At 45.6% G+C, this 72,089-nt stretch overlaps 1 long non-coding RNA gene across 2 annotated transcripts; it reads right to left on the minus strand.

The window, feature by feature from the left end:
* Positions 1-16,198: 16,198 nt before the first annotated feature.
* LOC127490154 (uncharacterized) lies at positions 16,199-58,758 on the minus strand. 2 transcript variants are annotated; one of them, XR_007917994.2, is made up of 4 exons: positions 43,858-58,758; positions 33,204-42,629; positions 17,334-17,759; positions 16,199-16,553 (listed from the first exon to the last, which is right to left on the minus strand). It is a non-coding gene; the product is annotated as an uncharacterized lncRNA (long non-coding RNA). The 2 variants fall into 2 exon arrangements; XR_011384602.1 differs by lacking the exon at positions 16,199-16,553 and having other exon boundaries at positions 16,577-17,759.
* Positions 58,759-72,089: the final 13,331 nt, after the last annotated feature.

Genomic DNA, 72,089 nt, shown 5'->3' on the forward strand with positions numbered 1-72,089 from the left:
TAAAATAAGCATAATATATTTGTGATTAGAAAATGACTGTAAATAATTATATCAACCTATTATATGCAAACATGAATATCAGTATTTTATAAAATAACAGTAAATTCACTTAAGTATAAATATTTATTTATCTTGGAAATGCTTCATCTTTTAATTGAGTTTTTTTTTTTTGACAGGCAGAGTGGACAGTGAGAGAGAGAGACAGAGAGAAAGGTCTTCACCTTTGGTTCACCCCCAATGGCTGCAGCCAGCATGCTGTGGCTGGTGCACTGTGCTGATCCAAAGCCAGTAGCCAGGTATTTCTCTTGGTCTCCCATGGGGTGCAGGGCCCAAGCACTTGGGCCATCCTCCACTGTACTCCCAGGCCACAGCAGAGAGCTGGACAGGAGGAGGAGCAACCAGGACAGAATCTGGTGCCCCAACTGGGACTAGAATCTGGGGTGCTGGTGCTACAGGTGGAGGATTAGCCTATTGAGCCATGGCACCAGCCTTTTAATTGAGTCTTTAATATATACTTGCTTGAGAGGGATAGAAGAAGAGAGAGTGAGTTTGAGAGTGAGAAAAAGAAAACTCCTATCTGCTAGTTCATTTCAAAAATGCCTGCATTTCGGTCCTCAACTGATGCTGAAACTAGGAAGCAAGAACTCAATCCACATACCCCATTTGGGAAACAGGAACTGAACTACCTGGTTCATCACTACTGCACCCAGTTACCTGCATTAGCAGGAATCTGTAATTCAGAGCACAAACAGGTACACCCCAGTATGGGATGTGGTTGTCTTAACAGTTAAGACTAATTCCAACCTAATTGAATATTTTAAGAAAAAATCAGCAATTTACATGAAAGATATAGGTGATGTCTCAGTCTGTGGTTTACTGCCCCAGAGCCAGCCAGCAGGGATCTGGGAACTCAATTCAGTTAGCATACAGTAAGTATCAAGAACTCAATTATTTGAACCATCAACACTGCCTCCCCAGATCTAAATTAGTGAGAACCTGGAGTCAGAAGGCAGTTATCCAACCCAGGTACTCGAATATGGTTCAAGGTTTCATAACTGCCAGGCCAAATGTCCACCCCTATCCTTTTCTCTCTCATAAGTCCTGGCAATGTTTTCCCTTTGCCTGAAATGCTCTCCTATATCCAACTTCATGACTTACATGTAGAATGTTCTATCTTCTCTGTGCTCCAGGTTTCATTATTTTATACACTCTTAATGTTATATGACTAATGAGGAGAAAGCCTCTACCTAATATACTTGTTATGGGAAGAGGTCAACTTTGGAATAGTTAAACACAGGATTCAAGATTCAACAGTGCAGACTTATGTCCCAACTCTGTTGATTACTAGCATGCAACATGCTTTAACTTACAAGCCTGGGATGACCTGAAGACCTAGCTAGCAGATCTAACTAGCACAGCTTCTGTAAGGATCAAGTGATTAATGCATTAATCAAAATACAAATAGCAATAGATCAAACATAACTTTGCAGTAGCAAAGTTAAATACATATAATGATAATGAGTGATTTATCATTGTGGCAATATTTATAATTAAACTTTATGTACCTTGCTTTATATGAATTAAAACAGTGTCAAATGAATCATCATGGCAAAATCTGCAATACTGCTAATAACTAATGTACTTAAAGAAAGTAAATTGTTCATTTTGTCCTGAAAGGAACTAAATACTCTTGGTCCATTGAAGCCTATATACTAAAATTATATAATGAATTCGAATTGGTAACAATGGGACTGATTTTGACTTTTTTCAAAATTAATTCATGGATTTTGGAATCCTTTGCCATGCTTTTCATCTCACTATTTCTCCTTCACATTTTCAGAAAAAATATACATATAATTGAAAAGATTTTTTCAACTTTTATTTAATAAATATAAATTTCCAAGGTACAACTTTTGGATTATAGTGGCTTTCCCCCATCATCTGCCTCCCACCCACAAGCATCCCATCTCCCACTCCCTCTCCCATTCCATTCACATCAAGATTCATTTTCAATTATCTTTATATACAGAAGATCAAACTTAGTATATACTAAGTTAAGATTTCAACAGTTTGCACCCACACAGACACACAAAGTACAAATTACTGTTTGAGTAGTAGTTTTACCATTAATTCACATAGTACAGCACATTAAGGACAGAGATCCTACATGGTGAGCAGGTGCACAGTGACTCCTATTGTTGATTCAACAATTGACCCTCTTATTTATGACATCAGTATTCACCAGAGGCTCTTGTCATGAGCTGCCAAGGCTATGGAAACCTCTTGAGTTTGCCAACTCTGATCTTATTTAGACAAGGGCATAGTCAAAAGTTGAAGTTCTCCCTTCAGTGAAAGGTACCTCATTCTTTGATGGCCCATTCTTGGAAAGATTTTTTAATGAGGGAAGTACAACATTGATCTTGTGTCTATCCTTGGTTGAAAGTAAAGCTTGCTTACACTGTTGATGGTGAAAAGTCATTTGCAATCTTTACAACTTTCCTCTTCAATCTGACCTTTGCAGCACACCAAAAATGGAATGTTTGCACACCATGCTTAAATTCCATTTTACAATATGGTGTGTCATTCTTTCTCAGCATAGCATAGTCGTTTTAGGCAATTGTAAGCTTGACACCTGATTTCACTGAAACAGCTCCTTCCCAGAGCATAATTAGTAGTGCATTTTTTACAAAGGCACATCCACATGGCACAGATGGCATTCTTCATACCAGACAAGCAATGATGGAGTTGGAAACCAACCAAATCATCGGCAAAAATTGTGAGAATTTCCTCCTGTGGAAGGAAAATGTTCCTTCTCTTCCAAATTGCATATGAACATATGCTAAAACCTGTTCTTCACTTTTCTATTTCTTCTCTTCTTAGTGCATTATTACTGCAATTTGTGCTCATAACCACATTTTTGTTTAAATTTAGTGATGCCTATAACACTGCCCATTTAAAATGTTGTAGCACTCCATTTTTCAACTATATTAACAGGGATTTAAAATAATTTCCTTGGATGATCTCACACCTTTTCATTCATGTATTTATTCAAAAATGTTTACTGATCACTGCAAACTCCCAAGTACAGTCAATGGTTGCACAAGGGCACTTCAAAAGGTTCATAGAAAAAGCAATTAAGAAGTGACTGCTTTGGAGAAAAAAAAAAGTTGAAATCCATGCAGTTTGTTCATTGCATACATTTTCCATGAACTTGTTGGAGATCCTTCTACATATGGCTTTCAAAACTTTTGTGTAGAAAAGATGTGTGACCAGGGTGTAACCATTTGATAGCATCTTGAAGCCCAGGTAGACATCTGGAGATTATTCTACACTATTGGGATTTCTTGGCAAAGGAAGGGCCACGAAATGCTCTGTCTTGGCCAACAGGTGAACAAATGTGTAATTTTTTTTTGACAGGCAGAGTGGACAGTGAGAGAGAGAGAGACAGAGAAAGGTCTTCCTTTTCCATTGGTTCACTCCCCAATGGCCACTGCGGCCAGTGTGCTATGACCGGCACACTGTATTGATCTGAAGCCAAGAACCAGGTGCTTCTCCTGGTCTCCTAGGTGGGTGTAGGGCCCAATCACTTGGGCCATCCTCCACTGTACTCCTGGGCCACAGCAGGGAGCTGGACAGGAAGAGGAGCAACTGGGACAGAATCCGGCACCACAACCAGGACTAGAACCAGGTGTGCCCATGCGGCAGGTGGAGGATTAGCCTATTGGGCCATGGCACAGGCCCAAATGTGTAAATTTTAAATTTGCTAAAGTCACCACAAGCTACTTAATAATGTGAAGGACTGACTACACACAGCAAGAGAGGCCTGGAGAGCAGGAGGAACAGCTGGCCTCTCTGGTTTTCCCTAAAGGTTGCTCCAGGGACACAGGGTTCCTGTGTCGTCCTGCCCAAGTATCCCCATAGAAACTCCAGTTCTGGTCCATACAGATTTATTTGTACTTTGCTTTTTAAACTGAAGACAAGCTTTCTCTTTTATTTAAAGTTTTCCATGTTTATTTGAAAGGTTGAGCTTTAGACAGAACGGGATGGGGTCAACGGGGAGAAACAAGGAGATCTTCTATATGCTGGTTTACTCCCCAAATGGCCACAAAATCGAGGGCATGGCCAGGCCAAGGCCAGGAGCCAGGAACTCATCTTGGTCTCCCACTTAGTTGGTAAGGTCCATTGTACTTAGATCCATGCCCTGCTGCCCTCCCAGGCACATTGGCAGGAATATGGATCCAAAGCAGAGCAGCCAGGACTCCAGCAGGCAGTCTTCCATGGGTTGCTAGCATGCAAGTGGCAGCTTAACACACTGCATTATGATGGCAGCTCCAGAAGACCTTCCTTTAATTTTGAACATCTTCATTAAAAATTATCTTGGACAAGGGTGAGCATTTAGCCTAGCACTTAATACCCCAGTTAAGGTGTGTCTTAATTCAGTTCAATTCATATTCAATTTCTGGCTGTGGATCCAGATTCCAGCTCCCTGCCAGTTTGCACCCTGGAAGTCAGCAGGTAATAGCCCAAGCTCTTGGGACCTTGTCAACCGTATGGGAGACCAAGACTGAGTTCTGACTCCTGCCTTCAGCCTGGCCCAACTCTGAGTGTTGAGGAATTTGGAGAGTACACCAGCAGATGGTTAATTTCTCCCTCCCTCTCTCTGTCTTCTCTCAAAAAAAAAAAAAAAAACATTTGAGAGTACTTAAGTCATTATTAAATTATTTTATACAATTATATTATTGGTTAGAAAGATTAATACAGACAACTAAAATTGCTTAAAATTATTTATAAGAGACAATGTATTATCTAATAACATTTCACATAATAGGATAATAAACATGTGTTCATGTACTACTGTAAATAACTGAAGCATAGTTACTTTTCAAATAAATCATGTTTTTATAAAAAAGATAATCATTTAGGTCTTTTTTTTGCCAGAGTGTCTTGGCTTTCCATGCCTAAAATCCTCTCATGGCCTCTTTAGCCAGATACGAATGCCTTAAGGACTGATTCTGAGTCTAGAGTGCTGTTTAGGACATCTGCCCTTCTATGAGTCTGCTGTGTATCTCGCTTCCCATGTTGGATCGTTTTCTCCCTTTTTTATCCTATCAGTTAGTATTAGCAGACACTAGTCTTATTTATGTGATCCCTTTGACCAAAAAAAAAAAAGAAAAAAGAAAAAAGAAAAAGGACCTAAATGAAAGATCTCTGTGAGTGAGATCCCAGTAGAAAGAATGGGCCATCAAAGAAGGAGGTACCTTTCTCTGAAGGGAGGAGAGAACTTCCACTTTGACTATGACCTTGTCTAAATAAGATCAAAGTCAGCGAACTCAAAAGGCTTCCATAGCCCTGGAAACTCATGACTAGAGCCTAGGGAGATTACTGACGCCATAAACAAGAGTGTCAAATTGTTAAGTCAACAACAGGAGTCACTGTGTACTTACTCCTTGTGTAGGATCTCTGTCCTTAATGTGTTGTTCAATGCAAATTAATGCTATTTCTAGTATTGAAAGAGTATTTTACACTTTATGTTCTGTGTGGATGCAAACTGATGAAATCTTTACTTAATATATACTAAATCAATCTTCTGTATATAAAGATAATTGAAAATGAATCTTGATGTGAATGGAATGGGAGAGGGAGCAGGAGATGGGAGGGGTGGGGTTGGGGGGGAAGTTTTGGGGGGAAAAAGCCATTGTAATCCATAAACTGTACTTTGGAAATTTATATTTACTAAATAAAAAAAAATCAGCATTTTTGTGGACTTTTCAATGACCTGTTATCCATCTAAACAAAAATGCAACTAAGTACTTTCCTAGTTTTGTGTCAAAGTAGAAAGTTGATCATTTTTAACATTATAATTTTACAAATGTGTAATATATAACAAGTAAATAGTAAATATATGTGATATTTTAAAATTTCTTATCTAAGAAATCTGAACATTCCAATGGAAAAAAAATTTAAGGATATGATCAATGATGTTTAAAATACAATTATCGGCCTTCAATGTGGCTCAGTAGGCTAATCCTCCACCTGCGGCACTGGTACTCTGGGTTCTAGTCCTGGTTGGGGCACTGGATTCTGTTCTGGTTGCTCCTCTTCCAGTCCAGCTTTCTGCTGTGGCCCGGGAAGGCAGTGGAGGATGGCCCAAGTGCTTGGGCCCTGCACCTGCATGGGAGACCAGGAGAAGCACCTGGCTCCTGGCTTTGGATCAGTGCAGCACGCTGGCCATAGCGGCCAATAGGGGGTGAACCAACGGAAAAAAAAGAAGACCTTTCTCTCTGTCTCTCTCACTGTCCACTCTGCCTGTCAAAATAAATAAATAAAAAATTTTTTAAAAAAAATTTAAAATACAATTATCAAAGGTCAGCACTGTGGCTTAGTGGGTTGAGCTGCTGCCTGAAGAATGGGCCTTCATGGAACTGTAGTTCATGACTGTAAAATGCTTAGCACTGGGAGCAGCTTTGTGGAGTAGCTGGTTAAGCCTCCACTTGAGACGCTGTTGGAGACCCTGCTGCTGCATTTCCCATCCAGCTCCCTGCTAATGCACCTGGGAAAGCAGCAGAGGATGGCCAAGTGCTTGGGCCCCTGCTTCCATGTGGAGACTCAGAAGAATACCCTGGCTCCTGGCTTCGTCATGGCCCTGGCTGTTGCCACCTTTTGGGAAGTGAACCAATGAATGGAAGATCTCTTCTCTCTGTAACTCTGCCTTTCAAATACAATAAATAAATCTTCGTGGCTGGTGCCATGGCTCACTAGGCTAATCCTCCGCCTGCAGTGCAGGCACCCTGGGTTCTAGCTTCTGTCGGGGCACCAAAATCTGTCCCAGTTGCTCCTCTTCCAGTCCAGCTCTCTGCTGTCGCCCAGGAAGGCAGTGGAGGATGGCCCAAGTGCTTGGGCCCTGCACCCGCATTGGAGACCAGGAGAAAGAACCTGGCTCCTGACTTCGAATCGGCTCAGCGTGCCGGCCATGGCAGCCATTCTGGGGTTGAACCAATGGAAGGAAGACCTTTCTCTCTGTCTCTCTCTCTCACTAACTCTGCCTGTCAAAAAATAAATAAATAAATCTATGAGTGTGTGTGTGTATATATATATACACACACACATATATGCATATATTATTATATTATATAATTATGTTTATTATATATGTTATGTTATGTATTACATAACATATATAATAAACATAATTATATAATTTATAACATATAATTATATATTAGAATATATAACATTATACTAGATATTATATATCTTAAATATAATATAATATACAATAATAACTATGTATAATATATAATTATCAGCAAACTCAGTAAGATGTTTAATTTATTTAGAAATTGAATAAATACAAATTTAAGTATGTTTTTTTCATCAGATTCAAAACAACTATTGCAACTGTTGACATTTTGACATATATGAGGCAATGGCCATTGAATAGAATGTGAATTTGCAGAAGAAATTGGTGATGTGTACCAAAAGTCTTAGCAATAAAGATTATGTTTATTGTATACTCTTGTCCCAAATAAGCACTTCCTAAAAAAATCTTTCTATGGAAAAAATAGGTTTCAGAAGGGCCTATGGAAACTTTTTCTTAGGGAAACTTCAGGATAGAAAAGTAAATATCTAACAGTACAGTATTCATTAAATAGTATATGATAAATCCATATGAAGACACATACTGTTTAGCTATAAAATATATTTACATTATTAAGCAAAAAAAAACGTTGCAGAGCAGAATGTATGATATATATATATCTCCACTATTTTTCAAAAACATGCTTATTTATTTTTTAAATATTGATTTATTTATTTGAAAGAGTTACACAGAGAGAGCAGAGGCAGAGAGAAAGAGAGAGAGAGAGAGAGAGAGGTCTTCCACCCACTGGTTCACTCCCCAATTGGCCGCAATGGCCAGAGCTGCGCCGATCCCAAGCCAGGAGCCAGGAGCTTCCTCTGGGTCTCCCACATGGGTGCAGCAGTTGAGCCATCTTTCACTGCTTTCCCAGGCCATAGCAGAAAGCTGGGTCAGAAATGGAGCAGCCAGGTCTTGAACTGGTGGCCATATGGGATGCCAGCGTTTCAGGCCAGGGCGTTAACCTGCTGCACCACAGCACCAGCCCCAAAAACATGTTTATACAGATACATTTCCTCAAGCCTGTGTTACGTGAGCGAAGCCATCTGTTTGACTCACATAAGCGTACCTTAAAAAGATTGTGGAAATGGAATTAAAAGTTAAATTTATTTTGGTTCAAAACATGTTGAAATTTATATATACATGGGTTATTTAAAAAGTTCATGGAAAACATGTATTATGAGAAATACATATTTCAAATGTTATGCACCAACATAAACTTATCTTCTACTTCTATTTCCCATGAAATTTTGAAATCCATCAGAAAAACATGGTGTTCCTGGGAAATATCTGCCCATTATTTAATATATTGTAGAGATGCTAAATCTGCCTGAAGTTACTAAGAAAGAATGTGGTCGTGATTAGACACTTTTTCATTTAACCTCTCTGCGTTGAAACCGATAGTCACATTTAAAGAAACTATTTCCAGGTGTTGTGCAATCTGTGATACCGAAATCAGAGCAGAGAGTGTCTTCTTGACACGGCGGCTCACCAGCCGGTGCCCTAGGGCCAGTTGAAGCGGCTGCCCACCAGCAGCGAGTCCCGGGCTAGCCTCTCAGCGGGCGTCTTGCCCACCAGGCACAGCAAGTGGAGCTGCGCAATGAGGGGCGTCTGGAGCGCGCGCAGGGCCGGGCGCACTGGGGCTGGGACGGGTACTGGGCGCGCAATACTCCATGAGAGCCACCTGTGCCTGCTCCTGCAGCCTTTTCGCGCGCGCAGAGGCCGAGAGCGCCATGACTTTGAGGCACTGGACTCCACCGAATCCCCCTGCAGGCGGCCCATCTCGTCCACCTGCTCCTGGTCCAGGAAGGCCACGCGCGTTCGGCCGGCAGTGGCGCCCTGTGCAGGCAGGGGCAGCGCTAAGAGCAGCCGCGCCACCAGCGTTCTCACCTGGTCCATGCCCAGCGCTGCTCCGCCGCCGCCCGCACCTGCCGCACCTGCAGCTGCGCCATCAGCTCCCACACTGGTTGCCCAAGAACGAGTCTCCACCTCCTGCACCTGCCGCGCCCACAGCTGCACCGGGAACAAGCCTCTGTCCGCCACTGCTCCAGCACCCAGCCTGGAGGGCTGCTGGAGGAGGCGGCCAGCGCTGCCAGGCAGCGATTGCGGGATGCGGCCGCGCTGCAGCGCTGCGGGGCGGCAGGAGGGAGAGAGAGAGAGAAGGGCAGGGAGAAGACAGCCAGAGCTAGGCTCTCTCAGAGTGCCCCCCACCCCAGCTCCGGGAGATCCCGGGTAGGGAGGGGGCCTGGGGTCTTCCCCAGGTGGGACTGGGACCTGGGGCCTCGCCCGCAGCAAGCAGGTGAGGTGGGAGGAAGGAAACCGAGGCAGGGAGGGCTGGCTGCCAGGCAGGGCAAATTAAGGAGCCTTAATGAGCCCGCCCACCTGGCCTGATGGAATCCATGAGCTCCAGCCTTGGGCCGGCCTCACGCAGGGCACATTACCAGCCCTGGAGAGGACTCGGGCTGGAGGTGGGACTGAGTCCTGCGGGGGTGGGAGTCAGCTGTCCAGTAGGAGTGGCCAAATGGGGCCCAAAAGTGCTGCCCTGGTTATAAGCCCCGCCTGCACCACTCCTCCCCCCATCCTACCCCCAGGGCCTTTGCACCTGCTCACCCCCCCTTCTTCAAGCCCCCACCCCCAACTCTTCCTCCTCCAGCCCAGGCTGGGGCGTGGGGTTCAAATCCCACCCACAACTCCCTCTTTAACACCAACCCCCAAATTAACAAATCTGCTTTAGAGCAGCATTGGCCATGGAGGAAGGGCTACCCTGGTGGCAACTGAAGCCATGGGCTATTTACTGAGGGCCAACTGTATGCAGGGACCCTGGGGCACAACAGTGCACAAGACAAAGAGAGTCCCTGGAGAAGTCATTGGGTTCCAAAGCAAAGTAAGGGGTTGTGAGCTGTGATGGTGGGAAGCCGTACATGGGGTGGGGGGTGCAGCACATGGCTGTAGGTGCGCCCACCTGAGGGCCGGGCCAGCGGGATTTCAGATCAGCCACGTGAGAAGAGGGGCACAGGTGAACCCCCCCAAGCTGAAGGGAGTGGCTTTTCCAAGGGGCTCTGAGCCGACTTTATCAGCTTCCCTCACAGACCCAGTGAGGGGGGAGGACTTCGAAAGCGTGAGAGACTGGAGTCAGACCCTGGGAGGAACCGGCAGACAGAAAGCAGGTATGGGGTGCGCATTTATCCTGAGGCTGGAAGCCCCTCTACCCCTACCCCGAGACCACTGCCCCCCCTCCCCGTGTGGAGCCTGGAGAAACTGCAGGGCATTGGAGTTTAGGGCCGCGCTGCTTGGACTGTGTCTGCCCTGGGCCAGGCTGGGGCTTCTGGGGAGGAAACAAGAGTGGGGTCCCCATGGGCTCAGGCTGCCCAGCTCCTGCCTTAAGCAAACAGAGGCAGGGGTGGGAGCAACGGAAACCAAATAAATGTGTGTTTGTGCGTGTGTGTGCATGTATGTGTGTGTGTCTGTGTATTTCTTCAGGACGCAGTGGCCAGGCCTGGGCAGGGGGACCGGGCCCTGGCCACAGCTGTAATTGGATTCCTGAGCCAGTACAGGGTGCAATGGCCCTGGTCTTGTGGTTAGCAAGTGCCAACTCCAGGTCCCACCGGCCGACTGCAGGGAGGATGGGGGCCGCTCACCCTCCTTCCACAGGCAGCGGGGCTGGGGTGCCATTCACCCACCTACCGCACGCCCCCACCAGGCTGCAGCGGGGCTGGGGGCCACTCACCCTCCTGCACAACCCCCCTGGAAGCACTTCTTGAGCCGGCAGGACTGGCACTGGTCACGCTGATGTTGGTCCATCTGACAGTCCCAATTGGACCTGCAGGTGTAGCAGTGTTAGGAGCCAATTGTCTAATGAATATACAGGGTGTGTGTTTTTAAAGCCTGATAATTTTAGACATAACTTTCTCCACGTTTTATATTTCTATATTTTAGTTTTCATGTATCCATTTGAAAGGCAGAGAGTAATTCTACTGTGTGTGTGGCAGGAACCCAATTCCTTGAGCCCTCCTGTGCTGCCTCCCAGCCTCTGCATTAGCAGGAAGTTGAAGACAGAAATGGAAACAACACTCAGAAGCCCTCATTCCATTGTAGCAAGGTTGTCTCAAGGGGATTCTTAACCACTTGGCCAAATGCTCCCTCCTGCTTACTACTTTTTAAACACCACTCTCTTACATTACATAGGCCCAGGATCACAAAAATTACCAATTCCAATGTTGGCAAAGCCAATGAAAATGGAGCTCTCACAAAGAAAATGAAAGCCAAGCAAATTATTTAATTAGAAGTATTAGCTTGAATAAAATAATACTTTGAGTTTCATGTTTCATCAGGTTAGATAAGTGATGGATTTTCAATAGCAATATACACTGAACATAAAAAAGATGTACAAATATTTTCAACCATCAGTATTACACATTTGCAAAAGCAGTGGATGCTTGAATAGTTCTACAAAAATGTGTTCCAAAATCATGTGATTAGTCTTTAAATAAAGGAAATGAATGTTTATCTCAATGAACCATTTCCAAAAGGGCAGAAATACAAAATAAAGCCCCTAACATGAACTGGATATGACAATAATTATCTTTGAAAATTCATTTTGTTTTAAGAACTGTTTCTGAAAACTATATTTTTTAAAAAGTAAACTGTCGCTCCCCGTCTTCGTGGAGGAACGACACAGGACCCTGCGCTGTTCTTTTGTCTGCTCGGCCCTCCCCGGGTTTGCTGCTGGTTCTTCCCGGGTTGGCTACTATCCCTTCCACCTCCGTGGAAGGGCAGTTCCCCCTGGCCACATTCCCCACTTCCGCAGGGGAGCGGCACACCACCGGCCGGCTCTCTTGGGGGCTGCACAGGTGTTCCTTCAGCTAGATGTTCCCCTTAGATGTTCCTGGTGCATGCCGTCTCTCTCCTCCTTTATAGTCCTCCTCTGCCAATCCCAACTCGGCTGCCCACACGCCGAGTACGCTGCTCTCCTCCAATCAGTAGCAAGTCCTACAGTTTATTGGTTGAACTGGAGGCAGCTGTGTGGAAGCTGTTTACTTCTCTCCCAGTGCCATATTGTGGGAGAGCAGATGCATAGAATAAGTCTTAATTCCAGTAACTCAGTCCAGTCCGGGCTGCTCCCCACAGATCCCCCTTTCTTTTTATTTTTTGGCGTTGATACGCGCCTGTCTTCGGTGTCCTGCGGCACACACTCTGCTCTACTTGCTAGAGTTGCCACAGGTTCTTACAAGTCCTATCAATCAGGCAAACCGAATCCGGGTCCTCTCTTCGCCATGTTGTGAGGAGGTTTTTAGGCGCTGATGCGTGCCTGTGTTCGGTGATCTGCGGCTCACACTCTGGTCGAGCCGCTTGCTGGTGCTTACCGCCTTAATCAGGCAGACCGAATCCAAGCCTCCTAATTGCTGTATTGTGGGGAGGCCTTACTGATGTTAATTCGTGCCTGTCTTCGGTGACCTGCGGCGCATAAGCTGCTAGCCGCCCGCAGGTGCTCATCGCCTCACTTAATCAGGCAGACCGAATCCAAGCTCTCACATTGCAGTGTTGTGGGGAGGCCTTATTGATGTTAATTCGTGCCTGTCTTCAGTGACCTGCGGCGCATAAGCTGCTAGCCGCCCGCAGGTGCTCACCGCCTCCCTAATCAGGCAGACCGAATCCAAGCTTTCTCATTGCCATGTTGAGGGGAGGCCTTTCTATTTCTCTATTTATCTCCGGGTATTCCTATTTCTCCCATTTTACTTCTATCTTCCAGCATTTCTATTTCTCTCATTTTACTTCTAAACTTCTGTTTCTCTTATCCCTGCGGCTTTCCGGTGCCCGCCCCGAGGCTGCTTCTCGGTGGCTTTCCGGCCCTGAGCCGCTTCAGCCCGCTTCTCTTATCTGCGCGGCTTCGCTTCGCACGCACACTCCGCGGTCTCTCACTAGCCCTTTCGTGTCTGAACCACGGCCTCGCGCCAGCCCCGCGTTCCCTATCTATTCACGCCCCGTGCTCTCTCTGCACGCGGCGGCTTCCGCGAGTCACACAGCGTAGCTTTCGTCTCCGCCACTAGCATTCAATCCAAGTTCCCCGGGCTAGCCTGGCGAATTCAACCCAGCTTACGTCCCCGCCCCACGGTTTGGCTTCCCGTCCTTTGCTCCCCGGGCTAATCAGACGCATCCCAACCAGGCTTACGTTTCCGCTTCTGGTTTTAACTTTTCGCCCCCTATTCCTGGGCTAACTTGAGAATCCCAAAGTGGCTTTCGTTTCCGCCTCAGCCTGCCCCCCGCGGCTTCAATTTCCCTAACATTTTTCTCTACCCGGTATGTTTCCCCAAGCTTTCCTCCAACAATATTCCTCCCTCATTTCTCCTGGCCTCTCCCCACAGTCCGTATCCGAGTCTGTTTGTTCTAGCTTTCACTTTCGCTTTCGACCTTAGAGATTTCTCTCAGCTTCCCCCCGTAGTCCGTATCCGAGTCTATGCCTAGGCTTTCAATAGTTTCTTCCTGCACCTTTCTCGTCCGGCTTTTCCCTAGGCTGTTTGCTAGTCTCTCTCTCCGGTATTTTCCCATTTCTTTCCTCCTAAGTTTCCTATCCGTCCTAGGTTTCCTAATCCGAGTCACGGCACCATTATGTCGCTCCCCCTCTTCGTGGAAGAGCAACACTAAACCCTGCCTAGGCTTCATATCCGAGTCACGGCACCATTATGTCGCTCCCCCTCTTCGTGGAGGAACGACACTAAACCCTGCCTAGGCTTCATATCCGAGTCACGGCACCATTATGTCGCTCCCCATCTTCATGGAGGAACGACACAGGACCCTGCGCTGTTCTTTTGTCTGCTCGGCCCTCCCCGGGTTTGCTGCTGGTTCTTCCCGGGTTGGCTACTATCCCTTCCACCTCCGTGGAAGGGCAGTTCCCCCTGGCCACATTCCCCACTTCCGCAGGGGAGCGGCACACCGCCGGCCGGCTCTCTTGGGGGCTGCACAGGTGTTCCTTCAGCTAGATGTTCCCCTTAGATGTTCCTGGTGCATGCCGTCTCTCTCCTCCTTTATAGTCCTCCTCTGCCAATCCCAACTCGGCTGCCCACACGCCGAGTACGCTGCTCTCCTCCAATCAGGAGCAAGTCCTACAGTTTATTGGTTGAACTGGAGGCAGCTGTGTGGAAGCTGTTTACTTCTCTCCCAGCGCCATATTGTGGGAGAGCAGATGCATAGAATAAGTCTTAATTCCAGTAACTCAGTCCAGTCCGGGCTGCTCCCCACAGTAAACAATATTTTAATGGGGAATTACTAACCATGATATAATAAAATATTTTCTGGAATTCTTGATCACAGTTTGAAACCAGATTTAATTTAAAAAGTTACTAAAGGTGGGAAATAAGTCATACAAGAAAAACTATTTTTAATTTTTAAATGTATATCTTTAAGCATATCAAATGTCAAAATGAGATTATTGAGAAAACACATGGTAATAGAGAATTATTAGATTTATTTCAAAAATTCTTATTGAATTTTTAATAGGCTCTCAAAACTTGATGTAGCAATCTATTTTTTCTGGGACCACGTTTGTTCCTTTGTCCACTCCTGTTAGCATTATTTGGCAAAAGTTGAACGTTGAGGTACACGTGATAGAATTATTACTCAATTTTCCTGGCCAGTTCTTGGTAAGAAATCAGGAAACAACCACAACCACCACAACAAACACCACTTTCTCAAGAGCATTTGCAGATCAGTTCTGCAGACTTCAAACGTTTTCAGGTTTGGAATGTTTAAACTACCGCTCTCATGCTAAATTCTCAATGGCTTTCTTTCTATTTCTGAATTGCTTTTTACAAACAGAATGCAGCATTAGGAACTGACAGCAAAATACACTGTTCCCCAGATGGTTCAAATAATAACTATGCCAATTGTTTGTATTTATATTGCAAACATCATATTTTCACCTAAGTATCACTTACCTCAAATGTTAACTGAATAGTTTTATAGAATTGTTTTTTAAGATTTATTTTCTTTGAGAGGCAGAGTTATTCTACAAAAAGAAATAGATATCTTCAATACAAGCATAATTTTTATTCCTTCAAGTGATAGAGAAGTATGTTTTGTACCTTCAATTTGAACAGGATCTCCCCAAAATTAAATTAGATATATTGTTTACCAGTGTGATAAAATGTATTTCACAAAGAGAAAATATGATACATAATTTACTTTATTTCTTGAATACTCATATATGTCTTGCTAGACTAAGAATAGAATCAATATATTTTTGTCAATCTAATCATTCTGAAACAAAATCAAATAATGAGTAATTTGGAAATGTTTATGAATTATTTTTCTGTTTATTTCTATGGAGGAAGGAGGAATGATGGTAATGTTTCCAAATTCTTCTGGTTAAATGTGGAACAGTTAAAAAATAACATGATATTGCTGTAAGTAGGTCTTAGGCATCCAATGCATGTGCAACCATGCATGACATGAAATGTATTAAGTTAATACAATCCTTGACTTTTTTTTTTAACAGGCAGAGTGGACAGTGAGAGAGAGAGAGACAGAGAGAAAGGTCTTCCTTTTTCCATTGGTTCACCCCCACAGTAGCCGGGATCCAGGTGCTTCTCCTGGTCTCCTGGGTGGGTGCAGGGCCCAAGCACTTGGACCATCCTCCACTGCCTTCCTGGGCCATAGCAGAGAGCTGAACAGGAAGAGGAGCAACCAGGACAGAGCTGGCACCCTGACTGGGACTAGAACCCTGTGTGCTGGCACTGCAGGTGGAGGATTAGCCTATTGAGCAACAGCGCCGGCCTATAGTCGTTGACTTCTGATACCTGTGGTGTCCATTCCAATGAAGATTCTGATTGGCTAGCTCATGGTAACATCAAGGACTCTGGTTGATGTGACTTTAAAACAACTATTGGATTGATTCACATATGTTAAACATAAATTTTAAAATATATGACTACTTTACTTATTAGTTGTGGCAGTTAGTGTTACCTGTTCCCTTTTATCTTTGCTTTGTAAAACACACAAAAACATTCATTTGCCATATTCTTCAAATTAAGAAAATGGTTTACTGTATGATGATGTTTAGATTCTCTTTGATCACCCAAGGATTGATTTTTTTCTTGCCATAATAAATCTACAAATGAAAACCTGTGACTCATTAATGATCTTGATCTGAATTAGTACAGAGCAGATGAGTCTGGGGCACTCTTAGATATGAATATTAAAATCTATAGAAATTAAAGAAATTACAATGGGGAGACCAAAATTATTTATAAAGGATCATTTATTAAACATTTTTCACAAAATACAAAGATGGTTGTTCTGCAAGAATACATCACATATTAAAAAATAATGTGTTTTTACTGAATTTAATTTGAAGACATTCAGAATTGTTTTGTCTATCCCCTTGGGGAGCCCATTTGTCTTTGCTCCTTGTCTGACACCATTTCTAAGAAGGAAGAAACATTTTCTTGTTAATTAAGTCATATTCATAACAGCTTTAATTTTATAGAAATAAAATCACAGTGTCTGCCACAACAAAGCTCCTTCCACAAGGTAACTGATTTTCCTATGATCCTATTTTTTTTTCAAGCTACAAGATAGGATAAATCAAGGAGGAGCTAGGTAAGTTGTATAATAACGTATTAGCAGCAGTGATAGTAAATGCAACATAACATTTGTTTTGTCTGTGGTACAAGAATATGTCGTATTAGACTACTGTATTTTTCTCTACTTGTACACAAGTAAGTGCATACGGATTGTCTCAGAATGACACATGCATAAAAAGGCAGGAAGCTGGCCTGGCTGGCATTATCAGTGCCTATTTTCATCAGCTAATATGAATGAATTGCTAAAATTAGTGAAGACAGGAAAATGACTTAAGAATAATATATACAGAGTTAAACTACATCCTTTTTAAAATCTACTTGAATGATCTCAGGCACTTTGGCTGTTCAGGATAAAAGGTTTTATGTTTTATTCTTGATAGCAATTTCTCAGTACAAGCAAAAGCAAATACCTGCCCACTGTCATAAACATGAACTCGTACATCTGAGAGGGTAAAGTAAGTTCATCTTCAACGTTTTCACTCTGGAGGCATCTCGTGTAGAAATGTGTCATAATTTGTTCTTAGTACCTGTTTAATTTTTCAGTGCAAGCAAAGGCAAACATACCTGCTCACTGTCATACACACAACCAAACATCTCTGGACTATTCAAAGCAAATTCACCTTCTGATTTTCATCATGGAAACATCTTTGATAAGTGGCACTTCCTTCCTCTATAAATCATGCAAAACAGACCCATGATGCCTGAATTTGATAATATTAAAAATCATGGCCATGGCCATCTCTCTGTGTAAACTCTGTTGGGTAAGGCTTGCCATCACGGTGCTTCTTTCCTGAGGATGGATCTGGTCCTGTCTGTGTGGATCATAAGTGTGCATGCTCGGAGCTGTGGTAGCTGTTGTGGCTGTCTTCATTGTCCAGAGAGTCCCCTGTTTGCTGGAGCGTGGCCGCACCAATCCCTGACAGCTCTGAAGGGAGCAGGGTTCCTTTCTTCACGTTCACCAGTTCCTTTTCTCAGGCAGCAGTGCCCAGCTGGCCCAATTTTACCCTCTTCCTCTTCATCCACCTGTTCTGGAACCACACTTTCACCTTGGACAAAGAAAGGAAACACACGAAGCAAAACAGAACATTAAATTCAAGTGCTTTCTCCTTTTGGTCTGCCTAGGAGAACCAGATTCTCAAAGGTTTACACGAAGACACCATGGAAGAGGGTAAATATAAAAATAATCCCACCCTGAGTTTAATCAGGTTGCATGTTTGTGATAATAATTTATAAGCATTCAGAAGATGCACACAAATGATTACCTTTCATATTTAACAACAAAGGGAATTCATTGTAGTATTACCTCCCAGTTTTTGCTTTGTGGATTTAAAAATTAAAAATCACAATAATAAAGAGAAGTAGACAAGAAAGGGCTTATCATTCAGGATGTCTCCAAGGTATTTGGTTCTGCTCTTGCATGATAAACCTGTGATAGAACCTATGTGGATACATAGCCAGGAGCTTCAATAGGTTGAATGTTATGTAAATGTTCATCTTAACACACTAATGTGAAAAAAAAATGTTTCCCAAGGTTGTATCAGTTTAGTTTTCTTATTCATTCCAGGGCATAAACTTTCAAGTTCACCCAAATCTTTGCCTGCATTTGGATTTACCAGGTTCAACTTTTTTTTTACAACACAATGACAATAAATGTTATCTTACTGTGCTTTTATTTTGCCTTTCCTGTTTTCTAATGGAGTCAAGTATCTTTGAAGAGTTTAGGATCCAGAGTTGGTGTCCATGTCCCATGTTGTAGCACCAGGAGTCCTGGCTGCTCTGTGTCCAATTCACTCCCTGTTGCTGCACCTGGAAAGTGCTGCCATTTGGGGAGTGAGTCAGTGTATGGAAGGCCTCTCTCTCTCATTTCTCATAGATAAATTAACGTTCTTTTTTAAAAAAATAATGGCCCACTGTAGTGCTTCTATGAAATACCTCCCTGTATCTGGTATGAATTCTTTTTAAAATTAATCTTGCTCTTTATGGACTTTAAAATGCCTGAGTCCTAATTTAATACCTTCAGTTGTATGGAAGCTACTATCTTCTCTCAGTTTGTGCCCTCCCCTTTTCTTGGAGTATTTGTTGATGATCAGAAGCTCTTAATGTATTTATATTTACACACTGTTTCTTTAATGGTTAGAGCTATTGAAGGATACTCTCTGCTGAGGCCACAAATGTATTCTACATTTTCAAAGAGTTTAAGGTTTGCATTTCAAATTGAACCTGTCAAACCAGGAAGTATTGATTTTAGTATACAGAGGAAAGCAAATGCTTCCATTTATTCTGTGTGAATAACAAGTTATTCTTGGGGCCAGTGCTGTGGTGCAGTGGGTTAACGCCCTGGCCTGAAGTACCAGCATCCCATATGGTGCCAGTTCGAGACCTGGCTGCTCCACTTCTGATCCAGCTCTCTGCTGTGGCCTGCAAAAGCAGAAGATGGCCCAAGTCTTTGGGCCCCTGTACCCATGGAGAAGATTGGGAAGAAGCTCCTGGCTCCTGGCTCCTGGATTCGAATCAGTGCAGCTCCAGCCATTGCAGCCAACTGGGAAGTGAACCAGTGGATGGAAGAGCTCTCTCTCTCTCTCTCTCTCTCTCTCTCTCTCTCTGCTTCCCCTCTCTCTGTGTAACTCTTTCAAATAAATAAATAAATATTTAAAAAGAACAAGTTGTTCTAGGTAGCTTTTTACGAAAGTCACCATTTTCTCAGTGATCACTGTTTCAATTCCATCATCAATAAAGCTTCCATGTAGAAAGTGGCTTCAAAAAGCTCACAGAAAATGGAATTAAATGATAACTTCTTGTGTTCCAAGAGGTTTCTGAGGGTTTTTTTCAAGATTTATTTTATTTATTTGAAAGTTATGCTAATGGAGACAGAGAGAGAAACAGAGAAAGAGAAAAATCTTCCATCTGTTGGTTCACTCCCCCAAACAGTCAGATGAGCCCACAACCACGTCTGGGTCTCCCATGTGGATGGCAGGGAGTAAGTACTCAGGGCATTGTCTGCTGCTCTCCCAGGTGCATTAGAAGGGAGTTGAATCTGAAGCAGAGCAGCCAGAACTCAGACTGGTGCTCCACATGGCATGCTGGTGTTACAAACAGAGGCTCAATGCCCTGCACAACAGCACTGGCCCCATCCATGAGCTTTTCAAGGCCCCTCCTATGCACAGCTTTCTGCTTTACTCTGTTCTGTCCCTGGGTCAGTTTTTACCTGTGAGAACATAATATTTTCATTCTTGCTGTAATTTTATACCAGATCTTTGTATCTGATAGGGACAGGTCTGTTTCACCACCAAATATATTTCATTCTTTACACCAAATATATTTTGAATGTTCTGCATTTTCATATTTGAAATAATCTCAATTTCTGTGAATACACAGTGACAATGGGAATGTGCTGAGAAATAACTCAAATTTCCAAAGACATATTTATGTCTGTAACCTTCAAATCACGTGATTCATAAAAGTATAAATTCCTTAGACATTTACACAATTAAATACTGAAATTGAGATGATTCTTAACTAGGGATTGTCACTGCTTTCACTGCTGGGTTCAATTAACATCATGTCTCATTTATTACCTATCTATACACTAGTCCATTTGATAAAAATAATACAATATAGTAAAAATTTGATTTAAAGTTCAGTGGTGAGGGGTCAGCACTATGGCATAGCATGTAAAGCTGCCACCTGAAGTGCCAATATCCCACATGGGTGCCAGTTCAAGTCCTGGTCACTCCACTTACAATTCAGCTCTCTGCTATGGCCTGAGAAAGCAGTGGAAGATGGCCCAAGTTGTTGGGCCCTGCACCCATGTGGGAACCCAGAAGAAGATCCAGACTCCTGGCTTCAGATTGGCTCAGCTCTGGCCATTGCTGCCATTTGGGGAGTGAAATAGTGGATGGAAGACCTCTCTCTCTCTCTCTCTCTCTCTCTCTCTCTCTCTCTCCATTTTTCTCTCTCTCTCCCTCTTTCTCTCTCTCTCTGCCTCTGCCTCTCTGTAATTCTCTGCCTTTCAAATAAAGATTTAAAAATATTTGATGAGAACTGACATATTATTACTGCTTACCACTCATAAGGATCACTGCATGCATCATGTTACAGCATATGTGCTACCTGTGCTTTATTTCTAATACACTTTCCCCTCATGTTGTGAACATTATTTCTATGTTATAAATGAGACAATTGAGGTAAAGTTTACATGAACATGACACAGATGGAAACTCTAACCCCAGGATTTAATCTAACAGCAGGATTTAAACACCTATGTCTTTATCTGGCTCCAGAATTGGGGTTTGGTTTTTTTATTTGAATTCTATCTCAAACTCCTGTTTTTAGAGCATTCAGGATAAGAAGGTAAAGTACAGGATTGTGCAATGCGTGAGCACCATCCATATGGTGACTCCCATTCACGTAATTCCTCTACTTGCTGTGAATGGGTTGGTAAGTGGGGCACTATTTTCCTGCCCTGTACTTTAGGTAATTACACTACTCAGTCTAATCACCATGTGAGCTTGACAGTGCAGGTTGCATTAGATCTGTTGCACATGAGCTGGGTACTACTCTTGGCTTCACTTCTGAGTTTTTGTGTGAATTTGGGAAAACCACACTTTTCTCTGTCTCAATTTTCATATTTGTGATACTGGAATAATGAGGCTTTCAAGATTCTCCATAGGGATATTTTCTCCATTGACCATTCCAGATGGAAACAAAAAACAACATGTAAGTCATCATCATAATCACTGTCACCAAGACTGAAACGTTCATGCAAAATAATCTTGACAGGAAACAAAAAACGGGAGGAATAGAGTTATTGAAATCCATGCTTATGTACTTCTCTAGGAGAGGAGGTACAGTAATTCTGTAATACCAGCATCCATCTGTCATATGCAATTTCACATGAGAAAATTCTAAGAAGAAGGTACGGATTTTAGGAATACGACTTTGTATTTAAAAGAAAGTATGTCCATTGGTTTTCTTTCTCACCATATGACATTTTACCATTTAATTTTTAAAAATTATTTGTTTTTATTCATTTGAAAGGCAGAATGAGAGAGTGAGAATGAAAGAGATTATCTTCCATCTCTTGGTTCACTCCCCATAACCACAGGAGCCAGGAGTGGGCCATACCATAGTCAAGAGCCAAGAACTCCACCTGGGTCTCCCACCTGGGTGGTAGGGACCCAAGTAATTCATCTATCAACTGATGCCTCCCAGGGTGAGCATTAGCAGGAAGTTGTATAGGAAGTGGAGGTGTTATTGGAATCCAGGCACTTTGCACATTTGCATTTAATGTGTATAATATCTGGTCTCCTAGGCTTTACATTAGAGAAGAAAACAAATTATATATGAATCTATAGTCTCATAATTTCCTAAGGTGGCCACAGTGAATTAGGTTAATGGGAAGCTGAATCTATATAATGTCATAATCCATATTTATATTGTACCATAAATGTATGACTTTTGTAGAAACAAACAACCATAACACCAAAAATCTGGATGAAATCTGAAAATTTCAGTGACATATCCAGATATCTCTACACATCTGGAATTTTTAGATTTCATGTTCCAACTGCTTCCATTTTTGTCTGGGCACTTGAAACACTGTAGACACTGTCTAACAAATATTTATTCACATCATAAAGATGTGAAAACATGGAAAGAATCATTGTACAAATACAATTTTCAGATTTAATCATATTCCAGTGACTAAAGTGGCTCTGGCAGTTAATGTAGACAACCCAATGTCAACAGGCCCTGCAGACTTAACCAAGTAGTTCAGCGGCAAAGTGGGGAGTTGAAGTGAAGAATTCAAACCAAGAATGCTTTAAGGTAAGAATGAAAAAGAAAGAAAAGAAAGCTTCTCCACTTCTCCTGCCTGCAAGGATAGACATATGTCTGCCTGCCAGTGGGGTCCCTCAGCTAGTTCCAAGCCACCAGTGAACTCTGCTCTGCAGATCTGCAGCTGTGCGTTGAGGTTGGGGGTGCTTGATGGAAGGGGTATAGGGATAGAATACATTGCATGACTAACAATTGAAACCCTATTTATTGGGCTGCCTCTTGCCTTTATCATTGATTTTAGCACAAAGCTGGTGATAGATGAATCATTTTTCTGTCTCTATAGTTTTCAGGTCTGAAACTTGTTTTTCCCCTTTACAAATCAATCTTGTAAAACAGGCTCTTTGTTGAAGTCATACAAGTTTTACTATCCCACTTTTTTTTTTTTTGCATCTTTATTTATTGCAAACACACACATATGGAGAGGGCAACAAAGAGGGATCTCCCACCCAGTGGATCATTCTCCAAATGCTAGCTACTGCCAAGGCTGGGACAGGTCGAACCAGGAACAAAGAATTCAGTCAGTATATCCCAAATGTGTGGCAGAGACTCAACAACTTGAGATTTCACCTGCTGCCTCCCAGGATGTGCATTAACCAGGAAACTGGAATCAGGAATGGAGGTAGGACTTGAACCCAGTCACTCTAATTTGAGATTGCAGGTGTCCCAAGCAGAGTCTTAATCTCTACACCAAATGCCTCCCCCCCACATGTTTTTAAGAAAACTGAATACTCAACAGCTATTGTGAGCCATGGATAAATAACATGTTGAACAATAAATAACTCTTGTTGTGACAAATAAAATTTGATGTAAGAAATGTTAATCTCTTGATATTATTAAAACTAATCTTATGAAATCTCATTCTTCTTTCCAAAAGTGAACCAAAGTAATAATTCATGTGATGAGCAAAGTTGTTAGAAGTTTCATTCCTTTTAACTTGATCTTTTTGAAATGTCACAGCCGTAATAAATGCTAATAATTTCTTCTTACCTGATGAAGTTCAATGAAAATTACTTATTTCATTAACATTTAATTACAATGGAAACACACTACTTTGAATAACCACATTTCCATACAAGGTGAAAAAATACATACTGCTTTGAGTTATTCAAAGTGAAATATCATTTACTTAGTACATCATATCGGACTTTAGCAAATTGAGTGAAAATATCAAAACTAAGTTACTTGTTTTTTTCCTTTACTTTGCTATAAAATTCCTAGCTGGTATTAACTGAAGATATGAATTTTTTGTATTCAAAGTAATTACTTTATTTCTTTTTCTTTTTTTAACTTTAACATAATAAATATAAATTTCCAAAGTACAGCTTATGGATTACAATGGCTTTTTCCACTCATAACTTCCCTCCCACCCGCATCCCTCCCATCTCCCACTCCCTCTCCCATTCCATTCACATCAAGACTCATTTTTAATTATCTTTATATGCAGAAGATCAATTTAGTATGTATTAAGTTAAGGTTTCAACAGTTTGCACCCACACAGAAACACAAAGTAGAAAGTACTGTTTGAGTACTAGTTATAGCATTAATTCACATTTCTGTCTTTTTCAAACTAACAAGACCAACTAGAATGACAGCTTTTTTTTCTCTTATCATCTTGCCTAATCTCTCAATGGTGTTTAAAAACAATTAGAAACATCACTATCAATATACATTATTATAATTAACAACTTCTGCTTTCCCCATCATCTCAGGCATATCTATCAAATGTATTCAGTTAAAACAGTGAATCTCACCAAATTTATGAGTAAAGAACCATAGGACATTATCAACTTATTATGTCTAAGTCTAATTGAATTAATACTGATATGTTCTGGTTGTTATCAGCATATATGTGAGCTCTCACTGATCATTCATTTACTAATTTAGAGACTACTCCCTTATATCTAAAATCATTATAAGAATTCACAAAGATTATCATTACTATTGTATGAGTACACATTGATTCCTTTCCCCAAAATAGTCAGTAATTTCAATAACTGGAAGAAAGCAAAAAACTAAAAAGTATATATTATGCATAAAAATTGGGAGTGATAAAATGATTTAAAGTATAACATTTACTTTAAATTGAATGTATCTCTGAGTTTTTCATAAGTTATGGGTATATGGAGATCAAATAGCACAGTCTTTTATAGACAAAGACTCCAGAAATAGTTCTCTTTGGCCTGAGTTCATTACCTTTTAGAACAACTCTTGTTGAAATTAAAGATGTCAACACAAAACTTTCACTGGCTTTTCAAACTTTCTAGAATTTTCTCATGAAATAAAAAAATGCATGCAAGGCTAGTGTGAAAAGAAGTGCAGGAAGTGTCCTCTCACAGCCAAATCTCCTTCCGTAGCATCACACATAAACCATGACATTTGGCTGTGATCCGCAATAGCCATCAGAATGTAACTGCTGACTTGTTGATTAAGTGCAAATTAATGTTTTAACTGCTTATTGAAGAAATTCAGGAGCCAAGTATGGAAAATTCTTAGACAATGCTGTCTTCGATGATGTTGTCCTTTCATTGTACTAAGTTGATGAATGCTCATGATAGCAAAAAGTACAACAAATTTCAATTGTTTAAAACTCATTTTTATGTATATGTACACATATATATGAACACATATACACAGATATGTAGGTCTGTGTGTGTGCTCAGAAATATTTCTTCAACTTTATAGCTGTGTGTCTATCATCTATCTATCTACCTCTCTATTATCTATGCAGATAAAGAATAGCACTTTTAAAGAAAAAAGACCATTCTCAAGGGCAGTAGTTAGGATATGACCTTATTTTTCAGAGTTTTTGTCTTTGTCATTTCAACTTTGAATATTATGGTTATGAACCAGTTACTTATTTCTCAGTCTTCTAATTCATATAGGCAATATTTTTGAAAATCAGTGTATGGAAGGTTTGAAATATTGGTCACTGTATAGATCTGTCTTTTTTTTTTTAACAGGCAGAGTGGACAGTGAGAGAGAGACAGAGAGAAAGGTCTTCCTTTTGCCGTTGGTTCACCCTCCAATGGCCGCCATGGCCAGCGTACCGTGCTGATCTGAAGGCAGGAGCCAGGTGCTACTCCTGGTCTCCCATGGGGTGCAGGGCCCAAGCACTTGGGCCATCCTCCACTGCCCTCCCAGGCCACAGCAGAGAGCTGGCTTGGAAGAGGGGCAACCAGGACAGAATCTGGTGCCCCGATCGGGACTAGAACCCAGTGTGCTGGCGCCGCTAGGTGGAGGATTAGCCTATTGAGCCATGGCGCCAGTCAGATCTGTCTTTAATGTTACTATTTCTTAAATGATTTTTTTACTTACCATAAGCTTTTTGTGTATGTGGAACCTACACAAAAGAAGCAACTGACTTTTACTCCAGGTAAGTGTTAAATACTGATCCAAAGAAAGAAGCACTATTATAAAATCATTGGTAAGAAAGGCCATCTCAGAACAGTTGACCAGACAATATGGTGGCTCACAGAAACAAAATCGATTAAACTAAGTGTTTTCATAGTAATTTACATAAATAAATCTAGAATGGGAAAAATTCTGTTAAAAATGTGCAAAAGACAAACCCACTGTTTATGTGGTGTACAAAATTATTTCCTTTTTTATACTCATCCAAAAAAAAGTGGATGGCTATGTTGAAAATACTTGGCATTGAGCCACTGAATGATTTACAAGTAGCAAACAAAACATAATCCTTCTTATTACTGCTAATTGAGTATAATCCAACAAGGTGGGGATTTTCCATTTATCTTGGCAGAGGTATTGAGTTCTCAGTATGTTTATTCCACTCATTTTAGCTGCTTTAAAAATCCACAATATTGCACCTTTGATTAGCACTGTGGAAAAGATTTTGTGAAGTGGCAGGATCTCCCACTACTTCTACATTTGGCAGCCTTCACTCTGTAAAAATGTCCTTTTTACCACTCCCTGTTAAATTCCCATGCAGCTGTTTTCTCTTTCTTCCCCCTGTCAGATACCAGATATCTGTCAGGAGACTTCTCCAAGCTTATCTGGATGAAGAAAAAAAGCCAGAATAAGCTCATCAGACTTGAAAATACCTTGGCACAGGAGGATCTTTAGACCGACTGGCTCTTCAAAATATTCTAAGTGGCCCTGCCAATTGAAGATTATTAGCCATGGCTCTTGGGGATGTGGGAGGATAGGTCATAAACTGGAAGCTTTGAGTTAGAAGCTGGAGAGTGACTGCAGTGATAACTGCTCCACAACACAGCTTTAGAATTAAAAGACTTGAACCTCATCTTTGCTCTAAGGTTAGCATTTTTAGTGGAGCTGGTTTTCAATACGAGCCTCTTGTTTTCTTCCTGGTTGACCAGGTGGATTATGGAAGAAGACACCATTTAAGAGTCTGCCTTCTTTGAGAAATTTCCCAACCACTATATTTTTTAACTTTTATTTAATGAATATAAATTTCCAATTACGATTTATGGATTACAATGGCTTCCCCCCCATACCGTCCCTCCCACCCACAGCCCTCCCCTTTCCCACTCCCTCTCCCCTTCCATTCACATCAAGATTCATTTTCGATTATCTTAATATACAGAAGATCAGCTTAGTATACATTAAGTAAGGATTTCAACAGTTTGCTCCCACACAGAAACATAAAGTGAAAAATAATAGATGATTTTTTTAAATGATGATGAAATCAGATCAGACCTATTGTCATGTTTAATCCCAGTGAGAGTCAAGTTGGGAATTGATAATTTTTTTTTTACAGAAGATCAGTTTAGTATACATTAAGTAAAGATTTCAACAGTTTGCACTCCCATAGAAACACAAAGTGAAATATATTGTTTGAGTACTCGTTATAGCATTAAGCCTCAATGTACAGCACATTAAGGACAGAGATCCTACATGAGGAGTAAGTGCACAGTGACTCCTGTTGTTGACTTTACAAATTGACACTCCTGTTTATGGCATCAGTAATCTCCCTATGCTCCAGTCATGAGTTTCCAAGGCTATGGAAGCCCCTTGAGTTCTCCTACTCTTATCTTGTTTAGACAAGGTCCTAGTCAAAGTGAAGGTTCTCTCCTCCCTTCAGAGAAAGGTACCTCCTTCTTTGAAGACCTGTTCTTTCCACTGGGATCTCACTCACAGAGATCTTTCATTTAGGTTTTTTTTTTTTTTTTTTAACCAGAGTGTCTTGGCTTTCCATGCCTGAAATACTCTCATGGGCTTTTCAGCCAGATCCGAATGCCTTTAGGGCTGATTCTGAGGCCAGAGTGCTGTTTAGGACATCCGCCATTCTATGAGTCTGCTGAGTATCTCACTTCCCATGTTGGATCACTCTCCCCTTTATTTATTCTATTGGTTAGTATTAGCAGGTACTAGACTTGTTTATGTGCTCCCTTTGACTCTTAATCCTTTAATTATGATCAATTGTGAACTGAAATTGATCACTTGGACTAGTGAGATGGCATTGGTACATGCCACCTTGATGGGCTTAAATTGGAGTCCCCTGGTATGTTTTTAACTCTACCATTTGGGGCAAGTCAGCTTGAGCATGTCCCAAATTGTACATCTTAGGTTTTTTCTAAAATGAGACCCAAGGATTGCAAGCCTTCAGGATGACATGCATAAGGCTTATTATGAAATACATTCAATAAATAAGGTAGAGGTACCTAAAAATGACATCAGTTATAGAAATGGATGTTTCGTAGGTAATCACAATAAATTTACGTATGAAAACATGTCAAAGACTAGTTTTGATTTTAAAGTCAGTTGTCATTTAAGAGAAAATTATTTCTCTTAAACAATCCTACCATGGAGCTAGATGAGTTAACACTTATTGTTTTTCCCATTTGCAGGATAGAATTTCTTTGTACTTACATCTTGAAAAGCTTTGGCAAAGTCAAGACAAGCATTTGTTAGATTTAGAGGATCCTATTTAAGTGAAGGAAAACATTGATCAGTATGAGGTTTGATACAATATTCCTTTGTGAGTATGTGTAAGTTCCTGTACTAAATCACAGTATTTCAAAGTGTGCATTGAAGAATGCAAGTGAAAAGAATGCATATATGTAGTTAGATTTTTTAAAGATTTGTTAATTTATTTGAAAGTCAGAGTTATGGAGAAGGCAAGAGAGAGAGAGATCTTGCACCCTTTAGTTAGAGCATTTAATATGTGGAAATCCTGCAAAACAGTATCACTCAAGACCAAGATGAGGATTACATGATAAGCATGCATGGCATTAGTGAAAAATTAAAGTAATTGAATAGCTATACTGTAGTTTGAACATTTGTACCTTCCAAACTCCAAATGTTAGAATCCTGTCTGTGAAGGTGACCACATTAAAAGTGAGGTCTGAGACCCACACACTGGTGCAGTGGGCTAAGCATCTGCCTGCAACACTGTCATCCCATATGAGCTCCAGTTCAAATCCCAGCTGCTCTACTTCCAATTCAGCTCCCTACTGAAGGGCCTGGGAAAGCAGCAGAAGATGGCCCAAGTTCTTGGGCTCTGCCACCCACCCACACAGAAGACCTAAATGGAGTCCTGGACCCCTCGCTTCAGTCTGGACCAGCCTGAGGCAGTTGTGACCATTTGGAGAGTGAACAAGCAGATGGAAGATCACCCTATCTCTCTCTACTTCTCTCTCTCCTCTCTCTCTCTCTGCCTTTCAAAAAATTATTTTTGAAAAAATAAGGACTTTTGAGAGTGATTAGTTCATGTGGGCAGAGCGCTTGTGATTGGGCTGGGTGCCTTGTAGAACAGGCCCAGAGAGCTCAGCCAAACCTCTCACCCATGTGAGACCTTTGCTGTCCAGGAAGAAGCAGGCCCTCATCAGACAGGAACTCTGCTGGTGTCTTAACTTTGATCCCAGCCTTCAGCTGTGAGCAACTAGTTCATGCTGTCTGTAAACCATCCAGTCTATGGGATTTTGCTCTGGCAACCCCAATGGACTAGGACAGGCAGCTTCCCAATTTAAGAAGGTAGAATTCTGTATATAAATCTATGTCTATAACTTTAAGAGCCCAATCTTCAGAAAATAAATTGAAAATATTTTACTGGATGAAAGCCCTGGCATTTTGGAGAAATACGTCTTTGGGTCACTAATAATAGAAAAATTGATGGTTGAAATCTACAATATTTCTTCTGATAAGTTCAGCACAGTAAAATTCAGCCTAGAGAATAAAAATAAAGCCTTTAGAATCTTAAGATGCTGTACAGGTGCAGAAGGATAAGAATAAATTTACATTTGATGAAACCAGGAACATATTCGTATATGATCCTGTCATTCTTCTCTTGTGACATTCAATGCTGACCACAGTGTTGTTACTAGTTCAGTTTTTGCCTCTTCTGTGTGTTCAGGAAGTTACTTTTCTAGCTTAATGTAACAATATTTTACATCTAACACCTGGCTCAATGTATATTTGTATTATAAAATAATTAGTTGACATGTATATCAAAGATTTTCCTCCTGTGGTTGATGGTTAGGTTTTTGTACTTTATGCTAAGAACTCTTTCATATGCATTATAATATAGAATTCTAAGGAAAAGAAAGAGCATGCAATTTTAATCTCCATGTTGTGTCTTGAAAAGATTGTTACTTACCTAACAAAACACAATTCTGAATGGCAAATCTCAGAATTCTAATCAGTGTTTTACATAACCATTGAATTCTTTCTGAGGAACCCTGAGGACTTACTTTTAATTGGGAATTTACATTCCACCCACATTCATCTCCTTTTCATATTATCTTGCAAAACTGCACCTAAATATTTGTGGAATAAATATAATCTGCATAATATCAACTGTTCAGTTCTTTGAAAACATAATTATTACTCAAGTGTTTTGCTGTTTGTTTTTTCCACCAAGGCCATGCTTAGATTATTCTAAGAATGTCTGGCAATGACATAATCTCCTTCTCCTGTCCACACTGAGTTTGATTGTATGACTTTCTCTGGACAATGAAACTAAATTAGCAAATATGATCCAAGCAAAGACTTGAGAAACCTTCCATGTTGCAGCTTTCCCTCTCAGAGCTCCTGGAAATGCTTCTACAACCACCTGAAGATTGGGATTCCAGCCTATCCTGGTAGAAGATGGAAACACATGCAAGAGAAATGCATTGTTTTAGTGGAGGCCCAGTCAGCTCATAGTCAACCCATCAGCCAAATGCAGATTCATGAGGAAGGCAGGTACTGCTGGCAATAAAACTGGCCAAGTAATTCCAGTCCAAATCTGATGCACAAGATTGTGAGTGAATTACAGCTCGGTATCCATTAAGATCCAGCAATGTGTAGAGTGGTTTATTATACAGCATTGGCTTAACATCATGGCATTGAAAAGGGACTTCAAAGAAGTGAATAAAGTTGTGTGTGCACATATGTGTACATATGTAGATATATCATATTTACATATCATTATTTTTCAATAGTGTTAAGTCATTTAAGAAAAAAAAGAAAAAATATCAAATACCTTCAAAACCTCTCAAACTAGGCTTATAGAATTACTTTTCAAAAGGAATTACACTCATACAAAAGTGAAACCTGTTGAATGCCTAGATAGCTGGGGAAAACCAAGATCCCCAGGTTAGTAAACACAGAGTTTCTACTTTGTTCTTCACTGAAGGCTCAGTATTACAGCCATCATTACGAACACTGGAAGCAAACTCCAATTTCCATCTCCCTTCATGTATTATATAAAACACAGTTAACTTTCCTGGAGTTCACTGTCTCTCTATAATGACAGAAATTTGTGGTTCCCCCTGCCTATTGTCCTGTTCCCAGTTAAAGAAATAATTAAACAAGAGCAAAACACAGGATAGGTTTTGGTCTAGCAGTTATGATGTTGGTTGGTTGCATTCCATGTTGGGTTCAGCTCAGCTCCTGGCTCCAGCTTCCTGCTAACATAGATCCTGGGATGCCACTGTGGTAGCCTCAGTCAACGAGTTCCTTACTACTCACAAGGGAGACCTGGATTGGATTCTTGGCTCCCAGCTTCAGCCCCGAGCCGAGGATCATCATGTGCACTTGGGGTATGAGCAAGCAATAGTTGTATCCCCTCTCTCTCTCACTCTCTGCTCTCAAATAAGTAAATAAATAATAATTTTTTAGAAATTAAAAAACAATAAAACAAATGCCCCCTCTCTTTCTCTCTGCCTCTCAAATAAGTATATAAATTTTTAAGTAAACAATTTTTTAGAAATGAAAACATAGTGAAACTATTGTCTGATGATATAGATTTTGGAACAGGATTTCTTGCATGCCATAAGCTGTACACTTATAGATGGAACTTTGTGAAGTTCAAGGGAAGGAAATGTTATGCTCCATAAGTTAGGTACTAGTCATGATTAATAAAACACAAACTGGCAATGTATAAAAACACATGAAAGTGTTCCTGTATGCATTTTCCCCACCCAGAAGTAACCTAACAGGGTTGAGATGTAAAATTAACAGAGGAAAGAAGATGATTTAAGAAATTAGATGAACAGTTTGCTCACCTAAGATATGTATTCATATGTCTGCACCCTGTTGATATTTCCTTGGTTCCAGTGGGATCCCGGAGGAGGTGTGTACAGTGAAAGAGGAAATGAGACTCCAGCCCTCCAAGTGTCAATAATAACTGCACTGTCCATAAAGATTTTGCATTTGACTTTCAGGAATGTTTATCTGAAGCTGAACAACTGGTAACCGTAAGTCGGCTAGATTCTCCCAGGGCAAGTCACAGCCCTTACAAAGAGTGTGCTGGGAGCATCATAAGAGGAGACCATTTGTCATCCAAATAAAATTCAAGAAGGGGATCTAGGAAGTAATTAATACAAAATTAATGTAATAGTACTCTTTAGGTCTTACTATTTGAGATCCGCAAATTTTTAATAATTCCAAAGTGTTCTCTGAGTTAGTAGCAGAATTTTGCATTACCAAGACCAGCACAATTTCAAAAATATTTGGAGTAATGGGACAAAAATATTCATGAGTGGTCTACGTGCCCTTGTATTCCATCATTTCCTCTATGTTGCACCATTTGACAATTTCTGAACCTGAAACATTAATGCGGGTCATGGCCATGCAAGCATTCAAGGGCCAGTGCATGAACTTGCAATGACTTCTCACCTTCTGCGGTTCCCAATGACATTGTGTGTGGAGATGCCAGAGAGCCACCATGCTGGGAGTGTTTATTTGGAAGCCTGGACTTAGGAGACTCAGTATGGAGAGTGAGCAAATGAGCATTTTTGTATCATGCCATTGAGGCTTGGAAGCTAATGTGTTAGCGCAACATAATATACCCTATTCTGACCAATACAGGAAACTACTCAGGGGTTGTCAACATTCTAACATGCCAAATAGGAGATTTTGAAAGGATACAAAATTCCTCACCACATTCCATCATTATGTCAAATAAATATTTTCACACACACCTCCTCAGCACCAACAAATACAGAAAGAACGTTATTGCAGAACACAGAATTCTTCTTTAAACTCAATAAATGTAGGGTTTTTTCCCCCATAAAATCACTCACTGATTTTTAATTTTTTCATTTTGCTGGGTAAAAATACTTAATCATTAAATAGCACACCTTTCTTCCTTTTGATAATTAAGAACAATGATTCCAGATATTTAAAAAATGGTACAAGAGGGTTATTGAACCAAAGCAATGAAAACAATCCCTGGCAATGCCCAGCTTTACCTGTCTTTTGGTGAGATCCAGATTCTCTGCTATCTTGTATCTCCTCAGTCTAGTCACATAGTTGTGATGGGCAAATTCTGCTTCTAGTCCTTGGATTTGCTCTTGGTAAATGCTGTCCTTTCCTTCCTGGGTTTGCTGTTGACTTCAGACTTGTAATTTCCTTCTTGGGATCTGAAAAAAATTAGTACCAACTCATTCATTCAAATATATGTAATCATGTGATTTACTGTATTCATCATGGCTGAGTTACTGCTTTCCCAAGTGCTGTGCTAGTCTTGGGACAAATGGAGAGCAGAAGCAGTAAAATACTCTCACCTCCATCATGCGCAACACATTCCTTGGTTTTCCAATCTGCCTTCAAACAACTGATGACCTAATTGGAGATGTGTCAATTTTTCTCCTTACAAAACATGAACTGTATATAACCACTCATCATATGATATTATAATAAGATGGACAAAATCCTCTCTAGAAAACAATTTTAGATATGAAATTTAGTAAGTTCTTAACACACAGGCTTGAGGTCTAAGTATGAACAGAATGATTCTCCATTTTTAAGCATTATTTATTTATTTGAAAGGCAGAGCAAGTGATAAAGTGAGAAGGAGAGACAGAGAGAGAGATCCTCCACCCACTGGTTCACTCCCCAAATGACCACAAAGGTCTTAGGCTGGGTCAACCAAAGCCAAGAGCCAGGAACTCCATCTGCATTCTTCTGCTACTTTCCCAATAGAATTAGCAGGGAACTTGTTGGAAAGCAGTAGAGCCAAGAACTTGGGTCCATGCCGCCATGTGGGAGACCCAGATGGAGATCGGGCTTCTTAATTCAGCCTGGCTCAGCCCTGGCCATTGTGGCCATTCAAGGATTAAACCTGTGGATGGAAGATCATTTTTCTAGTTTCTCTCCCTCTCTATATAGCTCTGCCTTTCAAATAAATAAATAAATCTTTGAAATTAAAAATAGAAGAATTAGAAAATACCTCTATTTAATTATGATACTAAGTATTTTTATGATAACTTAAGTATTGCTATGATAACTAAGACACACAAGCAGACTCTTGGTTACCCAAGAAGCCACATTCATCTGATGTTAAGAGCACAACCTCTGCCGCTCACCTGCTTATTCAACCCTACTTCCTTCATTTCCTGACCTTTAACCCAGAATTCATGTGAAGATGGTTAAATTAAGTAAATAATTTAGATAAATGCCCGCATATTGTAGGATTCAATAATTAATTGTAAACTCTAACTTTTAAGAGAGGACTGTAGCCTAGGGCCTTAGTATTTGGAAATAATACATTTAATACAATGAAGAATTAGAAAACATTTTAAAAAAATAGGGAAAGTTTGTTCTTAAAATGGAGCTCAGTCTAAAATGTAAGAAGTTTAGAATTCACACAATGGGGCCGGTGCCGCGGCTCACTAGGCTAATCCTCCACCTTGCGGGGCCTGCACCCCGTGGGAGACCAGGAGAAATACCTGGCTCCTGCCATCAGATCAGCGTGGTGCACCAGCCGCAGCACGCCAGCCATGGTGGCCATTGGAGGGTGAACCAACAGCAAAGGAAGACCTTTCTCTCTGTCTCTCTCTCTCTCACTGTCCACTCTGCCTGTCAAAAAAAAAAAAAAAAGAATTCACACAATGGATAAGTGTGTTCTAATTCACAGTGAAAAATAGCTGAGCTCCTACAAGGAGCTGTATGTTATTTTCTGCCAGCCCACAATGAAACAGAAGGTGTAGCTATGATTTCCAAGGCCCAGTGGCATCCAGAGATGAATTTTTTCCCTCTGAAAGGTTTTTTTGGAAAGTTTGATGAAATATAACTAATCCTAGTCTGCCCAATTAACTAATATCAGATAGTATAATTGTTTGTGTGTGAGTGACTAAGTATGAGTGAGTGTGTGCATGGGTGAGTGTGTGTATGAGTGAGTGTGTATGTGTGACTGTGAGAGTATGTGTGTGATATGTGTGTGACTGTGTAAGTATGGGTGAGCATGTATATGAGTGTGTGTGTGAGGGTGTGTGTGTGTAAGTGTGTAAGTATGGGTGACTGTGTATATGAGTGTGTATGAGTGTGAGAGCATGTATGTCAGGATGTGTGTGTGTGTTTCTTCTCCTTTAAAGAGTCCCAGTAAACAGATACATGGATTTACTAAGAAGAATCACATCATGCCTAAATGTTAGAACATACAAAATACTATAACTTGTACTCTTAAATGATTTTAATCAAGACAAAATTTACTAAAAACATTCCTTAGCCCATTCTTTAAAATATTATGCCTTTATTATTTACTAGGATGTATAATTTTCTTCATTTGGAGGGTTTGAGAAGCAAATAGCTCAGGTATTTCTTTTTTTATTTCTGGATGATTAAAAGTCAATAATCTACCTATTTATTTCACTTGCCTTCACAGTAGAAACTGTAAATTATAAAAATAAACAATACATAAAAGTAATGATATAAAAATAACCTTAAAATCTGAGACAACCTGAGTTTCCAGCTCATGTATTATACAGCAGTTTGCTTGCATCTGCTGCTGGAAAGAAATGCCTTGTGATCATTCCCTATTGCAGTCGCACTGGCAAGAAAGATCATAGTCTTTGGGTGAATCTTCTGCAACACATTTCTGATTGCTTTTCTAAAAGGACTTCTCCAATATGAGAAGTCAAAAATCATAGAAGTTCCATTTGTAGGACACTGCTTAAATACCCTTCACAGATAGAATCCTGTTCACATTGAGTAAGTAGTACTTGCTTTCCAAAAAAGTAAAATCAGCCAAAGAGAAAATCAGTGCTCTCTAATAAAGTCAATTTGTTGTGCAACATAATGATTTCCTCAAATAACAGGGAAGCTCTGATGTAAACATGTTTGAGCAAAATAACATGCAAATGACAAAGAAAGGCTTCCTCTTCCCAAACTGTGTAAATCATATCTCCATTGTCTTCTTCATCATTCTTACTATTACTTTATATAGGGAGAGGCTGTGTGCAGGAGGGAGGAGAGAGAGAGAGAAGAAAACATTAAGTGACATTTACTTAGAAAACATACTGAGGCCAGCGCTGTGGCTCACTAGGCTAATCCTCTGCCTGCGGTGCCAGCACCCCGGGTTCTAGTCCCGGTTGGGGTGCTGGATTCTGTCCTGGTTGCTCCTCTTCCAGTCCAGCTCTCTGCTGTGGCCCGGGAAGGCAGTGGAGGATGGCCCAAGTCCTTGGGCCCTGGACCTACATGGGAGACTAGGAGGAAGTACCTTGCTCCTGGCTTTAGATAGGTGCAGTGTGCCGGCCATAGCAGCCATCTAGGGGGTGAACCAATGGAAAGAAGACCATTCTCTCTCTCTCTCTCTCTAACTCTGCCTATCAAAAAAAAAAAAACATACTGAATGTGAGATCCTATGAGAGGAATGAAATGATCATCAACAAATTTCTGAGTGTAAAATGTGAAGAATTGCTGGCCTAGCCTGTGTAGAGTACACAAGCAAAGAAGGTTGGTAACAAGACTGGTGAAGGCAGAATGGATACAGTAGCAATGATTATGAATAACAGCAGAAGAGGTTTTCATGTGGTGCATAAATGCCTTTCTAGAAGAGAAAGAAGAAGGTGAGGTCAGAGGCGCCGATCCTAGTGCATTTCTTGAACAAAAGAGGCTATGAAAGGCAGTGAGTATAGGATATTGGCTTATGTGTGTGGAAAAGTGGGAATGGGGAATTGACTATCTTGCTGAAATAGGAAACTGAAAAATAAAGTATCTTTTAAATACCATTTGATACTATAGTCCCTTTTAGAAATGTGTACACATAGCATATACCCTATGGTGAAAGTGTGATATGTGATGTATGTGACATGTGACAATCACGAGTAGTTTGCTGTACAATGTACTATGAAATACACAGATAAATATGATATATACCTACCTAGAAGTACCTTACAATCAAGTTTTGGATACAAGTGACCTAAAATTAACCATAAATAATTATAAATAGTAGTCCTTGGGGTACTATCAAGCTATCATGCGTTAAGGGTTAATACTTTGGGATACATAACCTTTTTCTTTGCTAAATCAATTTATGGGAAATAGCAATGATAATACCATGAAGTGGGTATTTTGTTAAGCAGTTAAGAAGCTGCTTGGGACACCCACATTTCATATTGGAGGGCTTGAGTTCAAGACCTGGCGCTGCCTCCAATTTCAGCTTCTTCTGACTCCTATGCTGGGAGGCAGCCCCATGTGCTTGGGGCCCTGTCTCCTACATGGGAGATGGAGTTTAAATTCCTAACTTGAGGCTTTGGTTTGATCCAGCCATGGCTACTGTAGGCATTTGTAAGTGTATCAACAAATGGTAAGTCTCTTTCTCTTTACCTTTCAAATAAACAAATAAATAAAAATTTTAAACAGGAATTTTAATTCTGTTATTATGTATGCATTTCAGAGACTAAACTGAATATTATGTTAAATAAATTTTCTAGGACAGTAGCTTTAACTGAAATCTGATATATTTTTTAAAAGCCAAATTTTAGATTAGATACAAAAAAAAAAATTTCTACACCTACTTCTAATTTCTCCCAAATGGCATATGAGTAAGTTTATGTGAATGTAAGTAAGTTTATGTGAATCTGAAGATTTCACCTTGCAGATAATCCAAGGGTACTGATTGTGTATTGGATCAAGGCACTCCATCCAAACCTATACTTTGATTTTTTCATATGTCATATATCATGGCTCATAACTTTTGAAATATTTAATAAGTTTTTAGAATTATATACTAGATAGAAGATAGCATTTCATTACACTGAGGGGGGAAATGAACTGGGATTGTATATTTTTCTTGTACTTAACATGTAAGCTGGCACTCTCAAAAAGGGACATGATTTGTTCCTAAATGTTATTTACCAGCATCCCTACCCTTGCATACACACAGCACACAGAAACACGAGTGAAGCACATCATTTGTTTCATATGGCAATAACTGTCAGAATAGAAAATAAATCTTAGTAGCCGCACATGTTTTTAAAGTTTTGCACTGATTAACCAGAACTCTGGTTAAAATCAGTTTGTAATGGGCATATTTTTGCTTAAAACATTTACAGATTCAGAAAAGAAGAATGACTTGGGGAAAATTGCAGAAGGTTTGACACCTGAAGACTTGAGTTGAAAATCATTGCAATTTGCCGCTTCCATGGTCTTCTAAGCCAATTCTCTTTTCAAGTTCAGATTCCTAATCTATAGAATCCATGCATGATTTTTGAAAGCAGAAAATTGAGAGAATTTAAAGTACAGATGTGGGAGAGAGAAAATAAGTTTAGTAATAACACTTACTATTGACAATATCAAATAAAATGTACCATGAGTGAGGTTTAATTAACTGAAAACAATTTTTAAGGATTTACCTTAGGTTTTTTTGAAAGGTAGAGTGACATAGAGAGAGGGAAAGATAAGGAAAAAGACATCTTCCATCTGCTGATTCACTCAGGAAATGGTTCACTCCCCTCAATGGTTGGGCCAGACCAAAGCTAAGAGCCTGGAACTCCATCCAAGTTTCCCACATGGGGAGCAGGCAGGACCCAAGGACTTGGGCTGTCTTTTGCTGTTTTCTAAGGCACATTAGCAGGGAGCTGGACTGGAAGAAGAGCAGCCATGACTCCAACTGGGCTTCAAATGGAATGCAGGCTTTGCAGGTGGCAGCCTAACCTATCGCACCAAAATGCTGGCCCCTCAACTGAAATTTTTACTGACACATTTACTGGTATTTTAATTCCACTTAAACCACTTCACTGTCACTTGACATGTAGCATTTAGTAAAATGCATCTTTCTTTTCTTAAAAAATGAAATTCATTTTATAAATGAGGTGATGCTCTTTCTACTAATACATATTTTTAAAAACGTGGCTGTGCTCACAATTCCTTTGGCCCATCAGTTAGGGTTAAGTATGCTTCCTTTTTAAGAAATAAAAGTGTTTTAGCAGGTCTGAGTGCTTTTATTTCTCTCATAATATCTTTTTATAGCTCTGTTACTAAAAACGCCTGACACTGAAGCATGTCAGTTTTTAAATATAATTTAATGACATTGTCATCTACTTTCAAAGTAAGTCAAACAAAAAATGTTTATATATATTTTATGTATGTGTGCAAATAATTCAGGGAGAATGAAATTAAAAGATAAGTTTTTGGGGTTGTGACACAGTCTCCTTCTGCAGCACCAGCATCCCAAAACACCAGTTCATATCCCAGCTGCTCCACTTCCGATCAAGCTCTCTGTGGCCTGGGAAGGCAGCAGAAGATGGCCCAAGTGCTTGGGCCTCTGCACTTGCATGGGAGACCTGGAAGAAGCTCCTGGCTTCGGATCTGCCCATCTCCAGCCATTACAGGCATTTGGGGAGTGAACCAGCAATGGAAGACCTCTCTCTCTGTAACTCTGCTTCTCAAGTAAATGTATAAATCTTTAAAAAAAAAAAGTAAAAGTATAATCTGAAAAAGTACTCTTTCTTTGTAATTTATGTTCAATAGCATTTATTTTAAATGCATGATAACTTCCTAATCTGAAGAAAGTAAGCCTACATTTGAAACTCACTATATTTAAAATATCTTTCTGAGCAGCCTTAGCTATAGAGAAATATGAAGAGAAATTTTGTTGTTAATCATTGTATACAAAATAAACTTGAATGTTTGTCATTGCTACCTAGTGTAATTTAAATATATTGATATAAACACCTCTACCTCTCAAATAAATGTTTTTTAAAAAGATAAGTTTATGTCAGTGTGAAGAACTTTTAAAACTATATACACTTTTGGCTGGCGCCGCGGCTCAGTAGGCTAATCCTCCGCCTTGCGGCGCCGGCACACCAGGTTCTAGTCCCAGTCGGGGTGCCGGATTCTGTCCCAGTTGCCCCTCTTCCAGGCCAGCTCTCTGCTGTGGCCAGGGGGTGCAGTGGAGGATGGTCCAAGTACTTGGGCCCTGCACCCCATGGGAGACCAGGAGAAGTACCTGGCTCCTGCCATCGGATCAGCGCAGTGCACCGGCCACAGCGTGCCAGCCGCGGTGGCCATTGGAGGGTGAATCAACGGCAAAAGGAAGACCTTTCTCTCTGTCTCTCTCTCTCACTGTCCACTCTGCCTGTCAAAATAAATAAATAAATAAAATAAAAACTATATACACTTTTTAAATAATATGCAATTTTCCTGAACTTTAAAGATTTCCAACATGCATAGCTCCAAATCTTTTGTACCCCAAAATAAAATTACACTTTAATTCCATTTTCCATGAACCCTTTGAAATCCTCTCAGATTTATAGTTTAAATATTTTAAATGTTTTAAATTGAATCATCATTTATCACAGATGAATTTAGTCAAATGTATGCAAGTTTTTTGGTACATACATAAAAACACGTCTAGAATTTTGATCATCACTCACTAAAGAAATTTCAGAATCCTCTTTATTTAAAACTAATTTGTGTGGTGCAGAATGGGGAAATTGCTCTGACTTGTACAATTGGCCACGTTCCATGAAACATGTTCCCTGCACACAGGGAATTTCAAAGCTGAAAGCTAAGATGACATCAAACAGCTCTTGAACTTCCAGAAAATTTAACAACTGGCTACCTGAAGCCCCTATTAACCTGTTCCAGCACACTCAAGACTGCAACACTTTACTGTTTCAAAAAAATGAAATCCTGGTGTTCAAAAGCTGTCATACAACGTTGGATAGTGAGAACACGTTAAGAGAGAAGTTTGATGAGTCTAAGAGGATAGGGTTACTTCTTTCACAAGTGATGTTAATGATCAGACACTAGTATTTAGAGTGGTATTCTATTTTTTTTTACATTTTAAGTTTTTATTTAGTGTGAAAGATGCATAGGAGAGTGAGGGCTTTATTTCTAGGAGAGAGATAGATCTGCGTTCATACCAAGTACCAGGAACCAGCCACGTAGAAGAGCATCCAGGCCAGGAAGCATAGGGCAGGTTGGCCCGAAGGCCATGTGCCCTGTGAAGAGTTAAAATTGTATATGTGCGGGTGTAAAAAGTTAAGCTTAAGCTTACAGGTTTAAACCTTCCTGGTGTAGCTGTGAAAATAAAACAGAGTGAAGTAGCACCTTGACAGTAGGGACTCCATTTTGGAGCACTTGAGACTCCATTCTGGGAAAGCACCCCCCACACCGTGAGACTGGTCTGAAACTATGATCTCAAATAGTCAGACAATAGCAGTGCACTACATCACCCTTGGCAATGCACAAAAACCCCCTAGCATGATTGCTCAAGCTTAAAAATAAAAAGGTTGCACCTGGGTTACCTGAGCTAATAATGAAGATGTGATTTGTCTATGTCTTAAGATCATAATTGCTGATTGTAAGATATTAGCAACCACTTAGCAACCGTGTATTCTCTCCCCCTCCCGATTTTGCGGTTTTTGCCTTTATAAACCCTATGCTGTAGTTCCTCGGGGCTCCTCTGTCCTTGTATGTTCAGAGAGCCCCAACATGTTGGATCAATAAATCTTTAACCCTTTGCTGGTTGCATGAGAGAAAAGTCTCTTGGAGTCGTTCCTCGGGCAGTGGGCTTTTTCTGACCCTAACACCCTGAAGGCACAGGGCTGCAGCCAGCCCCCTACTGGCAAGAGGCCAGGGTGACAAAAAGGAATAAAAGGGGGGATAGACACACTATGTCACAGATTTTTAATCCATTATCAAAGGAGAGTGGCTAATTAACCTGATTGGCCAGTGGGTGCTCAGATGTGGTCAGGTGGGGGCATGAGGTCACACAGGGGTGTGGCAAAGGCATGGTCTTCCAGCTCATAAGCCTAATCAATTTTAACCTGTATGCCTGTCTACTTCATTTCCCCCTCAGAGACTTCATCCCTTAATCCTAAGGGAAGTTGATAGGTGTAGAATTATCTCTTCTGTAAATGCTTCCTGTTTATGGGGGCATAGTGTAGGCTCTGCCTATGGGTCTGGAATTCTCTGCATAGCCTATCTAACAAATTCATTTTGTGAGCGGGAGCAGTCTTGGTCATTGCCAATGTCTGTGTCCCCTGCATGGTCAGTTACTCCCAGAAGTTGAGTTCTGAAACATATAAGTTTGCTGATTAGCATAAACAAAACTGGAACAAAACCAATTATAAGTGGGGTGCCCCTTAAGATGAAAACAACGTATTTTTCAGATTCCCAGATAGTGGGTAGTGATAAGTTACTCTTATGTAGATTATAACCCATTTAGCTTGAGTATAGAGAATTACAATAGAATAACTCATTAGGTAGCTTTATTATCAATAACAGTTCCCAGAGATAATGAAGAAATGCAGGTACAGCATTTTTGCCTTAAGGTACAGCAGTCTTGATGTGACAAAGGCAAAACTTTACTTATCTTATTGCTTTGAAGAGGTACTAAGGTCTCTGATTGGCTTACAGGAATAATCAGGCATGTCTTTTGCATTCACCTGTGAATATTTAAGAGGCAGAAGTTTAATCCTAATTTAATGGAGGTAGTCATGCTCAATATCACCTGGTAAGATCCCTTTCATTTAAGCTGAAACTGATCTGAAGAGAATCTTATGAATGGTTTGCTCAGGAATTGTTAATGTTGGAGTTTTTGTTAAAAACGCCTTGACTCCTTGGAACAGCTTTTGTAGCTCCCATGCCCAGCACACTGTGTCTATGTCAGAGGCTTCTTAAGCAAACACAAGGCTTAGAATCCAAATCCTGGAATCCATAACAACTTTTGTAGCTACACTTTTCAGTACAGAGTCTGCATCAGGGCCTCTTTAAAGTTGTATACAAAAGCTTGGAATTCAAATCTTGGAATCCAAATTCCACAGAATTTCATCATTCTCAGAAATCTCCTCAGCTGCCTTTAAATAGCTGACCCTATGTTAAAACATATGAGACAGAAATTTCACAGAGAGACATGTATCTAAGATTTTACATTTGAGGCACTTAATACACTTTAAATAAATACCTAAGAATACAGGCAATGGAGCTTGACACTTAGCCACAACTAGAACTTATGATGCATAATATCACACAATAGCACAAAGTAAATCTTTGGAATTAAGTTTTACCATTAATGTTAATACTGTAGCTCTTTTGAGAACAGAGGTCCTACATGGGAAGTTAGTACACAGTGATTCCTGTTGTTAATTTAACAATTAACACTCTTATATGTGACATCAGTGATCACCTGAGGCTCTTGACATAAGCTGCCTAGGCCATGGAAGCCTTTTGAGTTTCACAAACTCCATCAGTATTCAGACAAGCCCATAAGCAAAGTGGAAGTCCTCTCCTCCCTCTGGAGAAAAGTACATTCTACTTTGATGACCACTCCTTTCCACTGGGGTCTCACCCAGGGAGGTTCTCCACATAGGGACACTTTTTCCACGAGTGCCCTGGATTTCCATGCCTGAAATGCTCTTGTGGGCTTTCTAGCCAGACCAGAATGCCTTCAGGGGTGATTCTGAGGTCACTGAGTGTTACTTAAGGAGATTGCCACTCTATGAGTCTGCTGTAAGGACTCCCTCCCATATTGGAGCATTCATTCCTCTTTAATTTTATTTACTATTAGCAGTTAATACGTAATCCTATAGACAGGATCACTTTAAAACTTAAGATGTTAGCATTACCATCTAGCCCAAGGGGATTTGTGATCCCATATCAAGTTTTAAACTGTACCCTTAGAAGTAAGTCTGTAGGAATGTATGCAGAGCTATACAGCTTTACAGTCTCTGTAGGACCTGAGAAAATAAAAACAGACACAGGTCTTCATGAGCTTAATTATTTTATTCTTAAGCATTTTACATGGATACATTGCATTAGCTATAATTTCTTAATCCTTCTAGTCGAAGGGCCTCCCAATTATTAAGTGTAGATCTGTCATGGAGTCTCCAAAGGAGCAGATGTAGAACTATCCATAGTTAAATCACCTTGTGGGGCCAGCGCTGTGGTGCACTAGGCTAATCCTTTGGCTGCGGAGCCAGCATCCCATATGGACACCAGGTCTAGTCCTGGTTGCTCCTCTTCCAGTCCAGCTCTCTGCTGTGGCCCAGAAAAAGCAATTGAGGGTGGCCCAGGTGCTTGGGCCCTTGCACTGCATGGGAGACCAGGAGGAGGCACCTGACTCCTGGCTTTGGATCAGCGTAGCTCCAGCTGTTGTGGCCATTTGGGAGGTGAACCATTGGATGGAAGACCATTCTGTCTGACTCTCTCACTGTTTGTAACTCTACCTGTCAAATAAATAAATAAATTCTTTTAAAATCACCTTGTAACCTGGGGAGACAGGAGGTAAATAGGGCTAAGCTTTGGCCCAGTTATATCTCTGATCATCTACCTTAACACGTAATCTGACATCTCAGAGCTACTATACCTATTATAGAGCTTAATGTATAAAATCACACTCAGAGGGAAAAATAAGGAAATAACATTGTAAAATCTCATTCAGAGGTGAAAATAACAAACTAACATAATAAAATCCAGCTCAGAGGTGAAAGTAACAAGCTAATATAATAAAATATGATTTAATATACATTGCTCTATTAATCAGGCATGTAGTATGTGGTTGGTCATGGGGGCCACCACCTTGGGGTGGAGTCTGTTGCCCATCTTACTATGAGGGTGGAAGTTCCCATGGTGGGTCTCCATCTTGGGGCATAAGTCCCACCCTCCACATAGAGTGGTATTCTAAAGTTCAACTGTAATGCTCAGAACATTTTTCTGATTCATTATTTATATTTCTTGCTGTGTTTATCTGACAAAGAACCCATTGAAATATATAAATTGCTCTGCTGAAGCCATGGTGTACAAAGAAAATCCTCAGCACTGTTGTACATAGTGAAATATATTTCTTTTCAATCATATGTAACACAAGTGTACATGCATTAACAATTGCTACTCATAGATTATTGGGATATCCAGCAATGATCACCACATCCAAATGTTTTGTTCTTTAAATTAAATAATAGATATGTCCATCCCAAAGCATAGAAAAAATTATAGCACAAAGAACTTCCCTTTGAGATCTCAATATTAGAATGTAAAAGTAGAGAAATGGTTTCACACCAGTGGGAAGAAACTACACATTTCTCCTGATTGTAAGAACATGTTTCTTTCAGGATAGATATTGGAATCATTTATAATAATTCTACACTGGTGTTACTTAAGGGATTGGCAACTCAGCTTTGGAAGTAATAGAGAATCCAAATTGGCAAGACTCAACTCAAAAGAAGCCTTGCTCAAATCTCACTTGACCACACTTGGAAGCACTGTACAATGTAGCTGAAGCGTACAAGTACCTGCTCTCTAGAAAAGAGCTGTCTTACATGGGGTGAACAGAAGGGAAGTTGCCACAGGAATACACAAACACATCTTGTCTTCTGGGTAGTGTGCATGGGTATTTTTGAGTAGTCAAGTTTTGTGTGTTTCTATGCATGTCCTGTGGCATTCCTAAAGATAAGTTTTCCTGCTTTATACCTAATATTAATTACAATATCAAGGGGAATCTTCCCTACTGCAAAACACTAAACATGAATAAGAATGTTTTTATGATTAAACTCCCTGTTAGTAGCCACACAGCATAATTAATCTGCCCTGCAGCTCTATTGTGTGGTGATAGCTATGGGAATGAAAATGGCAACAGCCTTGTCATTTTGTTTGCTACCTAACAGTTGTAATCCCTCTATTTTCTATATATTGCCAGCTTCATAGATTCCTTACATGGCCAAATGTGATAATATCCAGGAAATCACTTTACAAGCTGTCCCATAAATAAGTATGGAATGTCATCTGAGAAGTGTCTATGGCATATTGAAAACATATTTTCACAACACGGTTGTACTTTATTCCAACTCTTATATTAGATTAAGTGACATCCGTTCTCTATTCTCATCTCTCTCATATACTTACACAACCAACTCCTTCTACTCTGGAATATACTATCCCTCAATTGAGGGAGAGGCTCCTCTACAACACAGAAGACTTAAGTGTGAGGAGGTATGTCAAACTTGGTAAAGTTCATGGCAGTGAAGGCCTGGAGTGTTAGAGATACTGTTCCTTACTTGATTATATTTTAATGCCTTTATTTTGAAAGAGCTCTGTTATATACTTAGCTATAAAACAATGTCACATGAAAAAAGAGTACTGCATGGAACATGATAAGGTTTTATAATGAAGAGTTGTATAATTCAAAATTATATCTAATAACAAATTTGGCAAGGTTGCCAGGATTTTTCACTTAAAAAAATCACACTGACATACAACTAAAGTCCAGAATATGAAAAAATGATGAACGAGTTAGCAAATCTGTGTCCATCCTTCCTTTTGAAGGTAGTAATTTATTTCAATGGTGTTTTCTCTTTATATTCCATTATTCTCAATTACTATATTCACTGTGTTCAAGTGCTTACTTCAAAATGTATTTGCCACATTAAATGAAATTCTTATATAGTATTATCCATGTATCCAGTGGGTTTAAATGCATATCCATTGAAAAATAAATATAGCATATGTATTTATCACAATAAATAAATCATAGGTAAAGCTTACACTTTAATATTCACAAATAAAATTCAATATTTCAGGGGAAAGCCTTAATATAGGTATTTAATTTGTTCTAAGAAAAAAGTTTTTTTTTTTCAAATTAGGAGAAACATAGATTTCTGTTCAGAAAAATGAATAATCATGCAATTCTCATAAATCTTTAACACTCAAACATACACAGAGTGGGTGTTGGAAGAACATTCTCAATGATAATATTTACCTATAATGTAAGTTTGCCTCATGAGCTCATCAGGACAGTGTCTCAAAGACATCCTGTACTTTAAAGATTAATGGTAAGGCTGGCACCATGGCTCACTAGGCTAATCCTCCTCCTGTGGTGCCGGCACCCCAGGTTCTAGTCCCAGTTGGGGCACCGCTTTCTAGTCCTCTTCCAGTCCAGCTCTCTGTGTGGCCCGGGAACGCAGTGGAGGATGGCCCAAGTGCTTGGACCCTGCACCTGCATAGGAGACCAGGAGGAGGCACCTGGCTCCTGGCTTTGGATCAGCACAGTGTGCCAGCCGGAACAGCCATTTGGGGGGATGAACCAATGGAAGTTAGACCTTTCTCTCTGTCTCTCTCTCTCTCTCTCTCACTTTCTAACTCTGCCTGTCAAAAATTAAAAAAAAAAAATTAAATGGTAAGATAGTCCAGACATGCAGGCCATAAACAGATTTTAGTAAATTCTACAGCTAAGCTCAAAAGGCAAGGGTCTACTTTGATGGTACTATTGCTTTGTCTTCTCATGTTACACTATTTCCTTTCCTTAGCAATCTTACATATTCATGAAAATCCTCAAGGATCATATTCTAGGTTCCAAAAGGTAAAGAGAGGAAGCTCAATTTTATGGAACAGGAAACTAAAGCTTCTGTGAACAGTCCTTACATATTAGTGGAACTTTCTAACTGTAGGAGCCAACAACAAGTTATGAAAAATTTCATTACAGCAACTTTCCCAAAATGTCTAGAATGTAAATTTCTCAATTTAAGAGATAACCATTTAATACAACATAAGACTTTTAAATTTTAATCAACTTCAAGAAAATAATCAATTTTCCTAGGATTACCATGAGTGCATTAGCTCATCTTATAAAGAAATGACTTCAGAATTCTTTTATTTTTGAACTTATCATTTTACAAACTGTTTTGAAGGGCTCATAAGACAAACTCAACTAATGGAAGCAGAATATTATCAGAAGAATGTCTTTTATTCACTTGTTAAAGTAAGGGAATCTAGTCTTCAAAATTATGACTATTAATTTGTTGATTGCATCAGGCTAGAGATACTCCTGTGGCATTCAAATCCTTCGTTAATGATGTCCACTATTTATTTTAAAAATTAATATTAATTATGTCATAATAGCATTATATTTATATATCAATATGATTGTAATATTTAAGAAGCCATTAGGACTTAGTGTAATACTTGCTTCTCTGAATTATTATTAACTGCATAACTAATGAGTATTCAGCTACTTTGAAAAAGAAAGCTTTATTAGCATTCTTTAGTTGAATAAAAAGACAAGTTTGAGCCATGCACTTCAGATGTGGGGATCGCTTTGTTTCTTTAAAATGGAGCCAGCTACACAGGGACAATAATTGGAGAAAGAAGGAGAAATCACATCACCAGCCTTTGCAGGAGGGATTGTGCCCCCCTTTTTTTTTTGGAAGCTGCATCATCCTTACTGGGACAGAGGCAGGCAGGTCAGGCCAGAGAACTGATCTGGGTCCTTCATTGTCACTCTCAAAGTCTTACATAAAATTGTCTCCACATTCCATAGAAATGCCATGGTTTTTTAGGAAAAATACAGACCTGAGACAATAGTTTATTTTGCCTGGAACTACAGTTCCCAAACTGAAAAATTACTGCCAGAAATAGAAATGAGTTTGGAAAAAAGTTTCTCTGAACTGAGATGCAGGAAAGTGCTCCTGCATTAATTCCCTGGTACTCTGGGACCCCAATCAAGGGTCCTTTGTTAAGAACCTCTCAAAGTGATGAGTCACTCATGGGAAGTGGGAAGCTTTGGGTCTGCAGTCTACTTACCAAGGGAATTCCCTTTTCCTCGGGCACCCCCTTGCCAGCAGAGGTATAAAAAGGCAGCAGCAAGGCCTACCTGGTGATGAGGCATTGCCCAAGTGTGGGCAGCCAGGTCATTCACTCACTAAGGCACAACCGCCCTGGGCTCTGGGCAGGGCTCTCACAACTCCTTGAGTCCCCCAAGCATCCGCTGCTCCTGGGCTTCCCCATCTTTGTTTCCTTGTACTCTTTCCTTAAGCATGGCAACTGCTCCCTGGGCTGATCTCCTCCAGGATTCATCCCATGTCTTCCACAATTCGCCATTGTCAACATGTTACTTACCATGTGACTTCCACTCAACCCGTGTTTATTGAATATTTGCAGTGGGAGGTATTCTGTTCCTCACTAGGAAACTGATGAGTAAATATACCATGTGATTTAATTAAGTAGCTTATGGAAGTAGTGGGCTTGTGTTGGGTGGAAGGTGGGGTGTTGGGGGTATGGGAAGTGGGGGTGGTACAGGAGGGCAAATCATGAACAAGAATAAAAATAAGTTCATAAATATCTAGTAACATCAAAGTACTGATTGAGTGACTGAAGAGAGATGCAAACATCCATTGGTCATCAAAGAAGAAAAGGGCACATACATCTGGGGAATCATGAAAAGCTTTCATGAGCAGATCAGGTGTACCACAGCTCTTAAAGAAAGGACAGAGCCTCTACAGTGGCAGAAAAGGGCTTTCCAGGTGACAAGAAATATAAAAGCAAAAAACATGAGCAGGAGGCATAAAACAGTATCTGGAGTACAAAATACAGAAGGGAGCGATGAGAAACAGATTCCAGAATGATAGGTTAAGGCCATGCGGGGCCTTGAATGAATGAAAGCTGAGAGAGGCAATTGTTTGTGAGCTAAAAAAGTGTTGTCACAACAGAGAGGAAGGGGGATGGCAAAAGTACAGGCATCTGATCTAGGGGTCCATGGGCCCTGAAGACTAGACAGAGACATGGTGATGCTGACAAGCCATCATGAAGTCAGGAATGAGCTGAAGTCCAGCAGAGAGTCCAACATTCCAGGAAGAGTAGGGATAAATTTCACTCACCTTAAAAGACTAAAATGTTTTTCTGCCCCTTTTTTCCACACTGCCAATAAAACTCTACTGCAAATTATATTTGGTTTGGATTTTTTTTTTCTCTTCCAAAACCCCTAACAAATAATGAGTTGCCTATACACTTATTTGTTTGGTTTAGTGCTGTACTATATATACATATTTCTTTCCTGGGCTTCTAAAATATCCTGAATCTAATCATTAACATTTTTCTACATTTCCATACTTTTAATAAGCAATCTCAACTCATATATTCTAACATAATTGCACCCAGGGATATCTTTGCTAATGTTCAGTAGTAATAATGCCTTTTCCACCACACAAGGCTTACAGAGCAATCCTCAATTAATTCCCAACTAATCTTTATTTTAAAAAATTCACAAGTGAATAGTCCTCCTGCTTCCCACATCCTCATGCCCTGTGTTGGGGCAGCTTCATTGCACAATGTATGGCTGGAAACCCAGCAGGCCCAGATGTTTTCATGGGAGAGATGCTGCACCCCCTCAAAATTCTCTATGTCGACTCTCCGCAAATCCAAGATGAACGCTTTATCCCCACTGTCCTGCTAAAAGTGCTTCAAATCTCCTTTAGGAACTCCTTCTGCTTGTCAGCTACCTGACTGGCAATTCTGGAATTCAGACTGGAAATTCGAATAGACTGAATCTTTCATGAGGCTATGAAGGTTAATGATTCTATGTTGTTAATTGCCACTGATTCTATTAAGCTTTCTTACTTTTCCCCTGGAAATTCTACCCTAGTTTCTGGCATGTTCCCCAACCTTTCCCAGAAAAAATGGTCTCCTCCCTGTTCCTCTAGGGGCCTGGAACTCTCCCTAGTTAACCTTACATTTTTGAATATGTTTTATTGTTTGCCTTCTCACTTCCACAATACCATTTTCTGACACTCATATCCATTGTTATGGCGCATTTGACTGCATTTTAATTGCATATCTATCACTTACTGATCTAACATCTCAGTATCTCTGAGTCCATTTGTCTTTTGATAACTGCCCAAATTCAATGTTTATACATTGTCCTCAATTAAGAATGACTTTAAGATGCATATTTGTCCTCAAATCCATGCTTGCATTTTCTTCTAAAAAACAGCTGGTTGATGCAAGTGTTTATTTTTAAAAAGTTCTTTTGTAAAATCATGCTCTTTTATGTTTCACTTTTAAAGATGCTTCATTTTTTATCATATTTAGTTTCTCTTGGTGTTGGAGTTCTCATAATCTCTTGTTCTGATGAGAAGTCCCTCTTTCAGCAGCTGAAGATTAAGAAGGTTGGTCCTTATGTCTAAACCCACAGGACACTTCAGAGGAAGGAAGGGTTCTGCACTTGCAGTATCCCATGCATTAGCCACACACAGATATGGTGTGCATGGAATGTGGTTCACTGAATCAATGGATTGCATTTTTAAGTTTACCTAATTAAAATTTAAAAAGCCTTAAGTGGCTATTGGTTCCCTTACTACACAGCATGAAAGAGCATTATAATGGAACAGGCAGGAATGTTTGTGTCCCAGGTGGATTGAGCACCTGGTTTGCAGTCACTGTTGCAGTCCTGGCTTCACTTCCAATTCCAGCTTCCTGCTAATGTATTGGGAGGCAGCAGGTAATGAATGAAAAACTTAAGTCAGGGCCACCCACACAGGAGACCTGGATGGAGTTCCAGGCTTCTGGCTTTGCCCTGGCCCAACCCCAGCTGTGGCAGCCATTTGCAGAATGAATCAGCAAATAAGAGATCGCTTTCTGCCTCTGTCTGTCTCTCTGTTCCTCTGACTTTCAAATAAATAAAACAAATATTTTTATAAAACGGAATATTACAATTATCGCTGATAACCACAGATACAAGTCGTGCATTGTAGTAAACCTGTAATGCCTTGTTGGGCAGACATGTCTGAAAAGAATGACATCCAGAGGACAAGTGCTTGTGTCTTAGGACTTCTCGTTGAGAAAAGAGACTCTTCTTGTCTTGGAATTCTCAACCCTGATGGTGTGTAAGAATCACCTGGGGACTTTTTGTAGGCTGACAGTGTCCCGATGAAATGATGAGACACTTGGGACTTGCACCAAATTACTGGGAAAAATGAGAACAGAGACTAGGATGGCAGAAATGAGCTGTCATTTGTCACATGCTGAGGAACACTGAACAGGACATGCACATGTCCCATACTCCATTCTCCCATCTCATGCTATGATTTCCATGTATTGTCAAATTTAACACATGGCAGCTCCACTCTAGATGAACTTGATTGTAATCCAAGAGGCTTCTGTATCTTTGGAAAAGGCTTGTATTACTCCAGTGCTCACAAAATTTAAGAATCACTGGTTTATGAAGAAGTCCTGATGCACAGAGAATATGAACTATCTTTCCTTAAGATCCAAAGAGATCAGGAAAAAGGAATCAATTTAATAAACAATGTTTATTAAAAAAAACACTCATCAAGGAGCAGGCTTTGTGGCATGGCTGGTTAAGCCACTGCTGGTGACATTGGCATCCCATATCAGAGTGCAGCTTTGAGTCCCAACCGCTCTGCTTCTAATCCAGCCTCCTATTAATGCACCTGATGGTCCAAGTACCTGGGCTCCTGCTACCCATGTGGCAGACTAGAAAGGAATTCCTGGCTCCTGGTTGCTGGCTTCTGCCTGGCCCAGCCCTGGCTGCTTTGGGTATTTGGAAAGTGAAGCAGTACATGGAAAATCTGTCTTTCTTTTCTTCTCTGTCACTCTGCCTTTCAAATTAGTAGATACATAATCTTTTTATAAAAAGAAATTAAAAGACTGACCAAAATGCATTGCCATGTGCATTATGTTAACTCCCTTACAGAAAATAATGGTAACTGTGTTGCACAAGTAGATTTGCCACCAACTTTCCTTTCTAGGTGGTTTATGGAACCTATCTCAGAAGATCTCATGGGAAGATTACTGATGATCTGCCCCGCCCTCCCTTTCCTTGTGCTTTATTCACTGGCCAGGCCACCCATGTGGTCATCAGTGTCCCAGATTCATGGTCCCTAATCCTGTAGCACTGTTTGACAAGGGTTAACAATAATCCTCTGCAAAGTGGATCATACAGACACAGACATCCTGGACTGAAGCAGCATCATTCTATCAAGGTCCTCATAAAAGGGATTTTTAATCTATTTGTTAAAGCCAGTGAATTTAAAAAATTTGAAAGCAGTTTATTTTTCTTTAACTCACCAATATTTGTGCCACTATCAAACAGTACAATGCAGCTTGCTTAATAGTCCTTATTTTTCCCAAATGTCCAATAATTTCAAGTTTTATTTAGTATTTGACATTTTAAAAAAGATGAGCTGACTATATATAATGTTCAATAATGCATAAATGTATAAAATGCATAAAGCTCAACAATGCATAACTCTGCAGAGATGGCTATAGCATCTCACATCTCATCTAAAAGTAATGCCACAGGATATTCATACATATTGGTTAATAGGAAATTGGATTTCATAGTTACCAGATTATTAAAAGTATAGACACCATATATTTTAAAATACACATTTTTAGCTTGGTTATGATAAACTTTTTAATAAATGTGCACTTATTTTTTTCCAGACTTAATAAAAATGGTAAATATATAACATATAACCAAAGGTATTAGATGTTAGAAAGCATCCATTGGTATCAACCATACACAAACACGAACAATGAGACTTTAGTGACTGTTCATCTACTTTTCCTGTGGGTTGACCAAACATTTTCCAGGTTCACCCCACTCCTAAAAACGTGGATCTAGGAGCCTCAGAAAATCTCAACCATGGAGGATTCATTCATCTTCAGAGCAGCAGTTTCTATACCAGAAGTAAGATTTGCCAAACAAATAGGATTTACCTGACTCTATGCAAGTAATAGTCTTTACTACCAGCGGAAAACGTGATGAGTAATTAGAGGGTATGCATCTGACAAGGTGTCATGCAGATTTTAACAAAAACAATGCATGCAGATTGGCAAAAAGATACTACAGTCTGTGGGTTAAAAATAAATGAATATCTGATAGGCAACAAGAGCTAAACACACACACACAGAGCATGTAAAGCTAGTGAAATCTGGGTAATGTTGATGGATTGTATCAAAATGAATTTTCTGGTTGTGCTAACATATTGCAATTATTCAAGTTACTGCCGTTGGGGGAAGCTAGGTAAAGGATTTATAGGATACCTCTACATTATTTCTTTAAATACTGCACGTGAATTTACACTTGTTCAAAATAGTTTTTGTAGTGAAGTGCTAAGCAGAAGCAAGTCTATTAGACAAAGATTTGTTAAAACCAAACAAAATAAATTATCAGTGCAAAAGTAATCAACTATTCAATAAAGGCTTTAATGATTGGGTTAAGAAATTCTAGATGAAAGCCTATGAATAGATACTCCAAAATTCTTATCAAAGGAAATCAGATAGTGAATACGGTACTGCAATTCACTAGGGGTTCTTGGCTACATGATGGATGCAGAACACCTTCTGGAAAATTTCTGAATGAATCCTTCACAATGAGTTCTAGATACTCACATCATGAAGTAACAGAACACTGTCTTGAATGCTAATGATGTATAATCGTGCTCTAAAGAATAATTTTGCCAGAAAAACACTGCACTCAATAAAACAAGATTACACTCAAGAGCCAGTCCAAGCAAAGTTGCGTAGTGTGTCAGCGATGGATATCAGGCACTTTGTGTGTCATATGCATCAAACTTTATGATTAAACATTTGTATAACAAGTGTGGAATAGCTTCAGGTTAATGCAGAATTCTAAGAAGATAAATGATCGAGTCAATATATTATTGTGTGGTATAGTAAAGAAATCCTACAAGATCCCACTAGGGAAGAATAAAAACAGATAAAAATGCTCAGAGGACAGTTAACTTAGGAGTTCTGTGGGGAGGGGAATACATTAAATTCCAGAGACACAAAGTGGCAATAGGAATAAAATAAAGGATGATGTCAAACAGGATGAATTTGGTCCATGCTGAGTAGAGTAAAACCATGGCACTGAGGACCAAATGTAAGTGTAGATGAGAAGGAGAAGTCATCAATGGAGATCATTAATGTGAAGACATTTGGAAAGCAAATTAAAATTAGTTATGTAAAGCAGGGATTTTTATGTGTGTGTTTGGGATTAGAGTCATGATTGACAAAAAAAAAATGTGGAAAAATCAACCCTATTTTCCATACTTGATTTTGTTTTGAGAGTCTTGAAAACACAAGGATCTGGGATAACCATGAGAGGTCAGAGTTAGGGTCTTTGTGGAGTTCAGTGATTATTGGAGGAGGAAGGAACAGGTGGGTCTGGTGTGCACAGGTGATGGGAAGACGATGTGGACCAGAGAGGGGGAGAAAGAAGGAAAGCATGTCTGTTTAGTGCAAACAAAATGGTCAATCATGGATATTTTTGAGCAGCTGCTGGAAAAGATGACTGTTCAATTTAAGAAACCAGCAGTTATCTAAGAATGAAGAAAGAAAGTTAAGCACTTGAGACAAGGAAGGGTTGCTTGGTATAATTGGAGCTATTTTATTTTATTACTTTATCTGGACACAAAGACAAATAAAACTATACGTAAAATTCAATTTCCCAAAATTGCCTTAAAATAAAAAAAATTTGAAGAGGAAATAGATTCTTCAATCCATCAATGGTTATCCAAAATATTATTCTATTTATGGAAACTATCTCTAATTTATAATAGATCCCATGTGTACATGACCAGATATGACACATTAAAAGGCTATGAGGTGTCAAAAATATTCAGGCACTTTGTTAGCAGGAGCTACATCACTGGAATGTTCTAAATCTGAAGCTAAGAAAATGTATCGGTGTTTATATTCATAAAACAAGGATGAAAAATGACTTAGGTAATCATAAAACCTGATTCAGAGAATGGTATCTCACACCCAAGTAAAGCGTTTTGTCAAATTTCATTGTGTTCACTCAATGGCAGTAGCCAACATTTTAAATGATGCTGAGATTTATTTTTATTGGGAAGGCTAAAACTTAAGGTTTCAATAGGGGCACCGGTTTGAGTCCTGGCTGCTCCACTTTAGATCTAGCTCTCTGCTGTGGCCTAGGAAAGCAGTAGAAGACAGCTCAAGTCCTTGGGCCCCTGCACCCACGTGGGAGACATGGAGGAGGCTCCTGGCTCCTGGCTTCGATATACTTCCAGTGTTGTAATAAAAGCCAATGTTTTCAAGCACAGAGGGAAGAGGGGTAATGAACAAAACATGGTTTTTTCAGTTTAAGATTAGAAATCAGCTTACAGGGTGTCAACATAATGGCCTCCATTCATAGTTACTATTAAATAAAGATTAAATGTTAAATATTTAGCATCAAATTTCTAATCTGAAGGAAAACATATATTGTCATATCTTGCACTTAACGGTTTTCCTTTTCAAATATTTTAGACTTACACAGAACTGGAAAATATTCCCATTTTTATTTACATTCTTCCTTTGATTCATTGATGACTTTCAACAGTAAAGCATCTTCATTTCAAAGAGTTCTTACCCCGAAATTAATCTACTACTCCAAGAAAAAGATTCTATAGCTTAGAGACTTTTAAATTGTTCAACATTATCCTTAATCTTTGAGATGCAACAGGGTATTTTTTTCTACTCTAAAGCTAATACTAAAATATACAACTCAGTAACACAGAAATGAATAGTAAAACACAATAATGGAATATCTAGGAAAAATTACAATATGATGCACAATCAGTTTGAGTAAGATGTAACTTTGGGTTTAACTTTCAATTTAAGTGCACTGTGTACCTGTCATTCTACAATGCCAAGCATATAGACAAACACTGTTCCACAACAAATGCTTTATGAGTTGGTAGTTATAAATAAAATATTTGTCATTCTACAAAAATCTAATATAATGCAACATCTAATATAATTCATGTCCCCAAATCATGTCCTGTTTTGGATTAAGTTCTGATTTTTGGGAAATACATAATTATATTCACTAATTTGAGAGAACATACTTACAATATATGTTGTATATCCCCCACAAAAAAAAAATGAAACTAGCATTACACCGATTAATCAATTTTAGTTATTTTAACTGAAAGTGGCAGTTTAACTGAAAGAGAGCATGGAGGTGAGCAGGGCCAGGCCTTGGAGGGTGAGGAGGGGAGTGGGGTCAAGCCCTGGTTGGTAGCAAGGGGATCCGGGCAAGGAATTGGAAGGCAGGGAGTGGAGCAGTGTAAGGCCCTGGAGGGCATGGAGGAAAGCAGGGTCAGGCCCAGTAGGGCAGCGAGCGGAGCAGGGCAAGGCCATGTAGGACGAGGAGGTAAGCAAAGCCAAGCCCTGGGGGGTGAGGAAGGCAGCAGGGTCAGGCTCTGGAGGATGGTGAGGGGAGTGGGGCAGGGCTATGGAGGTTGAGGAGGGAAGCAAGGTCAGCCCATGGAGGTCTGTAGGGGAGCGGGGCCCAGCCCTGGAGGCAAGGAGGTGAGCTGGGCCTGGACCTGGATGGCTAGGAGGGCACCGAGGCCTGGCCCTGGAGGGCATGGAAGGGAGCTGGGCTCAGGCCATGGAGGGTGAGGAGGGGATCAGGGCCAATCCCTGGAGGGCGAGGAAGGGAGTAGGGTAGGCCCTGGAAGGTGGCAGGGGGAGCAGGGCCTGCTCCCCTGTTCGCCCTCCAGGGCTGGGCCCTGCACCCCTCCTTACCATCCTGGGCTAGGCCCCCCTCTATTCCTTGCCCTCCAGGGTCAGGCCCCACTCCCCTCAGGCACGGCCATCACTGCCCTCCAGGGCATGGGTCCCACCCCCTCCTCATCCTCCAGGGCATGGGTCCCAGTCCCTCCTCGCCCTCCAGGGCCTGGCTCTGCTCAACTCCATGCCCTCCAGGTCCTGCTCCGCTCCACTCGCTGCCCTGCATGGCCTGACCCAGTTCCCCTCCACTCCCTCCAGGGCCAGCCCCCGCTCACCTGCACGCCCTCCAGGGTCCATTACAGGACCCTGCTCCCTTCCTTGCCCAAGAGGGCCAGGCCCCACTTCCCTCCTTGCCCTCCAGGGCCAGGCCCTGCTCCACTCTCCGTACTCCACGGCTGGCTGGGCCCAGCTCCCCTTGACACCCACTGGGCCCTGCAACCCCTGCCTCCCTCCAGTGAAGGACCCCACTACCCTCCTTGCCCTCCAGGGCCACACCCTGCTACCCTCCTGGCCCTCTAGGACATGGACCTTGCTGCCCTCCTAGCCCTCCATGGCCTTGCCCTGAATACCTCTACGCCCTCTAGGGCAAGGCCCCATTCTCCGCAGTCATGTCCATCACTTCCCTCCTGAACATGGGTCCTGCTCCCCTCACTGCTTTCCAGGGCCTGACCCTGCTGCCTTCCTTGCCCTCCAGGGCCTGGGACCTCTCCCCTTGATGCCCACCAGGGTCAGGCCTCCCTATGCTACTCAGGCCCCAGGGCCCAGCCCTGCTCCCCTCCTCACCCTCCAGGGTCAGGCCCCACTCCCCTCAGGCATGGCTATCACTGCCCTCCAGGGCATGGGCCCCACTCCCCTCCTTGCCTTCCAGGGCCTGTGTCCCATTCCCTCCTCAACCTCCAGGGCATGGCACTGCTCATCTCCATGCACTCCAGGGCCTGGGCCTCATTCCTTCTGCACGCTCCAGGTCCTGGCCCCACTTCCCTCCTTGCACTGCATGGCCCTGCCCAGATCCCCTTGCCACCAACCAGGGCCGGTCCCGCTCCCCTACTCGCACTCCAAGGCCTGGCACTGCTCACATCCATGCCCTCCATGGCCTGGGCCCCAACCCCCTCACTTCCTTCCAGGGCCTGGCCCTGTTCCCCTGGACACCCTCCAGGGACTGACCCTGCTGCCCTCCTCGTTCCAGCGCCTGGCCCTGTTCACATTCACGCCCTCCATGGCCTGGGCCCTATTCCTTCCTAGCCCTCCAAAGCCTGGGCCCAGTTCCCTCCTCACCCTCCTGGAACAGACCCTGCTCCCCTCCTCACCTCCAGGCCTAGGCCCTGCTGCCCTCCTCACCCTCCAGGGCCAGTCCCTTCTCTCCACAGAAACAGCCATCACTGCCCTTCAGGGCATGGGCCCCGCTCCCCTCCTCACCTTCAGGGGCAGGCCCGCTCCTCTTGCCAACCTCCAGGGCAGGACCCTACACCTCCCCCACCTCTCTCCTGTGCAGGACACCACTCCTCTCCTTTCCCCGGAGGGCCGGGCACTGCTCCCCTCCTCATCCTCTAGGGCCTGGACCCTGCTACCCTCCTTGCTTTCCAGGGAAGGGCCTTGCTCCCCTCCTAGCCCTCCAGTGCTGGGCCCTGCTCCCTTCCACACCTTCAGGGCCTGGGCCCCACTCCCCTTACTGCCCACCAGGGCCTGACCCCACTCCCCTCCTTGACCCCCAAGGCCTGGCCATGCGCACCTACATACCCTCCATGGACTGGGCCCCGATCCCCTCACTGCCTTCCAGGGCCTGACCCTGCTCGCCTCTTTGCTCTCCAGGACGTGGCCCTTCTCACATCCATGCCCTCCACTGGCCTGGGCCCCGTTCCTTCCTAGCTCTCCAGAGCCTGGTTCCCTCCTCACCCTCCAGGACTGGAACCTACTCCTCTCCTCACCTCCAGGGCCAGGGTCCTGCTCCCCTCCCTTACTTTCCAGGGCCTGGCCTGGATCCCCTCGCCACCAACCAGGGCCTGACACTGCTCCCCTCCTCACCCTCAAGGACCTGGCAATGACACATCCATGCCCTATGTGGCCTGGCCCTGTTCCCTACTCACCCTCCAGGGCCTGGGCCCTGATCCTCTCGCCACCATCCAGGGCCAGGCCCTGCCCCCCGCTTGCACTCCAGGGCTGGGCCCCCTCCGCTAATCGCACCCAAGGACCAGGCACTGCTCCCCTCCTCACCATCCTAGGCAAGGCCCCACTCCTTTTCTTGCCCTCACGGCCCAGGCAGTTTCCCCTCCTTGCCCTCCAGGGCTTGGCCCACATCCCCTCTTGCCCTAAAGGGCCGGGCCACGCTCCCCTCATCGCCCTCCAGGGCCTGACCCAGCTCCCCTCCTCGCCCTTCAGAGCTGGGCTCTGCTCCCCTCATCACAGTCCAGGGCCAGGCCCCACTCACTTCAGGAACAGCCGTCACGCCCTCCAGGGCATTGGCCCCGCTCCTCTCCTCGCCCTCCATGGCCAGTCCCCACACCTACTGCCACCCTCCAGGGCACCCTCCCCTTGCTGCCCACCAGGGCCAGGCCCTGCTCCCCTCCTAGGCCTCCAGGGCCTGGCCACGCTCCCCTCCTCACCCTCCAGGGCCTGGGCCCGCTCACCTTGATGCCTACAAGAGTCAGACCTGGCTCCCCTACTTATGCTCCAGGGCCCAGCCCTGCTCCCCTCTTCACCCTCCAGGGCCAGGCACTGCACCCCTTCTTAAAATACTGGGCTAGGCCCCCCTACTCTCCTCGCCCTCCAGGGTCAGGACCCACTGCCCTCAGGCATGGCCATCACTGGCCTCCAGGGTATGGGCCCTGCTTCCCTCGCCCTCCAGGGCCTGTGCCCCATTCCCTCCTCGTCCTCAAGGGCCTGGCCCTGATGACCTCCATGCTCTCCAGGGCCTGGCCTCATTCCCTCCTCACCCTCCATGGCCCTGCCCTACTCTACTCACTGCCCTCCAAAGCCTGACCACACTCCCCTCTTTGCTCTTCAGGGCCTGAACCCGTCCCCCTACTGCCTTTCAGGGCCTGGCCTGGCTCCCCTCCTTGCCCTCCATGGCCTCACCCCTCTCTCCTGCCTAGACCTGCTCACCTCCATGCCCTTCATCGCCTGGGCCCCAATCCCCTCACTGCCTTCCAGGGCCTGGCCCCATTCCCCTCACCACCCTCCAGTGCTGGATACCACTCCCCTCCTAGCCTTCCAGGACCAGGCCCTGCTCTCCACCTCACCCTCCAGGGCCTTGGCTATGCTCCCCTTGTCACCCTCCAGGGCAAGGCCCAGTTCCCCTCTTCACCCTCCAGGGTCTGGGACCTGCTCCCCTCCTTTCCTCCAGGGCTGGACCCCACTCCCCTTGTTGCCCTCCAGGGCGGGACCCCACTTCCCTCTATGCCTTCCATGGCCCTGCCCTGCTCCCCTCGCCGAGCTCCGGGGGCTTACCCTGCTCAATTCCTTGCCCACTAGGGCCTGGGCCATGCTCCCCTTGCTGCCCACCTGGGCCACACCCCACTCCCCTCCTCACCCTCCAGGGCCAGGCACTACTCCCCTCCTCACCATCCTGGGCCATCCCACTCCCCTCCTCCTCCTCCAAGGCCTGGGACCTGATCCCCTCGCCGCCCTCTAGGGCAAGCCCCTGCCCTCTCCTTGTCCTCCAGGACCAGCCCCCCTCCCCTAATTGCCCTCATGGACCAGGCCCTGATCTCCTCCTCACCATCCTGAGCCAGGCCCCCCTCTTCTCCTTGCCCTCATGTGCCAGGCCAAATTCCCCTCCTTGCCCTCCATGGCCCTGCCCTGTTCCTTCCTCGCCCTCCAGGGCCTGGCCCTGCTCCCCTCCTCACCATCCAGGGCCAGGCCCTGCTCCCCTCCTCACCCTCTAGGGCCTGGGGCCTGAACCCTGCTCACCCTCCAGGGCCTGGCCCTGCTCCCCTCCTCGCCTTCCAGGGCCTGGGAACTGCTGCCTTCCTCACCCTCCAAGGCAAGGAGGGGAGCAGGTCTCATATCCTGGAGGGCATGATGGCTGTGCCTGAGGGGAGTAGTTCCTGACCCTGGAGGGCGAGGAGGGGAGCAAGGCCAGAACTTGGAGGGCGAGGAGGGGAGCGGAGTCAGGCCCTGGTTGGTGGCAAGTGGAACAGTCCATGAACTGGAAGTGGAGAGAGAATGGGGCACGGGCCCTGGAGAACAAGAAGGGGAGCAGGCCCATGTCCTGGAGGGCAGTGATGGCCGTGCCTGAGGGGAGTGGGGCCTGGCCCTGCAGGGCAAAGAGGGGAGCAGGGCTGGGCCCTGGAGCATAAGTAGGGGAGCGAGGCCAGACTCTGTGGGCATCAAGGGGAGCAGGCATAGACCCTGGAGAGTGAGCAGGGGAGCATGGCCTGGCCCTGGAGGGTGAGGAGGGGAGCAGGGTCAGGTCCTGGAGGTTGGTGAAGGGAACAGGGACAGGCCCTGGGAGGCAGTGAGAGGAACTGGACCCAAGCCCTGGAGGGCAAGGAGGGAAGCAGGGTCAGTCCCAGGAGGGCAAGGAGGGGTGGGAGTCCCAGGCCCTAGAGGATGAGGATGGGAGGAAGGGCTGACCCTGTAGAGTAATGAAGGGAGCTGACTCGGCCCTAGAAGTCAAGGAGGAGAGCAGGGCCAGACCATGGAGGGCAAGGAGGGGAGCAGGGCCTGGCCCTGGAGGGTGAGGCGGGGAGCAGGGTCCATGCCCTGGAGGGCAGTGATGGACATACCTGAGGGAGTGGGGCCAAGCCCTGGACTGTGAGGAGGGGAGCAGGGCTCAGCCCTGAAGGGCTAGGAGGGGAGTTGCGCCCAGGCCATGGAGGGGGAGGAGGGGAGCAGGTCCTGGTTTGGAGGGCGTGGAGGGGAGATGGGTTAGGCCCTGGAGGGTGAGGAGGGCAGCTGGGCCTTGCCCTGGAGGGTGAGGACTGGAGCAACGCCTGGCCCTGGAGGGCGATGAGGGGTCATGCCCAGGCCCTGGAGGGCAAGGATGGGAGCAGGGCCTGACCCTGTAGGGTGAGGAGGGGTTCTGGGCCCAATCCTAGAGGGCGTTGAGGGGAGCATGGCCCAGCCTCTTAGGGCAAGGAGGGGATGGGGCCCAGGCCCTGGAGGGTGAGGAGGGGAGTGAGGCCCATACCCTGGAGGGCGATGTTGGCTGTTCCTGAGGGCAGAAGGTTCTGGTCCTGGAGGACGAGGAGGGAACTGGGCCCAGGCTCTGGAGAGCTAGGAAGAAACGGGGCCAGGCCATGGAGGGCATGGATGTGAGCAGGGCCAGGCCCTGGAAGGCGAGGAAGGGAATGGGGTCAGGTCCTCTAGGGCAAGGATGGGAGTGGGGGCAGGTCCTGGAGGCTACAGAGGGGAACAGGGCCAGGTCCTGGAAAGCAATGAGGGGACTGGGGCCCAGGCCGATGATGGCATGGATGTGAGCAGGCCAGGTCCTGGAAGGTGAGGTGGGGAGCAGGGCCTATGCTCTGGAGGGCAGTGATGCCCTTCCTGAGGGGAGTGGGCCCTAGCCTGGAAGGCAGTGAGGGGAGCGAGACCGAGGTCCTGGAGGGTGAGGAGGGGAACAGGGCCCCGGCCCAAGAGGGCAAGGAGGGGAGCAAGGCCTGACCCTGTAGGGTGATGAGGGGAGCTGGCCCAGCCCAGAAGGTTAAGGAAGGGAGCTGGGCCTGGACCTGAAGGGCAAGTTGGGGAGCGGGACACAGGTCCTGGAGGGTGAGGAGGGGAGCGGGGTCAGGCCCTGGAGGGTGGCGAGGGGAACAGGGCCAGGCCCTGGAAGGCAGTGAGAGGACCGGGACCCAGGTCCAGGAGGGTGAGGAGGGGAGCAGGGTCAGGTCCTTGAGGGCGAGGAGGGTAGAGGGGGCAGGCCCTGGAGGCTGGCAAGAGGAACTGGGCCAGGCCCTGGAAGGCAGTGAGGGGAGTGGAACCCAGGCCCTATGGGCCAGAAGGGGAGTGGTGTCCTGCACTGGAGGGAAGCAGGGTCAGAAGGGTCCAGCCCTGGAAAGCTGCTAGAGGAGCAGAGCCAGGCCCTGGAGGGTGAGGTGGGGAGCGGGGCCCACACCCTGAAGGGCAGTGATGCCATTCCTGAGGTGAGTGGTGCCTAGCTCTGGAAGGCAGTCTGGGGAGCAGGACCCAGGTCCTGTGAGGAGGGGAGCGGGGTCAGGCCCTAGAGGGTGGCAAGGGGAACGGGGATAGGCCCTGGAAGGCAGTGAGGGGATCAGGGCCCAGTCCAATGAGGGCATGGAGGTGAGCAGGGCCAGCCCTGGAGAGCGAGGAAGGGAGTGGGGTCAGGTCCTGGAGGGTGAGGAGGAAAGCGGGGTCCCAGGTCCTGGAGGCTGAGGAGGGGAGCGGGTTCAGGTCCTGGAGGGTGAGGAGAGGAGAGGGGTCAGGCTCTGGAGGGTGGTGAGGGGAACAACCCCAGGCCCTGGAAGGCAGTGAGGGGAGCGGGACCCAGGTCCTGGAGGGCAAGGAGGGGAGCAGTGTCCTATACTTGAGGGCAGCATGGGGAGCAGGGTCCGGCACTTGAAAGTGGCAAAAGGAATGGAGCCTGGCCCTGGAGGGTGAGGTAGGGAGCAGGGCCCAGGCCCTTAAGGTCAGTGATGCCCTTCCTAAGGGGAGTGGGCCCTAGCCCTGGAAGACAGTGCAGAGAGCGAGACCGAGGCCCTGGAGGGTGAGGAGGGGAGCAGGGCCCAGTCCCAAGAGGGCAAGGAGGGGAGCGGGTCCCAGGCCCTGGAGGTCAAGGAGGGGATCGGGGCCTGGCCCTGGAGGGCGAGGAGGGGAGTGGGGCCCATGACCTGGAGGGCAGAGATGGCCATTCCTGAGGGGCGTGGGGCCTGGCGCTGGACTGTGAGGAGGGGAGCAGAGCCCAGCCCTGAAGGGCTAGGAGGGGTGTTGGGCCCAGGCCATGGAGGTTGAAAGGAGTGGGTCCTGGTTTGGAGGGCGTGGAGGGGAGTTGGGTCATACCCTGTAGGGTGAGGAGGGGAGCAGGGCCTGGCCCTGGAGGGCGATGAGGGATCGTGCCCAGGCCCTGGAGGGCAAGGATGGGAGCAGGGCCTGACCCTGTAGGGTGAGGAGGGGTGCTGGGCCCAGCCCTAGAGGGTGTTGAGGGGAGTGTGGCCCAGCCCCTTAGGGCAAGGAGGGGATGGGGCCCAGGCCCTGGAGGGTGAGGAGGGGAGGCTGGCCTGGCCCTGGTATGCAGCATGGGGAGCAGGACCCAGGCCCTGAAGGCAAGGAAGCGAGCAGGGCCCAGCACTGGAGGGCTAGGAGGGGAGCAAGGCCCTTCCCTGGAAGGCAGGGAGGGTAGCAGGGTCCAGGCCCTAGAGGATGAGGAGGGGAGCAGTGCCTGGACCTCTTGGCCAAAGAGGGGAGCGGAGTCCTGACTGGAGGGCAGTGGGGGAAGTAGGGCCCTGCCCTGGTGGGCCAAGAGGAGCAGGCTTGGCCCTGGAGGGTGAGGAGGGTTGTGGGGCCCATGCCCTGGAGGTTAGTGTTGGCTGTTCCTGAGGGGAGAAGTGCCTGGCCCTGGAGGGTGAGGAGGGCAGCAGGGCCTAGGCCTGGAGGTGAGGAGGGGAGAAGGTTCCAGTCCTGTAGGGTGAGAAGGGGGCAGGGACTGGCACTTGCAAGGGGATCAGGTCCCAGGCCCTGGAGGCGGAGGTGGGGAGGAGGGCCTGGCCCAGCATGGTGAGGAGGGGAGTAGGGTCCAGCCCTGGGGGGCAAGGAGGGAGGAAAGCATGGCCCTGGTGGGCAGCAAGGGGAACACAGCCCAGGCCCTGGTGGGCAAGGAAGTGAGAAGGGTAAGGCCCTGGAGCACAACGAGGGGAGCAGGCCTGCACTGGAGGGCGACAGGGATAGTAGGGCCCTGCCTTGGCTGCGGAAAGAGGAGCGGGCCTGGCCCTGGAGGGTGAGGAGAGGAGCAGGGTCAGGCCCTGGAGCATGAGGAGGGGGCAGGGCCTGGCCCTTGAGGGCCACGAGGGGATCAGGTCCCAGGCCCTGGAGGGGGCAGTGGAGAGGAGGGCCTGGCCCAGGACGGTAAGGAGGGCAGTAGGGCGTAGCCCTGGAGGGCTTGGAGGGGAGTGGGGCATGGCCCTGGTGGGCAGCAAAGGGAGCACGGCCCAGGCCTGGTGAGCAAGGAAGTGAGAAGAGTAAGCCCCTGGAGTGTGGCGAGGGGAGCAGGACAGGGCCATGGACGGCATAGAGGGAAGTGAGGTCCTGCACTGGAGGGCAACAAGGGGAACAGGGCCCAGGCCCTGGAGGGCGAGAATGGTAGGAGGGCCTGACCCTCTAGGATGAGGAGGGGAGTTGGGCCTGGACCTGGAGGGCCAGGAAGGGACCATAGCCAAGGCCCTGGAGGGCTAGGTGGGGAGCAGTGTCCAGCACTGGAGGGTGGTAAGGGGAACGGGGCCAGGCCCTGGAAGGCAGTGAGGGGATCAAGGCCCAGTCCATGGAGGGCATGGAGTTGAGCAGTGCCAGGCCTGGAGGGCATGGATTGGAGCGGGGCCCAGGCCCTGTTTGGCATGGAGGGGAGCAGGGCTCAGGTCCTGGAGGGCAAGCAGGGGAGCAGTGCCCGGCGCTGGAGGGCCAGGAGGGGAGCAGTGCCTGGCGCTGGAGGGCCAGGAGGGGAGCAGTGCCTGGCGCTGGAGGGTGGCTAGGGAAGCGGGGCCTGGCCCTGGAAGGCAAGGAGGGGAGCAAGGTCCAAGCCCTAGAGGGCGAGGAAGGGGTCAGGGCCCGGCCCTGGAGGGCAAGGAGGGAAGGTGGCTCCTGCACTGGAGGGCAGTGGAGAGAGCAGGGCCTGCCCTGGTGGGCAGAAAAAGAGCAGGGCCCAGGCCCTGGAGGGCAAGGAAGTGAGCAGGGTCAGGCTCTGGAGGGCCGCGAGGGGAGCAGGGCAGGGCCATGGAGGGCATAGAGGGAAGCAGGGTCCCGCACTGGAGGGAAATTAGGGGAGCGGAGTCTGGCCCCGGAGGGTGAGGTTGGGAGCAGGGCCTGACCCTGGAGGGCAGGGAGAGGAACGGGGTCCTGGAGCTAGAGGGCCAGGAGGGGAGCAGAGCCGACCCTCTTGGGCAAGAAGGGGAGTGGGATCTTGCACTGGAGTGGGGCGGGGGGAGTAGGGCCCTGCCCTGGAGGGCAGCAGGAGAAGCAGGTCTGCCCCTGGAGGTGAGGAGGGGAGCAGGGCCCATGCCCTGGAGGGCAGTGTTGGCTGTTCCTGAGGGGAGAAGGTCCTGGCCGTGGAGGGTGAGGAGGGCAGCAGGGCCTAGGCCCTGGAGGTGAGGAGGGGAAGAGGGTCCGGTCTTCGAGGGCGAGGAGGGAACTGGGCCCAGTCTCTGGAGGGCTAGGAAGGAACAGGGCCCAGGCCATGGAGGGCATGGATGTGAGCAGGGCCAGGTCTTGGAGGTCAAGGAGGGGAGAAGGGTCAGGTCCTGGAGGGCGAGGAGCAGAAGGGGGCAGGCCCTAGAAGCTGGCTAGGGGAATGCGTCCAGGTCCTGGAAGGCAGTGAGTGGAGTGGGACCCAGGGCATGGAGGGCATGGAGGGGAGCAGCTCCAGGCCCTGGAGGGTGGCGAGGGAACTGGGCCAGGCCCTGGAAGGCAGTGACACGCTCAGGGCCCAGTCCATCGAGGGCATGGATGTGAGCAGGGCCAGGCCCTGGAGGGCGAGGAGGGGAGCGGGGTCAGGTCCTGGAGAGTGAGGAGGGGAGAAGCTCCAGGCCCTGGAGGGTGAGGGGAACTGGGCCAGGCCCTGGAAGGCAGTGAGGGTAGCAGGTCCCAGGCCCTGGAGGGCAAGGAGGGGAACAGGGTCCTGCACTGGAGGGCAGCGGGGGAGCAGGTTCCTGCCCCTGGAGGGTGAGGTGGGGATCAGGACCCATGCCCTGGAGGGCAGTGATACCCTTCCTTGGGGAGTGCGGCCTAACCCTGGAAGACAGCGAGAGAAGTGAGCCAGACTCTTGAGGGCAAGAAGGGGAGCAGGGCCCAGGCCCAAGAGGCCAAGGATGGGAGTAGGGCCCTGGCCCTGGAGGGCGAGGATGGGAGAAAGGCCTGACCCTGTAGGGTGAGGAGGGGAGCTGGCCCCGCCCAGGAGGTCAAGGAAGGGAGCTGGGCCCATGCCCCGGAGGGCAGTGATCGCCATTTCTGAGGGGAGTGGGCCCCAGCCATGGACTGTGAGGAGGGGAGCACGGCCCAGCCCTGAAGGGCTAGGAGGGGAGCTGGGCCCAAGCCATGGAGGGTGCGGAGGGGAGCTGGGCCCAGACCTGGATGGCAAGGATGGGAGCAGGGCCCAACCCTGGAGGGTGAGGAGGGCAGCTGGGCCTGCCCTGGAGGGCGAGGACTGGAGCAACACCTGGCCCTGGAGGGCAATGAGGGGTCATGCCCAGGCCCTGGAGAGAAAGGATGGGAGCAGGGCCTGACCCTGTAGGGTGAGGAGGGGTGCTGGGCCCAGCCCTAGAGGGTGTTGAGGAGAGCATGGCCCGGCCCTTTAGGGAAAAGAGGGGATGGGGCCCAGGCCCTGGAGGGTGAGGAGGGGAGGCTGGCCTGGCCCTGGTGGGCCGCAAGGTGAGCAGGGCCCAGGTCCTGTAAATGAAGAAGTGAGCAGGGCTCAGCACTGCAGGGCTGGAGGGGAACAAGGCCTGACTCTGCAGTGTGAGGAGGGCTGTTGGGCCCAGTCCTTGATGGTGTTGAGGGAAGCATGACCTGGCTTTTTAGGGCGAGGAGGGGATGGGGGCCAGGCCCGGTGGGCGAGGATGGGAACTCCCCATGGCCCGTGAGGGCAAGGACAAGAGGGGGGCCTGGCCCAGGACTGGAAGGAGGGGAGCTGGGCCTGGTCCTTGAGGACAATTAGGGGAGGGGGGCCAGCCCTGGAGGGCAAGGAGGGGGTAGTGTCTGGTCCTGGAGAGCTGTGAGGGGATCAGTTCTCAGGCACTAGAGGGGGAGGTGGGGAGGGGTCCTGGCCCAGGATGGTGAGGAGAGGAGTAGGGCCTGGCCCTGGAGGGCGAGGAAGGGAGTGGGGCGTCCCTGGTGGGCAGCAAAGAGGAGCACGGCCCAGGCCCTGGTGGGCAAGGACATGAGCAGGGTAAGCCCCTGGAGCTCGGGGAGGGGAGCAGGGCGGGGCCTTGGATGGCATAGAGGGAAGTGGGGTCCCGCACTGGAGAGCAAAAAGGGGAACAGGGCCCAGGCCCTGGAGGGCAAGGAAGTGAGCAGGGTCAGGCTCTGGAGGGCCGCGAGGGGAGCAGGGCAGGGCCATGGTGGGCATAGAGGGAAGCAGGGTCCCGCACTGGAAGGAAATTAGGGGAGTGGGGTCTGGCCCTGGAGGGTGAGGTTGGGAGCAGGGCCTGACCCTGGAGGGCGAGGAGAGGAACGGGGTCCAGGAGCTAGAGGGCGAGGAGGGGAACAGAGCCCGACCTTCCTAGGCAAAGAGGGGAGCAGGATCCTGTCTGGAGGGCAGCAGGGGGAGTAGGGCCCTGCCCTGGAGGGTGGCAAGAGGAGCAGGCCTGCCCCTGGAGGGCGAGGAGGGGAGTGGGGCCATGCCCTGGAGGGCAGTGTTGGCTGTTCCTGAGGGGAGAAGGTCCTGGCCGTGGAGGGTGAGGAGGGCAGCAGGGCCTAGGCCCTGGAGGTGAGGAGGGGAGCAGTGTCAGGTCCTGAAGGGCGAGGGGGGGGAGTGTTGTCAGGAACTGGAGGGTGAGGAGGGGTGAGGGGGCAGGCCCTGGAGGCTGGCGAAGGGAACGGGGCCAGGCCCTGGAAGGCAGTGAGGGGAGTGGATCCCAGGTTCTGGATGGGAAGGAGGGGAGCTTGGTCAGGCCCTGGAGGCTCACAAGGGGAGCAGGGCCAGCCCCTGGAAGGCAGTGAGGGGAGCGGGGGCAGGCCCTGGAGGCTGGCAAGGGGAATGGGGTGAGGCCCTGGAAGGCAGTGAGGGGAGCGGGACCCAGGTCCTGGAGGGCGGCGGGGGAAGCAGGGTCCAGCTCTGGAGGGTGGCAAGGGGAGCGGAGCCTGGCCCTGGAGGGCAAGGTGGGGAGCGGGGCTCATGCCCTGGAGGGCAGTGATGCCCTTCCTGAGGGGAGTGGACCCTAGCCCTGGAAGGCAGTGAGGGGAGTGAGACCCAGGCCCTGGAGGGCGAGGAGGGGAGCAGGGCCCCGTCCCAAGAGACCAAGGATGGGAGTGGGTCCCAGGCCCTGGAGGGTGAGGATGGGAGCAAGGCTTGACCCTGGAGGGTGAGGAGGGGAGCAGGGCCCATCCCTGGAGGGCAGTGATGGCCGTTCCTGAGGGACGTGGGGCCCGGCGCTGGACTGTGAGGAGGGGAGCAGGGCCCAGTCCTGAAGGCCTAGGAGGGGAGCTGGGCCCAGGCCATGGAGGGCGAGGAGGTGAGCGGGGCCTGGTTTGGAGGGCATGGAGGGGACCTGGGTTAGGGCCTGGAGGGTGAGGAGGGGAGCTGGGCCCAGACTTGGAGGGCAATGTTGGGAGCAGGACCCAACACTGGAGGGCGAGGAGGGAACTTGGCCCAGGCACTGGAGGGCTAGGAAGGAATGGGGGCCAGGCCATGGAGGGCACGGATGTGGAGGGCGAGGAGGGGAGCGGAGACAGTTCCTGGAGGGTGAGGAGGGGAGTGGGGTCAGGTCCTGGAGGGCGAGGAGGGGAGCGGGGACAGTTCCTGGAGGGTGAGTAGGGGATGTTGGCGAGGGGAACGGTTCTAGGCCCTGGAAGGCAGTGAAGGTATCGGGGCCCAGACCATGGAATGCATGGAGGTGAGCAGTGTCAGGCTTTGGAGGGTGATGCGGGTGGTGTGCCTAGGCCCTGGAGGGCAAGGATGGGAGCAAGGCCTGACCCTGTGGGCTGAGGAGGGTGCTGCTGGGCCCAGCCCTTGAGGGTGTTGAGGGGAGCATGACCTGGCTTTTTAGGGCAAGGTGGGGATGGGGACCAGGCCCTGGAGGGTGACGAAGGGAACTCAGTGGCCCGTGAGGGCAAGGAGAGGATGGGGGCCTGGCCCAGGACTGTGAGGAGGGGAGCTGGGTCTGGTCCTTGAGGGCGATTAGGGGAGGGGGGGTCGGCCCTGGAGGGCAAAGAGGGGGCAGGGCCTGGCCCTGGAGGGCTGGGAGGGGATCAGGTCCTAGGCCCTGTAGGCGGAGGTGGGGAGGAGGGCCTGGCCTGGATGGTGAGGAGGGGAGTAGAGCCTAGTCCTGGAGGGCGAGGAGGGGAGCGGGGCATGGCCCTGGTGGGCAGCAAGAGGAGCACAGCCCAGGCTCTGGTGGGCAAGGAAGTGAGCAGGGTAAGCCCCTGGAGCACAGCAAGTGTATCAGGGCGGGGCAATGGAAGGCATAGAGGGAAGCAGCGTCCTGCACTGGAGGCAGCAAGGAGAGCGGATCCGGCCCTGGAGGAAAGGAGGGGAGCAGGGCCCAGGCCCTGGAGGGCGAGGAGAGGAACCGGTCAGGTCCTGGAGGGTGAGGAGGGGAGCGGGGTCAGGCCCCGTAAGGCGGTGATGGGAGCAGGACCCACGCCTTGGAGGGTAAGGAGGGAAGCAGGTTCAGGTCCTGTAGCACAAGGAGGGGAGCAGGTTCCAGGCCCTGGAGGGCGAGGATGGGAGCAAGGCCTGACCCTGTAGGGTGATGAGGGGAGCTGGCCCAGCCCTGGAGGTCAAGGAATGGAGCGGGGCCTGGGCCTGAGGGTGAGGATTGGAGCGGGGCCCATGCCCTGGAGGGCAAGGAGGGAAACTGGGCCCAGGCCCTGGAGGGCGAGGAGGGGAGCGGGTCAGGTCCTGGAGGGCAAGGAGGGGAGCGGGGTCCTGCACTGGAGGGCGAGGAGGGGAGCAGGTCAGGTCCTGGAGGGCGGCAAGGAAAGCAGGGCAGGGCCCTGGAGGGTGAAGAGGGGAGCAAGGCAGGGCCCTGGACAGCGAGTAGGGGATCGGGGACTAGGCCCTGGAGGGCAAGGAGGGGAGCAGGGCAGGGCCGAGGAGGTGAGGAGGGTACGGGGCCCAGGCCCTGGAGGCTGCGGTGGTGAGCTGGGCCAGGCCTTCAAGGGCAAGGAGGGGAGCTGGGCCCAGGCCCTAGAGAGCGAGGAGGGGAGCAGGGCTGGGCCCTGGAGGGCAAGGAGGGGAGCGGGGTCCTGCACTGGAGGGCAGCGTGGGGAACGGGGCCCAGGTCCTGGAAGGCAACAGGTGAGCTGGGCCCGGCCCTGGAGGTGAGAGATCTGAGCCTAGATCACGGTTCACTTATTTTAGACTGAGCCTCCATCTTGTTATTTGGGCCTGATAGCCACCCTCCAGGCCAGACACCACTCCCCTCCTCACTCACCAGGGCCTGGGCCCTGCTCCCCTCAGCTCCTTCCAGGGCCAAACCCAGCTCCCCTCCTTGCCCTAAAGGGCCTTGGCCTGCTCCTCTGCTTGCCCTCCGGGGACTGGGCCCTGCTCCCCTCCTTGCCTTCCAGGGCCAGAAAATGCTCTCCTAAGGTGCAGGCCTCCTCGCCCTCCAGGGCCTGGGCCCAGCTCAGCTTGCTGCCTTCCAGGGCTGGAGGATGCTCCCCTCACAGCCCTCCAGGTCCAGACCCCGCTCCCCTCCTCACACTCCAGGGCCTGGGCCTTGCTCCTCTGCTCACTCTCAAGGGGCTTGGCCCCACTCCCCTTTTTGCCA

Source organism: Oryctolagus cuniculus, chromosome 19, assembly GCF_964237555.1.
Source record: "Oryctolagus cuniculus chromosome 19, mOryCun1.1, whole genome shotgun sequence".
Lineage (NCBI taxonomy): Eukaryota > Metazoa > Chordata > Mammalia > Lagomorpha > Leporidae > Oryctolagus > Oryctolagus cuniculus.